The sequence below is a fragment of the Protomyctophum parallelum genome (genome assembly GCF_964188405.1).
Source record: "Protomyctophum parallelum genome assembly, chromosome: 21".
In the NCBI taxonomy this organism is placed as follows: Eukaryota; Metazoa; Chordata; class Actinopteri; order Myctophiformes; family Myctophidae; genus Protomyctophum; species Protomyctophum parallelum.
In genome coordinates, this window is record NC_139713.1 from 30,545,821 (window position 1) to 30,617,909 (window position 72,089).

Here is a 72,089-nt window from a genome sequence, read left to right on the forward strand (position 1 = left end):
GACTTTCTGTCTGCGGCTATAGCAAACCACCAACCACCACCGAATGTCTGCCATTAGGCCAAGGAAGTAAATACGGGAAAATATTTCCGCATATTGTGAATTTGTTTGTGTGGGGTAAAGAATATTGCCAACCAAGATCGTTTCCATCATCAGGAACTCCTATGAGGGACTGACATGCAAGGTGGTCCACGGAGGGCAGCTCCAAATGAGGACTGGGGTCAGACAGGGTTGTCTTCTCTCAGTCTCACCCTTTTTTCTTCCTGTTAGCCATTGACTGGATAATGAAGACCTCCACGGCACAGAGAAGGTATGGAATCCAGTGGACACCTTGGACTATGCAGAGGATTTGGCACTACTGTCGCACACCCAACAACAGATGCAGGAGGAGACCAAGAACATGGCAGCCTACTGTCGCACAACCCAACAGATGCAGGAGGAGACCAACATGGCAACATGTTGACCAACATGGCAGCCGTTTCGGGACAACTGGGACTCAACATCCACGAAGGCAAGACCAAGATCCTCAAGACCAACACAGCCAACACCAATGGAATCACACGTACGGCGAGGCATTGGATGAAGTTGAAGCCTTTACTTACCTATAGGCAGTGTGATCGACACGCAGGGGGGCACAGATGCTGACGTTAGAGCTCGAAGCCTGCAAGTAAGACAAGCCCTAACATGGAACCCACAGGGCAAGTGGAAAAGGGGTCGCCCAAGAAACACCTGGCACAGAGACCTGGAGGCAGACACAAGACCATGAAGATGACCTGGAAACAACTGGAGAGAACAGCTCAAGACAGAGATGCCTAGAGATTGCTTGATGACGGCCTATGCCCCAGAAGGTGTATAGGCGTAAGTAAGTAAGTAAAATGTATAAAGGGCTTAAAATCTAAATCTACAAAGTAACTAAAAATTTAAAATAAATGTAGTGGCGTAAAAGTACAATATTTGCCTCTGAGATGTAGTGGAGTAGAAGTATTGTAAATTTAAAATACTAAAGTAAAGTACAAGTACCTCAAAATTGTACTTAAGTAAATGTACTTAGTTACTGCACCACTGCATAACATACACCGCCGTGCCGTCCCTCCATATTTGGGTCAGACTGATGTCATCAATATGACACCAGAGATCCTCAGGGAAGCCATGTAGTCTTCTTACATTTCAAAGATCTACAAGCTCACAACGTGTCACAGCACGATGCGTTGTGAGCTTGTAGATTGGCTATTTTCAGCTTGCAACCAAGTGTACAATCAGTCCTACCAACATATATATTTTAGTCGACTAAATCAACTGTAGATTGACTAAAACTACAGTTGCCTCCCCCTGGCCAGCCGGGGTGCCTGATGGAGGGGAAAGGAACTAGTTGGAATAATGCGTTCCTTCCACGCGTTACATGACTTCCAACCTGGGAAACTCCCCCGTCACGTGAAAAGAAGTGGCTTGAGTTTGGAACGGGACCAAGAGGGATGTCTTTGTAATGTTTTACTGTGCTTGTGTTGTATTAGTTTTGAGCCACAACTATGACAGAATTTAAAATTTTAAGCTTCAATGTAAATGGATTGAATGTGCCTCATAAGCGAACTAGTATTTTAGGGGTGTTGCGTTCCAGATCGATTGATTTTGCATTTATTCAGGAGTCTCATCTTTTAAAACAGGATGCCAATCGTTTGGCTAATAAACACTACCGTGTTTTGGCCTTTTCTGCTGCAACTTCCAAAGCTAAAGGAGTGGCAATCTTGGCTAGACGCAGAATTAGACTAGATTTTTTGGGTGATTGGTCTGACAATGATGGTAGGATAACTATTGCTAAAATCCGCTTGGAGGGCAAAATGCTTGCTTTAGTGTCTGTTTACGCTCCCAATGTTTTGGACAAAGGATTATACAATTTACTAACTAAAACTCTATTGGATTTGACGGAATTTAAAATCATAGTTGGTTATTTCAATGCGGCGTGGAACTATGGCTTGGACAGATCCACTGCAACAGAGAACAGAGAACAGTCACTAACGTCTGCAGAACTTCGTGCTTGGGCTGGCTCGACCGGCATGGTTGACATGTGGCGATTAATTAATCCCACAGTTAGAGATTATTCTTTTCTATCTGGAAGGCATGGTTTGTGGAACTATGGCTTGGACAGATCCACTGCAACAGAGAACAGAGAACAGTTACTAACGTCTGCAGAACTTCGTGCTTGGGCTGGCTCGACCGGCATGGTTGACATGTGGCGATTAATTAATCCCACAGTTAGAGATTATTCTTTTCTATCTGGAAGGCATGGTTCGTTTTCCCGGATCGATTACATCTTTGCCCCCAGGGATTTGTTTCGCAAAATCAACAAGGTTGAATTGCTTCCAATGTCTCTCTCGGATCACAAAGCGGTGTTGTGTGTTGCATCTCTACGGCAGGTGATGGATAGGGCACCTAGGTGGCGGTTTAATACCACACTATTGCGCAGTACACCATTTGTTGAGCAATTCCAAGCTGGTTTACGTGAATTCTTAAATATCAATGTGGGCTCAGTTGATGACCCTATAGAATTTTATGGGATTCAATTAAGGGATTTATCAGAAGTAACTCAACACTCTATTCTTCTACTGTGAGAAAGTTAAGGTCAGCCAAGCTGGTTGAACTAGAGGCCCGCTTTGCCACGTTGGATTCTGCTCTCCAGAATAGCTTTGATGAACGCACAGCAACCGAGAGAGAGCTAGTTAAGAAAGAAATTAACTCCATTCTTAAACGTCGTTATGAGTTTCAACGAAATTATTATTTCAATAGTGCAAGGCCTAGCGATCTACTAGCCCTACGTCTTAAGTCTAATGAGCATTTTGCAGATATTGTAAGTGTCAAGTCAACAACTGGAGCCATGATTACAGAACCTAAAGGGGTCAATGCTGTGTTTCGTGATTTTTATAATGAGCTCTACACCTCTGAGGTTGTTCATAATGTAGGTAAATTTAATTACTTTCTATATCTACAATTCAGTTACCAACCCTCAGCGAGGCCGACGCAGAGGCTTTAGAGTTTAGACAGACCAATTTCTAGAGCGGAATTAAAGGAAGCAGTCAGTGAGATGCGCAAAGGCAAGTCACCGGGTTTGGATGGGATACCACCTGAACTATACACTACACATGTTTCAGTTTGCGATTGAAAGGGGCTCCTTCTCCAGAGACGTTAATGTAGCCATTATATATTTGTTGTTGAAGAAGAACAAAGACCCCACGGAATGTCGGAGCTACAGGCCGCTCTCACTGTTGAATGCTGACCTAAAGATATTTGCTAAGGTGCTCGCATGTCGTTTACAGGGTTACATGACTAGGTTGGTACATTGTGATCAGACAGGTTTTATAGGCACCAGATTGGCCACTGATAATGTTAGACGATTGTTGCATATTATTGACCGAGCTGGTGACCTCCGATCTCCTGCTGCGGTGCTGTCGCTCGATGCTATGAAGGCCTTTGACCGTTTGGAGTGGCCTTTTCTGTGGGCGGTACTAGATAAGATGGGATTTGGTCCCACATTCATCACATTGATTAAGGTATTGTACTCAAATCCAACAGCGATGGTATTAACAGGCAAGATTTGTTCTCCACTGTTCACGATAAGCAGTTCGTCGAGGCAAGGTTGCCCCCTTAGCCCTCTCCTTTTTGCCCTCTCGCTCGAACCGTTAGCGCAGACAGTACGTCAGTCCACAGCGATCACACCTATCTCAGTTAACAACACACAACATCGTATTTCTTTATATGCGGACGACATCCTGCTGTTTATTGAGAATGCTCCACAGTCAATTACACACATTAAGATTTTTGATCAGTTCAGTGCCATCTCAGGCTACAAAATCAATTGGACAAAGTCAGCCCTTTTGCCGCTAAATGAGGAGATGAGATCTGTTGTTCTGCCTCCCATAATCCCAGTAGTGAACAAATTTAAATATCTTGGCATAGATGTGTTCCCGTCTCTTCAAGCTACTGTTAAAAACAATTATAGTGACACTTTGAACAAAATTTATCTTGATTTAGACAGATGGTCGTCATTGCCCAACTCTCTTCGAGCTCGAGTATCAATCATAAAGATGAATGTCCTCCCTAGGGTTAATTTTGTGAGTTCTATGCTCCCACTGCCACCACAGTATGACTGAGATTCATTCTGCTATATCTAAATTTGTGTGGAATAGGAAACGCCCACGTCTCAAACTTTCCTTGTTACAGCGGGCCAGAGCTGATGGCGGTCTCTCGTTGCCTAACTTCAAATTATACTATTGGGCTTTCACTCTTCGCCCCCTTTTAAGATATTTCGACTCATCTATAAAGGTTTGTTGGCGAGAGCTTGAGGAGAGTTTGGTTCATCCTGTTGAATTGAGAGATCTGATCTATTCAAACATAACGAATAGTCAATGCAAAGTTCGCTTTGGGCCAATCATTTCTCAGTTAGTAACAGTGTGGAGAGCGGCTGAAAAATTGTGCAAGATTGATTTGAAATGGAATTTGCTTTCCCCAGTGTTCAACAATGATGGTTTGCTTTTGGACAATAGTCCTATTCGTTTTCCCAGATGGAGTTCCAAGGGGATTTATACTTTGGGTGATTTATTTGATGTTAATGGTTTGCGTTCTTTCCAGAATTTATGTGATATTTTTAACTTGCCTGGTAACTCTTTTTTTTCTATTTACAATTGAGAACTGCCATGAGGACATATGGGGTTCCATGGCCGACCCCCCTTGCAATGCACCCTTTGCATAGACTTATCTGTGATGTTAGGTCAAGAGGTTTTGTTTCCATATTGTATGATTATTTATTAGAATCTAGTTATGGGACCTTGCCTGTCGATACTGTATGGAGGAATGACATACCAAATCTAGATCCAGATTGGAGCTGGGAATGGGATACAGTGTGGTCTAATGTTGTACTGTCTTCTAGGAATCCTGATCATCAACAAATTCATCTAAATTTTGTTCATAGGACATACGTAACCCCCCGTAGATTGTGTGCTATGCGGATTTTAAATAATCACAACTGCACTTTCTGCACTTCGAACACCATAGGTACATTCTTTCATATGGTGTGGGAGTGTCCGAGTGTCCTCACATTTTGGAATTTGGTTGCTACTAACCTTTCGACTATTCTAACATCACACCCTCCCCATCTCTATTCTTATTAAATGATGTATCCCAGTTGCCATTAAATAACACCCGTATTCGTGTCTTCTTTGCTGGCGTAACGGCCGCAAAGAAGATGGTTGCTTCGCACTGGAAACCGCCTCATACATTGTCATTTCGCCAATGGGCTTTGACCTTTCTAGATATCATTTATCTAGAAATGTCTACAGCAAGATTGCATGGTGCAAAAGAGGAAAACATTGAGATTTGGTCTGGTATTGCAGATTTGGTTAAGGGCATGGTTTAATCATTATTATTATTATTATCATTATTTTTATTTAATTTTTGTTTCCATTGCACAGTAGTAGAAGTAATGACATTTTGTGGCATCTTTGGTCTCGGGGGGAGGGGTGGGTGGGATTGTTTGTTTTTTGTTCTTTTGCTGTTATGTGTTTTATATGTGTTTTGTTTTCTTTAAGTCATTCATGATGTTAACGTGTCTTATTGTGATTTCTGTCTTAAAATAAAAAACATTTGATAACAAAAAAAAAAAAAGTGGCTTGGACTCCTCATGCATAGAAGGAAGCATGAGGTCAGTCTGTTGCTCTCCCCAGGTTGGCAGGGGAGTGTAGAGTCCAGGATTACATTAGGTATAGCCGGGTGAAAAAGTGGGTTACAAAATTGTGGGATAAAAAAAATATATATATATATATATATTTAAAAATATATATACAAAAGACATAAATACATGCACTAAAGTGATAGAAGTGCTAAATATGCAGATTATGACAATTAAGAGATTTGAATCACTGGTTCTCAACATGGAGTCCAGGAACCCTGAGGGATCCTTGAGGGGGTTTCAAGGGATCCCCAGCAATGAACTTAATGACTGAATTAGGAACCAAATAGATCATGCTGGGCCCGTAACAAATATAACCAAATGTTCCCTATACAGGTCATTTTGGTTCCATTTGTATACTCACAGACTTAAATGACTGTAACACTGAGGATTTCACAGTGTATTTTGGGGTCCAGTCCCAAAGATAAATAATAATAATAATAATAATAATGTTTTACGCAGATCGGTTCAGTTATGTAAAGACGTGACTGGGCCTGTTATAGCGCCACCATCAGGGTGATTTGAAAAATGTGAAGTGGCATTTCTTCCTCAGCCTAGTGGGAATATGCGTACACAGTTCCCCCACAATCGAACGCTGCGTTGATGAGTTGCTGCATTTTGTACTTTGGAAGCCAATCTTAGCCAATCAGGATGGAATATGAGAAATGAAACAAACCCATCATGATCATATAAGACTATAGAGATCATGTGTACCGATTTGTGTGAAATTTGGATAAAAGCTGAAGGAGTAGGCCTACTATAATAAAATGTGTTTTACATATGTTGGCCTCCTGGTGGCACTATAAAGAGCAGATGTGAAGAATTCCAGGAAAAGGTTTTTCCTTGGCCTCTAGGGAGTGTGTATACAAGGTTTTACACAGATAGGTGCAGTAGATAAAAACACTAATCGGACAGTTATAGCGCCACCATGAGGCTGAGTTGAACATTTTCAAGTGGCATTTCTTCCTCTGCCTAGTGGGGAATGTGCGTGCAAAATTTCTCTGAAATCACACAATGTGTTCATGGTTTGCGGCATTTTGTTGGAAACAGAGCACTCCTGTGAACTTTGGAAGCCAATCTTAGCCAATCAGGATGGAGTCTGAATCATCTGTAAAACCTGTTTCGTGTAATGGCTATAGAGAGACTGTGTGCCAATTTGCGTGAAGTTTGGAGAAAATCTGTATGTGTAGTGTCAAAAAATGTGTTTAGCAAAAAGCGGCCTCCTGGTGGCGCTATAACAGGCCAATGGGAAAGAATTGGGGCAGAGGTGCAGCTCTGGCATCCAGGGAGTATGTGTGCAGAGTGTGGCTGCGATCAAGGTAACTGTGCCAGAGATTAGCTGTCCACAGACGGACACACGTACGGACGGACACATACACGGACGGACGGACGGACGTAGTGCAAAACATACTCTCTCCCCATGCCTTTGTATTGGCCAAATCGATGCATATCAAAAGTTGAGAGTCACTGGTTTAAATAGCTGCGGCTCTATTGTTAGAGCAACCTGATTTGTTTTATTTGCAGCAGTGGTGTCAAGTAACTAAGTAGATTTACTTAAGTATACTGTAGTTAGGTACAATTTGGAGGTATTTGTACTTTACTTGCAAGTATTTCCAATTTAGAATACTTTTACTTCTACTCCACTACATCTCAGAGGCAAATATTGTACTCTTACTCCACTACAACTTTAGTTACTATAGTTACTTTGATTATGTATTATTACAAAACAAAACAGTCATTCGGTCATTCGAAAATAGCCGATCTATAAGCTTACAATGTGTCCCATCGAGATGCATTGTGAGCTTGTAGATCGGCTATTTTTTCTGTCCAGGATTTGTATCCATTTGAAAACTTGAAATTGGACATTCTGCATAACGAGTGCTTTCTATACTTTTGTTAGGCCTACTTTACTTTGGTACATGTTGATGCCAATACTTTCATACTTTTACTCAAGTACATTTTTAATTCCGGACATTTACTTGTATAACAGAGTAGTTCTACATTGCAGTATTGATACTTTCATTTAAGCAAAACATGCGAGTACTTTTTCCACCTCTGATTTGCAGTCACATATCAGACAGAGCTTTCATTCTGCCAATTACATGTCATGGGGGATTATCATCATTTCGACCATGAAATGCACTGGCTTTCTACAAGAAACCCTGTGAAGCTGAACTATGCTATGCTGCCGTGTGAGTGCCATACTGTGCGTGTATCCAGGAGATTTTGACACATGAATTGTGTCAATTTGGGTTTTTCTATATGCACAGAACATTTCAGCACAAATTAACCAAAAACATGCCCATTCATTTTAGTTACTTTGTACGACTTTGACTCTTGTCTTGAATGGTTGAAAGACCGCTACCAAGTCTTATGCATTATGAGTAGGCTATACCTCAATATAATGTTTAAACATGGCACTGTCCAATTGTCCATCATCATCAGCTTTGATAAAATGCCTGAACTTGAGCCATGTGTTGTGAGCTTGTAGATCTGCTATTTTTGGTGAGTGACACATTATGATGGTTTCTTTGTAAGCAAGCTAAATGCAATAAAATCCTCAGTGATATAACTCAGAGTAAACACTATACTGAGTTAAACTACAACACAGCAGATTTTAACTATATAAGAGATCACACAGCTCCATGCTGTAATCCGGCACTTTTCACCTATAAGGGATTTTGAAGCTGACCCTACGTGTAGGATATATGAAATGAAAAAAGGAAGGGCTGTGAGCCCGCTCTCCCCGCCTGTCAGTTGAGTTAAGATGCTCCAAGGTATTGCAGCAACAGTGTCTATAGGTAGCACCACAATCCGTCATGTCACTGAGCACACGAGACAGGTAAAACTGGGGTCAAATGGAACAGCCGTCGATCTATTCCACAGCTATAAGCATAGCATAAGCAGTATTTTTACAAAATGTTTTCTGTCAGTTTGTACAGTGAGTAACTATATACTGTATATAGTCACCACCATACACGTATACATGTAAGTCAGTATAGGCTATAGTGCGTGTGTGCTTGTGTGTGTGTGTCTCTCTCTCTCTCTCTCTCTCTCTCTCTCTATATATATATATATATATATATATATATAATATACATATACATATACATATACATATACATATACATATACATATACATATACATATACATATACATACATACATATATACACACGAAGTCTTGAAATATGAAATGTACTGTAATTCTGCATGCAAACTGTTAATAAATATTTCAATCAATCAATCAATCAATAAGTGGACTCTCTTAAGTTAAAAGTAGGCCGGAATGAGCCGGTCTCCAGTGAATGGCGGCGCGGTGCAGCGGTGGGGCTGGAACCTTCATCAGTATAGCTGCTCATCTCACCGTCACTGAATTGCTGTGTAGCCTATACTATAATCCTCCGTTTAATGTGGGTTGCTTTTAACATGCACGTTAGTGCACCCGGTGCCAAAGAGAATCACTTGTTTACAGTGAGCGCGTCGATGGTCAGTTTTTATGATGTTGTTTAATCCAGAGTCGAGAGGAGGCTGTAGCAGAGCACAGACAACCAGGCTCCACCATTGCAATTTCTATAGGCTATAGGCTATATGCTGCTCAAGATAGACAGGTGTAAATCTCTCCTATAGGGTCTTTACTCGGCACTCCCCGCGACACTTAGCCTACCTGAAGGTAAATAAATGCTTTATGGCCAAGTAGCTGAAATGAAGCACCTTTCTTGCATGCCTATCCCCCCGCGGGCCGCCTAAATAAAGAGTATAGGCTATACACTCCAAGATGTTACATTTATTTATTTGGTATGATTTAAAATTAAAAAATATTATATAATAGTAAACTTGGGTTTTCACCCAATTTGCTATTGCTTAAATCTCATGCCTGACCCCTAGGCCTATTGTAGACATATGCATAATTACTTTGGACATATCAAGCCATGCATTGCACCAATTAGGCAACACATGTCAATTAAAGTGAACGTTTTCCTGTTGACGCATGAACTATAGGCTACGCATTCTGGGTTCTCACACCTGAAATGTGTGCACCATACAATTACCATTACAGACACCAGACTGTGTCCGCGCCTTTATGCCTCTGGAATACAATGGACATTCACTTATGGAACCAACTCTCTGATCCCGCCCCGTAGGCTCTATGCTTTGTCGCATTCTCGTGTGGCACAAGACATGTCATGCACCAAACACAAAGAATAAGTGTGTGTGTGTGTGTGTGTGTGTGTGTGTGTGTGTGTGTGTGTGTGTGTGTGTGTGTGTGTGTGTGTGTGTGTGTGTGTGTGTGTGTGTGTGTGTGTGTGTGTGTGTGTGTGTGTGTGTGTGTGCATGCGCGTGCGTGCGTGCGTTCGTGCGTGCGTGTGCGTACGTGTGCGACAGTGCGTGCGTTGCTTTGTAGTGAGAAAGAGAGCGAGTGGGGTGTAGGGGGGTTATTATACCAAAGCTCTGCAAAGTAGGTCTGTGCCACTCTTGATTAGGGATTGTTCCCAAAATATGGTTGCAGACATGAGATAATGAGGTCCTGTGATAACGCGGGTCTCCTTTAGGTTCCCATGAATCGAGACTGTCGCCATGCAGTCCACAGAACGACACTGTGCGACTGCGTCGGCACCACGCTACTCACTTCTCATTTGTTGCGCACAAAAGCTGATCCAACCCAATCCAACCTAACAACAGGGGCAGGGGAACGAAACGTTCCCGAATCCCGGCCCCGTATAAAGTATAATGTTCAAATATTCACTTCTCTCCACTAATTAACTGGAATCCCACCTTATTCTTTGATACAGTGACCAATTAATTTGCCATGTATGCCAAAGCCTACAAAGGGAGACCTTTGGCAGCTCGGTCGCCAGCAACAATTTTGTGAAGCTCTGTCTCTGTGGCTTCAAGGCAATGGATATTATTGGGCAGATGACCTCGGCGAGGGAAAGGTTATAGGCTTTTCACTGCCTCGGTTGGACAACTCAAACTCAGATGTTTCCTAATCGGATTTTAATTGGTTGGTTGGAGGGTTGGTGCGCTTGTGTCTCGTCCGCGTGTGTATTCGGATGGATCTGATGCTTATTTCACAGGAGGTTATAAATATCTGAACAATACACATGCACTAATCTGATTCTGGGAAAAGGACATGCCATTCCACAATTCCGGGTGGCGCCATGCTGTAGAAAACATGGGCTGTGATTTCAGTTGAAATCAACAGGTGTTAACAACAATTCAGAATCGTTTTAAAGAATTGAGTTAATAACTGCAGCATAAACTATAGGTGACATTACTCACTCAACTGCAAAACACCAGTTGCTGGTATGCCCCACTTTTCAAACTTGGATGAAGTTATGGATGAACATTTTAGATATGCATGGCCACACATTAGCCTCAAAGGGCAGTCTCTTTTTCTCTCCTCTCACCAATCTCTGCTGTCTTTGCGACAGTTGCACACACAGCCAGCCCCTTTCTGCTCATGTATAGGCCAGGTTCAGCTCACGTTCAAATACTCCCCCTCATTACCCCAAAAAATGTCTTTATGCAAAACATCTGTGGGAACTTCAATAAATGAAAGCACAACTCCAAACCGCATCCTACTTATTTTGATTTTAATGTGGTTTTCGTGTATCGTCTAACTTAGTAAATAAGACCAGTCTCATATTTCAAATGTCACAAGCCTCTTGACAACTTGTAATTTGAACACAAAAAACAAGGAAAGCCATCAGCCTTAAAGAAACTCTAGGCCTATAGGTGAGTTAAGGGTATGACTGCATAACTTCAGTTTATGCATATAGCTGACAGCATGGCCTATACACAAACTAAACGCATGCAACTTATGTTTCTAAGTGGGGTAGCTATAGGCAATATAGCATTATAGCCCACTTTGAATAGTCATACATTGATCTTTAAAAGAAAACTTTAAGTGACATATTTGGGACATATTACGTGTATGCACATGCATGCGTATAACGAACTAAATCGCATAATTAAATGTGCATGTTCGCCACGTGAACTAGGCCTAGAAATTATCAAGGCATAAAGACAAATAGAGCTAAATATTAAGGGTGCCGGATTTCTCATTTCTCATGGTAATACAATAATAGCAATGGCCTGTAAAATATATATACAAGAATGTTTAGCATTTATCCACTATAGAAAGTAATTAAGTTCAGAGAGTGTCTGCGTTTAATAGGCCCAACTTCCCAAGGCATTTACAAAAGCTGTCTGCACATTTGTTGAGCAACGCAACACATTTCCAGCAAGTAAAAAACTAGGCCTGGTCTATTGTTAATTGTTTAAACAAAAATGAAAGCAAATCAAATGTGAAAATAATGAATCATGGGCGTAGTTGCGGATTATTTTAAAGTATGTTGTCCCGATTTAGGCAAATGAAATGTGCCTCTCTCTCTCTCTCTCTCTCTCTCTCTCTCTCTCTCTCAATAGTACATACGTCTAAGAAGCGAAGGCCCCTTGCCCAAAGGAATTATCAGTAAATATTTAGAAGCCATAATGGCCTCAAAACTTTTAGGAGGGAAGCCATCCAATTCGCAGAGGAGAATGTGGGGGATTCAATTGACCGCACTCAACGTTGCCGTTTGAGCTTCGCCACATGCACTTCAAATTGTTGTTCCCGCTACTGACAAAACCGTTAATTCACCCAGAAAAAGGGGGTCAAGTTTCAGCAAAGCCAGGGAAAAAAGGAGCCGCCAATTTACAGAAACATTTGTATCATAGACCACAAGGCTTTCACTCAAACACCTATAACTTCCATTGGCTGTGCGGGCTCTCATAAAATAGCTATCGACAGGACATCAACGAATATTGAGAGTATTTGGCTTGAAAAATAATTTCCAGAATTGTTTCTTTAGAATATAGGGGGAAAAAAATAATATATATATATATATATATATATATATATATATATATATATTGACCAGCAGGCAATTCAGCTAATCAATGATTTAACAATATACAACAAGAATGTAGATCAATGATCAATTGGATTTTTTTAAATTTAATTAATAAGTTAAGCTGATTTGTAAAGTATATGTTATAATAGTCTATAAACACTTTTTCATATAATGCATGATTTCAGAATTATAGGCCAATTTTTAATGGCAGAAGATGCATGTCTAAATACAAAAAAATAACCTGTATCGATTTTGCTAGCAAATCTCCAATATTTTGTCTATGCCTAAGTGGACATAGCCAATTGATGGCATTGAGTTAACATGTAGGCTAATTTTGTTATGTTTGATTATTGAGTTATTTAACTGCTTACTGCATGGTGTGTCACATTAAAAAATTATTTTCCCCCCCACAGACATAAAGAGCATCTTTCATCCAGCACTGAACTGAAGTGTTTGCTATGAAGCTCCCTCTGAAAACGTTGAAGGATCCGGCCTGAGGGAGCACCTTTAGGGAATGGCAATGAAGGGAATCTTACTCAAAGTGAACCTGAACACCTGCAGCGTCTGCAATGATGTTTGCCAAGAAAGAAAAACGACATACTGTATACCACATAAATTCTGGGAAAGAAAAAACTTGGCAGTCTTCTTTTGACTTCAGGGCATTGACACCTGAACATGCCATGATGAGCACAGTTTACATGGGCCCATGGATAGAAGAACATAAGGCATGCAAAGCCTTTTCCTGCACCCCACAACTGTCATAAAGTCATATGAGAAAAGTCTAATGTGACGTGATTGTAGGCACATGAGGGTTGATGCAAAAGAATAAAATAAAATACTGATTCCCAATGTTATAGGCTACTTAGCATGGACTTATAGTTTAAAGAAAATATTGTATTTAATCCATTAACCCCAATATACCAACCCCAACCCCATCAGGTTAAGAAAATGTCTGATTGTGGGACTATACAGACATAAAAGGCATGTATCCAACCATCCCCAAGCCATCAATGAAAATCAGCACTGGTTTCCCTTACCCACCCTCTCAGACTGCATGGCACTTGCTTTTCCGCCTATGGTTTTCCATTTCAAAGCTCCCTGTCTCCATGTAAATACCAAAACACAGTAATCCAATCTGACCCCATTGCAAATTTTCCAGAAACTATGGGGGGGCCCAGTTTTGACATGAGCCACACACTTATCCCACTTAACCTCTAGAGAGAAGCCACCCTAACCCCTTAGCACAAGATTCCCTTAGTAAAGGAATGCATGGCTTTATGCTGCTCTCCACTTAAAGGCACCAGGTTTCGGTCTTGGACTCAGTGACGGAGCCCTATAGCATCCTGAGACTCTGAAGTCAAAGAAAAGTAGCACAAAGCCGATGCCTATGGCAGGGGAGCTAAATGGACAGCAGATACTCCCATTAGAGCAGCTCCCTATGCTCACAATACAAACCTAAAACTGTCCCAAAACTGACTGACAAGGAAGACTGTGCCTCTGGACAACAAACAAACAGATAAATACAGTGGAAAAACAGTATTTATACTATTGCAAACTTAATAAAAAAGGAACCAGTACCAGAGGACTGCTCTGTTTCCCATTTGCCATTGTTTGTTTTATAGCATGCAAAACTGGTTTCAGTAAGATTCTGTGTTCTTCAGTCCAATAATAAAGATACTTATCTACAAGGGCTGACAAAGGGTGGCATGTAACGTGAAATAAATACACTGCAGTCCACACACAACTAATTACCATGAACATCCATACAGCTCCCATGCAGCTGCAGCGGAGTAAACTTGACTGCTGTTTGTTGCATTATGCTCTACTGCTGATGCATGCCCATATAGACTGAATTCTTCAGACTGTTTGGTAATGATATAGTCATGAATGAGTGTTGTTATTGTTTATATGGTGTAATAGCTACAGACTAAATTGATCATACATTTTACTTGTTTAGGAATCATCAAAAAGTTGCATTCCAACTGCAATATCATCATGCTAACTTATAAATAAACATAATACAAACAAATCGAAATGCACTACCATTTTCCCTGTCAATTTGCAGTCGATGCAGTGTTGTCGATAAACACATCCCCTAATTAACTAAAATAGTTTCTCATCAATACCTGTACCAGGCCAGTGGAAGAATTGATGAGACCAAGGGTTGACTTGCATAAAAAATGACTGACAGGTACAAATCATTGACAGGTAAAGAGTTTATCATGCTTCTAGCAGATTGACTAAACCATACAGGCGATTCTAGAAAGTGCATTTCACAATTTCTGTCCATTTAAGCCAATAGCTCCAATTGATCAATATGAGTTCCACCTAAATCTTTAGAGTAAATGGTTACCATTTAGAAAGCCATTATAGTGTCAATTGCCTCCAACGCACGTGCACGCGCATGCGTGCACACGCACACACACACACACACACACGCGCCTGCGCGCAGACATGCACACACGCACGCACACAGGCACACTTTTGTATCAGGATGTCCATAATGAAGTTTGGGATAACTGAAATATAGCTGAATGGACTAACCTTGTGTTGTTTCCTTTCCATATCACGCTGAGTTAGGGCTGATGACTGCCACCAGACGACATCCTCCATTCAGCATAGGTGCCACCAAGTCTGTCCAAGCTTATCATTTACAATCTGCAAATAAACAGCACAGCACACATTACATCACTTACAGCTCCATGATCAATTCTAGGAATGTCATTGATGGTTTACTTAATGAACTGACCAAGTGGTAGAGACAGCATTATAGTTTGGACATAAAGCATTGTAAACCATGACCACCACTTAAGCCTTATTCTTCGCTGTATAACAAATTGTGAAAATAGAACATATTTAGTTTTTTTGGTCCATTTCTTTTTAACTATAATGACGGCCAAAATATAGCTGAATGTTCAGTTAATTTCATTTTGTTCTATAGAAACCTGGGAGTGACATAGATAACTATAAGAAACAAACATTAGGTAGGATAAACAACTGGTTAGACTGAACAGCTGAAAAGTTTAAGGCGTTTGTTTTCCATTTGAATGCTGTCTTTGCTCGCCACATTGTATGTATGTGGACACTGGACAGCAGTGGATTCTTCAATGTTGCATGCTATTTATCAGACAGCGTTAAAATCCACACTGTCCTTTTGCACTGCCAGGAATCACCCACCCACACAGAGTGAGAGATTTTAGAGCCTGTCTAGACAAATATACTGCCCCTTTTGATTTTGATATACATGATCACAGTGGATGTATAAGAGGCAAGCATTGACAAAGTCAGCCTCATCAATCAGTTGTGTCAGCGGAGACCTTTTTTATGGCCTCTCTGAGTCCCTGAGAGCCCTAACCCTGTAAAAGTTTATATAGTGTATTGACCATTCTCTGGGTTGCTTAGCTAATGAAGCTGCCTGGGCCAAAGAGAGACTGAAAGGCTACTGCCGTGTCAACACTACTTCCTATTTGATGACACCTTCCACTAAATTGAAATGTGCTGCTAATGGGGGCAAGTGTTTAAAGAAGAATAAGCCCCTGTAATTGGCACAAGCCTGACCTCACATACAAAGGGGAGGCCACTAAGCCTGTCGTGGACTGGTTCATTTTGGGTCTGTTGTGGCCGTATGTATGGCTCATGATGCAGTTATACATGCATGTCAGGTATATTTAAATTCTTCCTGATGGACAGAATGCTGTGACCAACAGCTTGTCATATTTTTCACTATACAGCAGATCGGAATGCAAGACATATAAGCCATGTCCATGTCCTGTATCTCCACTAATTACTGTGAGATAAATGCATGTGTTGCTGCACACACATATGCTATACATGCACGTGAGCGTGCGTGCACACACACACACACACACACACACACACACACACACACACACACACACACACACACACACACACACACACACACACACACACACACACACACACACACACACACACACCAGAGCATTACTTTTAACTTGAAACTAGTTTCTCAGTGAAAAACTTGAATGAACTCAAATATTCTCCCAAGGCTCCCAAGGAGCATGACACCTGTAGCCCATCCACAAGTCCTCACAACACGGCTGGAGTGTATCTTCTTTAAAATCAAATCGATACACTTTAGTCTTGCTAAATCTTTACAAAGATTGTCGCCTTTCTGCATGTATAAAAACAGAAAGGCAACAAGTAAATCTTTACAATGATATAAAAACTGAAAACCAACAAGTAAATAACATTTCTTGATATTCTGGTGAAATACATTTAACTTTTGAAGTATTAACTCCAATTGCAGGGCTCAGCAATATAATGTCTCTGTCAATATATGGAATATATGGTGATATCAGAGGAGCCTATATTCCTAACGTGCATATCTGAGGCATTCTCAAAGACTTTGGGTGACAAACGCTCCTGGGGGCTTTGAGTAGGACCTTGGAGTCAGACAATTGGCTGAGAATTGATGGTCAATGTTTGTCCAGGGTGACTATGGCCATCATTCTGTGTATAGTTTACTTGTGAAATAATCATTAGGGTTTGTTGTGTATAGAAGCCTGCATGGCGCTGTCTAGACAGAGCATCGCTTTACAATGGAGCAATATTTTAGAGGATTTGATCATAAGTTAGCAAAAGCTGCAGCTTTTCTTATTGGTGTTTTGTGACAATATTGTGACAAATAAATAACAACCTATTGGCCTATAACAGGACAAAGAGTATAGTCCACAAATAATGGCATAATTCATGGTGTTTATATAGATAAAAAGAATAAGGCAGAGTGTGGCCCAAAATGTATAGGCTATTTCCAGTCGGATAGTGAAAGATCATGATAATAGCGGGTAGATTACATGCATATATACTATCAATATAGATCCATGTAAAAGAGACTATCATCTCTCTAGTCTATGAAACTTAGACACACCAAAGCCTATAGTTGCCTCTCAGACTGACTTGTCATCCCTTTTAAAAACAAATAAACAATTAGGCTGCACGGAAGACTTGGATGAGAAAAATGTGTGCATGGTAATAATAAGGGAAATAATTAAATAATACAGATCATAGACATGTATAGATATAGTCTATATAGCTTGTCAAAATAAATATGAACTAAAAGTAGCCAGTCAACTCTAAAACACATGCCCAAAGTCAATCAATCCACATGATCAAATGTCATAACAATCCGCGGACGTTTGGCCGGCGTTATACTTCTACGGTCATAGCCTATTCTTAAATAAGATTAACAATGCATATAACTTGTCATCGAGCCCCGCTCCAGTCAGCCGATGTCCCTATCATTTCAAAATGAGATTTTGCAGTGGAAGTGGATCCTCTATAACGCTCCGGTTGGTTGGACGAAATTAAAAGTCAGCAAAAACGCTCGGAATGCGTATTGGAATTAAGGAAGAATAATAGTCTACTAATTTATATAAATGAACGGAATATAAAATGTAATTCTTAAAAGAAAAGAAAAGAAAAACAGAATCCCCGAGAATGCGGTTTACATGTTTGTGGGGGAAGCGACAGCTTTGGTGCTCTGGCTATGCGAGACGGGAGACAAGAGCTCGCGCTCCGGCTCGGCTGCTCTCCCTTCGCTGGGTCCCACAGACCGACCGATAGCGCAACTTCCATTCTAATGATGTTGACATATTCACACAACATTGACGGAGGTATAGTGGTGTTTCACGGCAAGCCTTTGAGTTTCCAAACACCTTTTTATAAGTCTGAAGTCTGTCCCCTCCACCCGACCTGTTAAAACCACGCCTACGGAGCCACACAATTGGTCCGAAAGCGTCAAAGAGCCAATCAACAGAGCCCTGCTCCTCGTAACATGCAACACATCCATACAGTATGAAGCCTATGGGCACAGAAGCGCTAGGAAAATCTTAGTGCTGGGACCTTACCACCTCTCTGCCGTCAGCGGACTCCTTTCACTGCGTACGCTTTTTGACTGAAATGTGTGTGTGCATAAAAGAGAGACGTATACAGCGCGTGTGTGCGTGTGACGGTGCATGTCTGGAACAAGTAAAGGCAGAGGAATTATTCGTCGCTATCGAAATATTTCAACACGTTGCTTTCGCTGGAGGACTGAAGCCAATAAGAGGGGACGCATTTTAACAGGAATGCCGATATCGTAAACAGCGGCCAGAAAAGAAGCAACACCGCAGTCAATTAAAAAGAGACTCGACCTTCTTGGTTTAATTCCACTAATGTGCAGGAAACTGTGGAGCCTATAGAAAGGTGTCCGATGTCCGTCGATGTCTGAAGAAAATATTTCTCTCAACACTCTTGAAGATTAACGAAGAGAACTTTTTTTTTTACCCCTCGTTTATCTTCGCATGTCTTTAGAAGTGAGCGAACGGCAGTCGGCTCAGAATTCCCCGACAACTTGTGGAAAATACGTGGATGTTAATTTCTGACAGATTTGCGGCTGGATTTTGACCAATTTATAGACATTTAATTTCCCCTTTTATTTTATCTTTTGTTTTCTGTTTTGTTTTCTTCGACCGTCCTGTACGCAGACAAGGCTATACTGTGAATTGCTATAAATCAAATAAAAACGCACGGTACCAGGAACTTGGATGAGCTTCCTGATGAGAGACCCAGTCATACAGGGATCAAGTATGGCATATCATCCGTTTATACCTCACCGGGGTCCGGAATTTGCCATGAGCGCAATGTTGGGACATCAGCCTCCCTTCTTCCCGACCCTGGCGCTCCCTCCGAACGGCTCCCTTTCGCTCCCGGGCGCCCTGGGAAAGCCGATCATGGACCAGCTGATGGGAGCCGCTGAGACCGGCCTTCACTTCTCGGCTCTGGGGCTGGGGCTTGGGCACCAGGCTCACCTTAGGCCACTGAAGACTCTGGAACCCGAAGAGGAAGTGGAGGATGACCCCAAAGTTCACCTGGAGGCCAAGGAACTTTGGGAAACCTTCCACAAGCGAGGGACTGAAATGGTGATCACAAAATCCGGAAGGTAAATAGCAGTTTAGTGCATTCCCATACCTACTATTAGGCCTATATGCGGACTGACACGCACCAGTTTAGCACTTTATGGAGGCACATTCTGATTATTCATACGCTGACAGTCCTCTCTCGACCATTGATTTATTGATGGATGCTTGGAAATGGACCTCTATACGGATCCTCTGACCAACATTTTGATTTTGTATACATGCCTCTGCATGGTGGCTATAGTTTTTTTTTTAATCAGTCAACTGAATATACAGTGCAAAGAAATATCCGGCAGATATTTGGCCCACATATAATAGGCTAGTGACTAGCCTATTATATGTTGATACACTAGCCGCTATAGTAGGCTATCACCCTATACGAAATAAGGATAGGAATATACGAACTCAACTCTCACAATTTAGTAGGTAATAACACCTTAGTCTGCACATTTTGTGACACACATTAAGACATAATAGTTCCCGGAAGCCTAACTTGACTCCTAAATTATGTATAAGTTTGAACCTAAACTTTAGCCCACAGAAAGTTTCAAGCCAGCATTTCACATAATATCTTCATCATGATGAATACAGTCCGAATTATGCTTAATTGTCTTTTTGTAAAAAGCCGATTTGCATCATGTGTTACTCCTATAACAAATTATTATTAAATCCAGTATTTTTAAGCATTACCCGAGGGTAATGCTTTTTTGTTATAGCCAGCCATTATTACACGTCTAAACTTATATAACACACTCATAGTTTAAATAACTGAATATTTAATTATTACTTTGTAATACATTTTAATAACCAACTATCAGTTGCTATCAGTGTGCTGCGCAGCCCTGACAAGATTATTTTCGTCATCACGGCGCCATACAAAGATGGCTGCTCTGTGTGTGTGTGTGTGTGTGTGTGTGTGTGTGTGTGTGTGTGTGTGTGTGTGTGTGTGTGTGTGTGTGTGTGTGTGTGTGTGTGTGTGTGTGTGTGTGTGTGTGTGTGTGTGTGTGTGTGTGTGTGTGTGTGTTCTGTGTGCGTGCCTGCGTGTACGCGCGTAATAGAAACCATTACAAAATATATATTCTTTCTTTTTTTCCATCCCACAGGCGAATGTTTCCCCCTTTCAAAGTGAGATGCACTGGCTTGGACAAGAAGGCAAAATACATTCTTTTGATGGATATTGTTGCAGCAGACGACTGCAGGTACAAATTTCATAATTCACGCTGGATGGTGGCAGGGAAGGCCGACCCCGAAATGCCAAAGAGGATGTACATTCACCCGGACAGTCCTGCTACTGGTGAACAATGGATGTCAAAAGTCGTCAATTTTCACAAACTCAAGCTGACAAATAACATTTCCGACAAGCATGGATTTGTAAGTTCAGCTAATGTGTGTAATTCTTAATTCTTATTTACGCACCTTCACACGTAGCATATAATAGCTCATTGAATATACATATATTTTGCATGTCAGTATTACCTAATCTTAATATATTATACCACAATGATCAGAAATGTCAATCTGTATTTGTTGGCATTATTTGGGGTGAAATTCGGTCTGCAATAAAATTAAGATTGTATATTGCTTATAATGCATGAATCATATTACATTTAAAATGTAGTCCATTGTAAAACTTAATTCCCCACCATGACTCAAAAGTCATGGTTTTAGAATTGTCATTTTAGCCATATGTGTTAGATTACATTTATGAAGTGTATTGCAACAACGATTACATAATCACAGCTATAACAACAGTGTTTTTTCTCTCCTATACAGACCATTCTAAACTCCATGCACAAATACCAGCCCCGATTTCACATCGTGAGGGCCAACGATATACTCAAACTCCCCTACAGTACATTCAGGACTTATGTTTTCCCTGAAACGGATTTCATCGCTGTGACTGCTTATCAAAATGACAAGGTGAGTGAAATTAGTTTTTTGTTTTGCTTGATTTTTTTCTTGAAATGCTTTTTCAAGATATAGTCTACTCTAAGCAAAAAATAAAATGCAATCTGAGTTCCAATGCGCTGAATATGTCATGAAGCCTTGCCCTTAGCATTACCCCTTTGCTTTCCCATTTTGTAATCATGAAATATGAATGGCATAAGGATGTTTGAGCTGAAGGATATCAACCTCTTGTTCAGCCATGGCTATAGAAAATTGAAATTCCCCAGAATGTATGTCATACAGATACAGCAGGCTATATGTACATGTTATTTAATCACATGGAAAGGATTTAGCAACGGCAGACTCCCTCTCAACCTCGCGCTCCCTCTCGCTATACCTCCGTGACCGTGTGTACGCGTTTCTGCGCCCGTACGCGTGCGCGACAAGGGGAGAGAGAGAGAGAAAGAGAGAGAGAGAGAGAGAGAGAGAGAGAGAGAGAGAGAGAGAGAGAGAGGGGGGTGGGGGGGGGGATGGGGAACTCAATGTGCAGTGCAGCAGAGCAAAACGGGGAGAATTTTGTTTGTAACAGCCTGGGCTGGTAACATTTTGTCCCATATGTGACATAGAGCTAATCAAAATCATCTCTCACGCTATAGCTTTTTGATATCAAAGAGAGATGAAGGTTAAGTGTTACTTCTGGCCATGCCGGTGTCAGGCAAAAAAGGGAAACAAGGGAAAAACGGGGTTATAGGAAAGGTTATAGGCTAAATGTTTTGCATGCAGGAATCTAGGCTGAGAAGTATAGCCAATGTTGCCAAATTGTGCACATACTGGATGAGAGGGAGAGGGGAGGGGCGGCAGTGGGAGAGGAAGTAAGGAGGGAATTCTGCAGAGGTTTACACACTGAAACACAGCATATCACACACACACACACACACACACACACACACACACACACACACACACACACACACACACACACACACACACACACACACACACACACACACACACACACACACACACACACACACACACACACACACACACACACACACACACACACACACACACACACACACACACACACACAAATGTTTTGTTTTTGCTTTTGTTGGTCATATAATAATTCCAATTCCCATCGTTTAAAATGGAAGAAATATACCATATTGCTATGGATGTGAAAGATGAAGAATTTAACAGTATAGGCTCTAAAACCTTTATAGATGGTTACGTTTAATTGTCCATATTTAGACCCGTATATTCTTTATGATTGCAGATAACCCAGCTGAAAATTGACCATAATCCTTTTGCGAAAGGATTCCGTGACACCGGAAATGGGAGACGGGAAAAGAGGTAACATAAAACAGAACGATCATTACCTTACTGCAGCAAAAAAGGGGGAAAAAAGACACCTGTTGTCAAATTGTATAGACGAGGATAAAGTGACAGTGACAGTGGTTTTAAAAGAGCAGCATGACGTTCGCGTTAATCTGCGAAGGATGATTAGTAAAATTATTTGATTTTTGAGAGAGAGAAAAAAATAATAATAGTAATAATAATAATAATAAGTGTAATAATAATAATAATAATAATATATAGGCTATAGGATAGGCTATAGGGGGGAAACATTAGCTTATGTTAGGTTATTTTCGTTGAGTAGAATTTACTAGCTAAAACATATAATTTTGTACAAATGTTTCAGGATTGTGGCTAAAATGTTCTGTGAAGTCTGAAATAAAATGAATCCGCTCGAATTGGCATGAATTGAGACAATCGCTACAGTATGCCTTTGTAGCCTATAATTTACGCATTCTGTCATATTCTCATCTGTTATTGTGCAGCTAAATATGCTGGCTATGTTGTAAAGTATAGGCTAGTACAAAGTATAAGTCGCCAGTGTTCATTTATCCATTTTTTCTATAGGCCTATACTCTCGGAGTTAGTCTACTGTTGCAACAACTGTGTGCAAGGTGATCCAGTTTAAATCGAGTATAGGTCTCACACTATATGAGCCGTCCTTAGCTTGCTCCTTGCACTTTAAAAAAAACGCGAGAACAGTGTCGATCATAACCTGCGTGGCTTATGTGTATAGGAAACAGCTGGCGCTGCAGTCCATGCGCTCCTATGAAGACCATCAGAAGAAAGAGAACGGGGCTTCAGACGACTCGCCTGGCGAACAGGCTTCGTTTAAGTGCTTTGGTCAGGCCTCGTCCCCTGCGGTGTCTACCGTGGGGCCTCCTCATCTGAAAGGTACGCTGATGCGTTGCATAATCTGTGGCGTCAATCACAACTTTGAGATGTCCAATGTAATAAAATGAAATAAAGACAATCATGTTTATTGGGTATTTTCTGTGAGTGTGCACACACTGAGAGTGAAATATTCATTGCATGAGTGCAGTGCTAACTGCATTGAACGTATAGTAGCTATAGGCCTGTAGGCTATTGGCACACTTAACACAGTCTTGAAAAAATATGCATAATAGGCCTATCATGTTTTTCAGTATACTTCAATAAGCATGGATCTCGGTAGCCAACACGCATATAAATCGAATGCGTGGAAAAACTATCCTATACCCGTAATCATTTTCTAATGGTTATCTAAAATGCAAATGACATGGCTATGATGGCTTAGCTGGTAAATACAAAAAGACAATGCATGCCATTGTTGTCTTATAATGCCATAACACAATAGTGTAAATATGTTAACATTCTAATGCAATTTTGAATTTAGTGTCATATACCACTCAATTGGTCAGACGTTTGCAGATCAAGTGAAGACTCCGATTGCAAGGCTTCAAAGCAAAGCGGATTAAGAGTTCATGTTAGGCTCAAACACACTAGAGAAACACAGACTACAGATCATAAAAAAATATAATGTGCTAAAGAGCTAATCACATATCTTAATTATTGTCCCTCTCATTTTTGGTAGATTTCTGCGACAGTGATGAGGACAGTGATGACGAGAGCAAAGACGGCAACATCAAAGATGGTCCCGATTCTAGCAAGATTTCCACGACCACGGAGGACGGGAAGGATCACGAAGCGAGTCCAGCCAAGTCTCACCAGTTTGCCAGCAGTGACTCCACCAGCAGGCCTAGAACTGAGAAAAGCCAAGCGGATTCACGACAGAGCCCCATCACCCTCATCTCCAGCACCACCCGTTCTGGGGAAGACCTCAAGAGCCCCAGCAGGGACCCGCCTAAAGGAGAGGAGTCATGCAGGCCCATAAAGGACAGTTTTATGCCTTTGACTGTTCAGACTGACAGTGCGCACTTGGGCCACGGTCATTTGCATAATTTCGGATTTCCAACGGGTCTAACAGGACAGCAGTTTTTCAATCACTTAGGGGGAGCGCATCCTTTTCTCTTGCACCCCGGTCAATTCAACATGGGGGGTGCTTTCTCAAACATGGCCGCAGGCATGGGTCCCTTACTAGCAGCGGTTTCATCTGGTGGAGTTAGCGCCATGGACGCAAGCATGTCGTCACCCGGCTTGACAGGAGCTCACGGCCTGCCTTTTCATCTGCAGCAACATGTCTTGGCATCACAGGTAAAACCTGTTTTATTAGCCGATAGCACCGCTGTTTCCCGGAGACTTGTGTTTATATTTCGCCAATTACCTAAGCTCCAATAGGGTGTATTGTCACTTCCATCAGTTTCTTTCATTAAGGCAGAATATAATTGAGTTGTTTATGGTGTGTGCATGCAAGCATGCGTCTTGTTTAGTCAATTTAACGTAATTCAGTGAAACATTAGCCAATTGTATTTTTGACTGATTCAATTATAAACCACACTTCATTACATTTCCGTGGGCACTGTAGTTATGGATTTAAATTGTGTCAATTCTTTATAACAACAGATGGTAAGTATTTAAGACGCTAGAAGACCACCAGGCACTGGAAACTGCATGGTGTTAGGGAATGGTGTTGATATGAGCTCATTAATTCTGTGTTTTGGAGGCAAAATGGCGAATGTTTTAAAACCCCTTCCTGATTTGGGGAGGGAAACAACATAGTTTAATACAGAACAGATCTGCCTTTTTCATGTAGCCATACGCCCTCAACGGATGTTAGTAGGCTAATAACTGCTACAAAGGTCTGTTTCTGCATGTTGTTTATATTACCGGTATGCGGTAGGCCTATTCTAGTTTGAGATTTATTTCTTATATTTGCCTTAATTTACAATTAAAGAGCAAGTAACGTATTTGAAGCTATGCAGGGTCTCGTATAAAAAAACTCCCATTGGTAAGATTTGGGGGCTATAGCTAGGCCTATAGGATATAACAGACAGTCTCCATCATTACTCAGCCCAAAAACGTTTAGTGTGCATGTTTAGGCTACTTCATAATACCGATGGTTGTGTTGTGTATCGTGTCTACGCTCATTGTGGGATACGACGAGTGTGCAGGCTATATCATTTAACACTAAAGGGACTCACGCTCAGTCTCGTCCCTTTTCCCACAGGGCCTTGCCATGTCGCCTTTTGGGAGTCTGTTCCCCTATCCCTATACGTACATGGCAGCAGCTGCGGCGGCCCAATCGGCTGCCCAATCGTCAGTACACCGGCATCCTTTCCTGAATGCGGTGCGCCCTCGCCTCCGGTACAGCCCCTATTCCATCCCCATGAGTGTGCCGGATAGCACGTTGCTCACCACCGCGATGCCCTCCATGGCCGGCCTGGGGGCTGATATGAAAGGGGACGGCGTGTCCACCAGCCCGGTCTCCGCTGCCCTGGACTCCACGTGCGAGGTAACCAGCCGCTCCTCCACCATTTCGTCGGGCTCGGTGTCCATGTCTCCAAAAACGTGCACGGAGAAAGACGCCGCTAACGAGCTGCAGAGTATACAGCGGCTGGTCAGTGGACTCGATTCGAATCAAGACAGGCCGCGGAGCGTGTCGCCATAGACTATTTTCTCCATACGTGCTTCACGGTGCTTGATCGTTTTTGTTTTTGTTGTCTGATGAAAATGTTGACAGCGATGAAGACACTATAACAGCTGGACGATGCCCATAGATTAATGCGGGTTTAAAAGGAAAACTCTGTTGGACTGTTGGACATTTTAGATTTTGAAATGCACTTTGGTTAAATACACACATGATTATGTATAATTCTGTATTTGTTAAATTAAACAATACTTCCTTTATTATATATTTTTTAAACTTTTTTCTGTTAGGCCTATTTGATTACCATACAAGTATTGAAACGGAAGTGTTGGTTGGCATGGATGTGATGTGACTCACACAGATCTATAGGAGAAGTTGCTGCTGTGTTTCCTATCTCCTAATTTTATTAGTGGCCTACACGTGTTGCTGTCTGAAACGACTACATTTCTTTGGATAATATGCACTCTGGTTTTGCTTATTTGAATTCACTTCCGTATTCCTTATAAAGACTGCTGTATTTTGTTGTAACCTATTAATTGGTCGGAAATACTAACTTCTAAAACCCTATCTACCTTTACTCTCTAGGTAGGTCAAACGTTGCATGGGTCCTTAATTGAAAGCCAGCACAGCTCTCTCTCTCGACTGATGTTGTTTTAACAATCAAATTGATACGACAACCAAGGGGAAAAAAACGATTTGTTTGAAATATATTTCACTCGCTCCTCTGACCTCGGTTGATACGTTTTTCTATAGAATTAGGGTCAACGTTTTCAAACGAATTTGCTGTGATTCATTACATTGTTTAAAATCAATATTCTGGCACTTGTTCAAATGAGCCAGGAATAATAAGAACAGAGGTTATGGCATAGCCTATATACGAGTGTTGAAGACTGCCCTGAGCATGCTGAATTTAGCCTATATTCACCGGGCAAAGGGAATCTGAATTACAATTAAAAGGTAGTAAGCCTAGTATTGGTTTTAACTGTAAATAGTGCTATATAAAATATTTATGTAATTATTTCATATTGATATTGCGTGTAAATACGACGGAGTAGTTTGTTTTAGGGATCTGTTCTTAATTTATTGTCGATATACCTGTGTAAAGATAGTTTGTGGGCTATTATCCTTATTTTTGCCATCAACATTTTATATCCCCCCTTTACCCCGAATATCCACAGAACTAGTTATTCACACTCACGTGCCATTGTACTTTCACCTTTATCTGTTGTTTGTGTGTGAAGTGCTACTGTTCTAATGGATGAAAAATCGACAACACACTGCACCATATGGCTGGGGGGGGGGGGGGGGGGAGAAAAAAATGTTTCCTTTTTAAGAAGAGAAAAGGTGTCGTAAAAAGTGGACTATTTTTCTGATATTCAAATACATTTGCAGCCTGATAGTGAAAGTGCCGCATCTATAGATCGAAATATGAAGGTTTCTCTTGTGTTTCTTAAGTTTTCAGTGGGTTGTGTTGTATTGGATTCATGTCTAGTTTACAACATCAACATCGTGTTCTTGAAAGTTTCAATAAAACGTTGAAATGCAGTCTCAAAACGTGTCTCTCGCTTTATGTCAATGTGTTAGACATAATTTGATTTATTACCCCAACATCGCATATAAAAAATAGTATATATATGGAGTTTAGGATATTTGTACTCAACCGGGATATGTCACTCAAACCGTTCCATTTGGATCATCCTTTTTGTTTTGTTTTTCAACCCACTCTAGTCCACTCCAGTACGCACATATAGACTGCGTTCAAAGAGTTCAATTAAGATAAGTCTTGCAGAAACAGATAGCCTACTCTCAGTTCCATGCAGGCTTCCATCATACCTGGAATTCCTACCTGGACAAGGGGTCACGCAAAACTAACTTTGAGCACGTTTTTATGGGTCCACAGAGTCGCCTATGATCGTTTATTTCAGTCAACTTGAGCCCTCAAGAATGTAAAATAACTAGATTGCCCTCTCCATTGCGCCTGGAGTCATGAGTTTATCTAATATCATATCTTTATTTGTATATTGTATAGTTAATATGTAACCAGCATGGCGCTAGGGAATTGGGGTAAACACGACACCAACTATCTCAATTGTCCTGTCTTATTGCTCACCTGGCGCCTTCGATGGGCTATCTACTCGACTTTATTGCACGGAAGGCGGCGGTGCGTCTGCAATAATGCCCATCAGGAATCTCCACTTTGGCGTGCCAGACCAGACGCAACGCCCCCAAGTGGCCACAGCCGCGCTTACCACAGCGATAAGAAACCACAGGACAAGCCCCGGGTGAGAGCTTATTGCGGAGTCAAGTGATAAGGTTATATGCACAGCAAAACCCCGAGTGATAGTGTTAGTTTAACTCCGAGAGTGACGCTAAAGTCAACACTCAGGATTTTGCTATATGTGCGAGTTGGGAATGGATATCATCCTGTGAATTATATACCAAATGAGCAAACTATAAGAGAAATAAATATATGCCTATATACATTGCCTAAATTGCGTCAATTATGGCCCGAGTGGATTAATAGTGACGTAACGCTTTACCATGAGCAACATGCCTCATCATGCCTCGTCTGCGCGATAGATTCATTATTGATTGATTGATTGAATACTCCATTAGTGTGCAGAAAAAAACACATGGTAGTACAGGTCGGTCTACTAAACCAAGAAAAGCTTGTTTCCATAATGACATAAACAGTATAGGCTAATAGGCAAAAAAAAACATCACATCAAACAAAAACAAAAAACAAAAAAAAATAGTATATAGGGGAGAGGGGCGTGGTAAAAGTGGAATCCGTTATCTATTTTATGATGGCCTACATTTTACTTTTTGGTTTGATGATCGTTATAGGCCCATGCACTGTGTGACGATAACATTTGAAAAACTAGGGCCTATACTAACTTAGCAGCCTATACACTTACTTAGCCATACTTCTATACACACCACACGAGCGGTTATAGCCTATAAAGTGCAGCTATATAGGACTATATACACTATGCAGTATGCATATGCTATTGCTGCTACTGCTATAGGCTTCTCGTATAAAGCGTGCGCGGAGCACACCCGGAGTCAGACAGAGGGGGGATATAAGAGCAAAATGTCTGCCAAACATATACCGTAGTCATATCCACTGTAATTCAGTCACCAATTGCCCCAACATATCACCTTCAATTATCTGAGAATGAGGGTCAAAGACACGAGTAGAGTAAAGCCTATTCTTTGGCTATCTCTGTTACATTCCCATTTAATATCATACAATCTCCATTACTCGTGCACCTGCCATCAGCTTTGGTGCTGCAGCTGAGCTCCCCCGAGGCCCGGTCTACACCGATAGCAAGCGCACTTTGCACTAATCCGCACACCTGTGCAGTCGCGTTTTCACACGGAGTTGTTTTTTTCTTCTTCCCCACACTAGAGTGCATGACTGCATGGGATGACTTCAGGACAGTCGTTTTGTTTGAATTTGTGCTCCAGCCTCCAAGGACTTCTTTCGTGTTTCTGGAGGCCATTGTTAATTAAATTGAAATACAATATCTGTCTCCTGCATACGCCAGTGAATGAGTCACCTTCAGAGTGTAGAAACCATGTGTCTAAAATGGGAGGAGGGTTGGAAGAGTCCATTAGGTATTTGCCAACTGTCTAGTAGCCTAGTAGGCCTATACTGACTGACCACTACAGTATATCCTCGCTCTGAATGCCATGAGTCTGTTGCACCACCCAGTGGCCGTTTCTGCTGCCCTTCTCTCACCAGATTACATTACAACACTTTTTACATTCATTCACTTTACTTTAACTTGCCAAGAAAAGCCCGACTCAGTCACATGCTTACAGTAGGATATATAGGTCCTTTATATTCAAGCTATATTTATTTTTCAAAAGCTTAGTGGTTCATTTGAATTTCGCCTATTTTAATTTGATGAAGTCAAAAGGAGTGTCTTAAAAATAAGCAATAAAAGTCAAAAGGAGTGTCAAAGCTAGTGTTTGCTACATACATTTCACGAAAAGGGAGTAGACCAAAATAGGTAGCAAAATAAAATACATATTATAGTTACATGTTTTTTTTTATTAATCAATAAACTAACTAGTGAATTCTTTAAACCAAATTGTCTTGCTGAGTAATATCAAGTATAGATGGCATAAGAGCTCAAATAACTATTAGCCTACATTTGCTATTTATATTTACATGTATTAGTATTAGTAGTAGTAGTAGACTAGTAGTATTAGTAGTAGTAGTAGACTAGTAGTAGTAATTCCGTAAATTAAATTAAATAAATGAACTGAAAATGACAAATAAACGGGGTTCTATTCTTGCACAATATATAGCGCATGGAATAGGCTTTGATTCCTTTGAAGTTATCTTCTGGTCCGCTCAGGTCATATTTGAATTCATATAAGATACATGTATATATTATATCTCATTCATGTTTACTGAATAAAATATAGCTACCTACTTGTATAGCCTATATTATTAATAATAATTATAATAATAGTATAATAAATAATGATATACATATCAAAACACTGAATAGTTTGACTAAAATACCCATTCTGTTTTTTATGTCTCCAAATAACAAAAACAAAGAAAATACATATTTCATTACATCGGGAGCACACTCCCTCCATCTTCCCTGAAAGTTTTGCAAGGAGTTTCAACATTTATTTTTTAACACTTCATGTCACATGAAGTTAGTCATGTCAACTGAATAACTGCATATTTCTATGAAGGCACTCTCATTGTAACACTGACTGTAGAAACATCACATTGTAAACTGCATCTTGAAGAGACTACAGTCTCAAGAGAGTTGCCATCTGAGCAAGGTGATGGAACTTATCGAAACGCAAAAATGACTCTGTTTTCCTTATACTGTGGTATTGGTGCATTGTGTGTTTTATTAGATTGTCACAAGGACGCCAAAATATGTATTTTGCCCTTCTGTGCTGGGGATCTTCTCTCCCCTGAGAGAAGAGTTGTGTTTAAAAATGTGAAACACTTTTCCAATATTTTTTTGAACACATTAAAAAACAGCAGCTCTACAAGCTCACAGTGCGCTGCAATGCGATGCCGTCATGAGCTTGCAGACTAGCTATTTTTGAATAGGTTCATTGTTATACCAACTCATTTTGCTGGGGACCCCTTGGAACCCATTAAAGGACCCCACTTTTCTGTTTAATTCGATTATTGTCTCTTTGAAGTTTGACGTGTTGTACTACAGTACTGTATCTCTAAAGCATGCATGTTTCCCCTTGCGTATACGACAAAATAAATCTTGAATCTTGGGACTGCAAATAATATAAGCATTGTTTCCAAGATAAACTTCCAGAAAGCCTGGTGGCCTGCAGATGAGCATAACTATGACATTGTTGATCGATGAGTCTCACTTGTGTGCGGAGACAAAAGAATGTAGATCAATTTGATTAAGCATATCTCTCTCTCTCACACACACACACACACACACACACACACACACACACACACACACACACACACACACACACACACACACACACACACACACACACACACACACACACACACACACACACACACACACACACACACACACACACACACACACACTATAAGCACATGTTTGCATGTAAAAGCACAGTGTCATCATCAAATAACCATCAACCCCCCCCCCCCCCCCCCCCCCCACACACACACACACACACACACACACACACACACACACACACACACACACACACACACACACACACACACACACACACACACACACACACACACACACACAAACACACACAGCACATGTTTGCATAAGCACACATCACACGGTGTCATCATCAAATAACCATCAAATACCCACGTACACATTCACAAATTAATAACTGCAGCCAAACTTGAACATCACATGTGATACAACTATTTCAACATACAACATACTGATTTCAATAATATTCTATTCAACACATATACTTTTTGTATTGTATAATGATTAGTTATTGTTCTGGTCGTTTCGGACAAATGTTTATGCACTTAATTGCTTTTTCCAAGTATTTCCTAAATAAAACAAATCTCAACGGCGGGTCCAGGGATCACCAGGGGTCCAAAATCCAAATGGACCCTTATGGGTCTGCAAATGGAACCAAATGGACCATTCGGGGCTTATTTGGTTGCAAACTAAAAGTGTAAAGGTACATCCACTTAGGCAGTTGGATGTTTCCTAGTTTGGAATACAAGTTGTTAAAATGTCAATAAGAAAGATAGCCTATTTATCCATTTAACCTATAGTCATTTGACAAATATTAATCTCAACACATGCAGGTGAACTTGTAGATCTGCTATTTTCAGTATTTCAGAAGTTTTTCTTAAAAAAAATGTTTTGTCTCAAAGTTTGACCGCATGGGCTCCAATTTATCGCGGGATCAGGTTCTATTCATGTATTATTATTATGAATCCTTTTATATAATAGTATTTTTTGGCTTGGGTCCTTAATTAGTCAAATCAATGATAAATGCAGCTCTAAACCGGCCACTGATAACATAGTTCCGGAATTGTCTTTTTTCTTGCGTCAAATCATAATCTTTATTTAGAACAAAAAGTGACAGGAAATCAAGTAAAGTTGAGAGGCATGCAATACAGATGTCAAACATTAGTCAACTACTGTACCATTGCGCCCCCTTATGGGAATCTTTAAAACAGGTTTGAGTGAATTGCACAAACAGGGAATTCATGTCAATCTAACCATGGCATTATATGTGATGACAGCGCACTCTAGTGCCAAAACAAAGTAGTGCACGATTCATTTATTGCAATTCCCAATTCTTTTCATTTAATTCACTTCCTCATTTTCACTAAATTGGACTGTCCTCAAGTTGTTGAGTTGATAGTTATACATTGATAGTTGCCACTACACAAGCGGAGGAATGGTTGGAATATGGAATATGTTTTCTCACACACACACACACACACACACACACACACACACACACACACACACACACACACACACACACACACACACACACACACACACACACACACACACACACACACACACACACACACACACACACACACACACACACACACACACACACACACACACACACACACACACACACGCCTAAATGGGTTAAACAGCACCATTGAAATTATGACAGCTCAATGGGAAATACAAAGTGTAGAAGTAAATAAAAATAATCCAATAACAAAAATAACATTTCCCTACGGCATTAATTCACATTTAATCTATAGTCACATTTAATCTATAGTGTTTTGAGTGGATTCAATCATTTCCGATGAACACCGATATCATGTCTCAATCATGAAAGCACTGTTAAAAGTTAAAGATCATAATCAGGCCACCAAAACTAATGTTGAACCTAATTGAGACGGTAGGCTATTGTTAATTTGAGATAGGCCTACCCAACATTTAAATTTGTACACAAGAGGAACACTAATTGATTTAACAGAGCATACACACATGGGTAATGTGGCATGTGCACCATGCAATTGGTGTTCAGAATACTCAGAGTTCATTTATATAAGTAGATCTATTCTAGCCAAAGAAAAGAGTGACACCTGGAAGGTGACACTTTTAGCTAGCTAGCCAAAGAAAAGAGTGATGCCGGAAGGTGACACTTATTGGATAGCTAGCCAAAGAAAAGTGTGGAGCCGGAAGGTAACAAGAAGTTGTGGAATGCAAATGTCATGTGTCTCAGTGTGACTGCCTGATTTACAGGTGGAAAACAAGGAGGAAGGGATTGGACTCTGATCTTGTGAGAAGGTGCAGCACACAATGCTCAGTATATCACTCACTCCTCAAGTTACATTGTTTGGTAGGTCACTGATATATCTTTCTGGCAATCACACACATCCTTTGTTTCTGCAGCTGTCAACCCCAATCACAGTCAGTCAGAAAACACTGGCTTGGAGCTATAAAGGTGAATATTTTGTTGGCAAGGAGTCTAACAACAGGAAACTGTTGCTGATTCATATCATCACCATGTTATAGAAAGTTTAAGTTATTAAAAAATATGTAAATTTGCCGACATTGATGAGACTATCACTGACATAGCAGGACAAATGTGAAAATTCAAGATTCATGTTAGCCTCTATCTCTTTTTCACAAATATTCCCTGATCTTTAAGTTTAAGTGGGTATTTTGGGATTCTAGCATACAATCATAACTGCCTCGCTGATAGGATGTTTTTTTGTGTATACTGTGGGGACTTCAAGTATTGTCTGTCTTTTTTTTCTGTTTAAACAGACCCGTGAAGATAGTCCGGCAGCCGGGGGTGTGTGGAGTGGGAAATTTCGTATTTTTTTTATTGACCTAAAATATTGTCTATATACATACATCCATGAATCCACTTGCTGACCGGCTGTCAGCATTGAGCAATTTCTTTTATAGGGGTTTATATGTGACCAGACCATACCATTAACAACCATATGACAAAAATGTCAACATTTCGTTATGCTTTAAGGAGCATGTGACATGTCAAACTATAGGGTTTTTCATGATTCTGAATTCATTCCAGGCATTAGTTTTGCACAAAAAACACAGGGCTAAAAACGTCCATGTTTGTTTTTAGCCCAAAGAGTGTTTTTTTGTGCAAAACTAATGCTTGGAATGGATTCAGAATCATGAAAACCCCCTAGTTTGACATGTCACATGCTACAGTCATAAAGCATAATGAAATTTGCCTTATATATGGTTGGCAACTGGATTCATGAATGTATGCTATATAGACAATATTTTAGGCCAATAAAAAAAGACTATATACCAAATTTCCAACTTTAAACAAAAGAAGCATGTTGGCTGCCGGACTAAGATAAATATCCCTGAAACCTCAGCAGCTAATTCCTGACTTCCTGAATTATTCAAATTATCTCCAAGCACTGCTTTTTCCATACACTTCAAGCAAATGTTTCATTGTGGATTATAGAGCATCGCAGTCCCCTTTCAAAACGACGAGGACACTGGAACGAATTTCCCATTCATTTTTCCATAGACGTTTCAGAAAGTATTTATTAAAGACCTTTAAACCTTGGACAAAGCCAACTCGGCTCCTGACAAATCGTGACAGTAAACACAATGTTGAAAAACAAAGACTCTAAAAAAAAAAAAGGGTTGTACCCTAAGGTTGTCCCCTGCCCTTTTTTTCTTTTAATTATTTGTTCGGCCCAATTATGTTTGTTTATTGTTGTTGATGATTTGTCAGGAGCCGAGTTGGCTTTGTCCGAGACTTAAAGGTATTTAAATAAATACTTTCTGAAACGTCCATGGAAAAAATGAATGGGAAATTCTCTTCCGGTGCCCTCAAAGGGGGCGGGACGTAGTTGAACCCTCTATACTCTATAGACCACCTCTGTGGCTCCAACATATCCCTGTATACTGTGTAGATTATTTTGAGAGAGTGGGCAAGATGATACAAGCAAGGGCAGATGTACTGTCATGAGTGTGTGTGGGGATGGCTGATTTATCCTGTGTGTATCGAGATCAAAATGCACAACTGGTGTGTAGTCAGTAGTCACACTTAGCTCAGGGTCTAATTAATCTGACTCAGGCCAGGTGTGACTGCTCTAAACCCCCTCTAAAATGAGATGTGACATCCCAAGGGGCTTATCCTTTCAATAAAGGTATATATTAAATCAGCCATCACCTGCCATCACCCACACCACATTGGCTTTGTGTTCCTTAGTGCAATAGAATATCTTAACCTTCCCATCTACAACAAAGTTCACATATAACTATGACACAACAATATTGAAGACACCAACCCTTTCTTTTCTTTGCTGATTCAAGTATGTCAGAACAACTCTTTAATTTAGTTATCAAATATAGTTGTTTGGGCATCATCTCTATGTCGTCAGGGTCCTATTACTATGTTTCCTGGGTAATATATTCCCCAGGGTTCTGGGAACATGACAAAAATATGTTCCCAGCTAGGGTACTACCGGTATGTTACCCAGATTTACATAAACCACTCTCCCATTGCTGTGATTCTTTGCATCATTTGACAGTAAGGCAGGCAAGGCCTTGAGCCTCATGAGGCAGGCCTGCACTAGTAAGTGCCTGCAATGATGTAATAGGTTATCACCTGTTTCACTCTATTTTCAGCAAAATTATTTAGTGTGTAGCGAAAAACAGGAAGGTGCCTAGTATAGAGCCCTATATACAGTACAGTAGGGTTTAACAGAATGCAAACAGGACCTGGGGAAAACCTGACACCACAGGACCCTGGGAACTGTGAACATATAGGACCTGTGGAACATTAAAACGCCTGTGGTCTCCGAGGCTAGTGGAACATAAGACCCTTGGGGACTTGGTATGCTCTCTTTGTCACAGTCCTACACGCGCTTCATATGTGTTGTAGCCAATGCAACGCCATATATATATATATACATACATACAGTCATACACAGTATGCCTCATTGTTCGCTGCAGTTAATTGGAGCCATGTGTATCACATTCAGCGCAGGCACACCTGAGCTTCCATGTGCGGCCAAAAGCCGCTGTCTGCCGGCGTCTCTTCCTGGTTTTTAGACAGCTGGTGGATGGAAATGAAGCTCCACCCACGTGGCAGAATGCCACTGGGGCAAGCTTTTCCGGGAATCTGGCCAACGCCGCGTGGGTGGAGTTTTATGAAACAAACACTTTGCAGATAGAAAGAGGATAATTCAAGCTTACCCTACAGCTGCAATGTTTGTGATTTTGACGTTGTTTAATATAATTAGAGAAGACTTTTCTGTTTGGATGTATGGGCTGTCTATGGGAAGTAGCACCTATAGGTAGCACCTTGCTGGCAAGATGGCTGCGTTCTGAATAAAGACAATAGCATGAGGCAACTTGATGTACAAGTATACCCCCTGGATGTGATGCTAGTATGTCCCGGAGACTTACCCCCTATTCAACCGTTGATGCCGAGTGCTAAGCAGGGAGGCATTGGGTACCATTTTGATATACTTTGGTGTGATTTGCCTGGGGATTAAACCCCAACCTCCCAGCCTCAGGGCGTACAATGCTTCTAACCTCAAGGCCACTGAGCTCGTGATTTATGAAATAGTCGTATACTGCCAAACACAGCCCAATAATCGTCAGTGGTTTGATAAATCCGGCAGGTACAAACGTTTAAATAACACAGCACCGGCCAATAAGACACCCTGAGGGCGAGAAGAAACCTCACCCCTTTATCCAACTGGGTGACGGCAGACGGGCGAGCACTGGTGCTTTGGCATGGAGGGTCAGATCAACATATGGAATTAATTCTGTAGGCCTACTGGCCATGTGGAGCATGCCTTGAGTGTACAGGGTTTGATGAGGTCAGACCAACATATGGAATGTCATAACAGGTCATATATGGAGATCTAAGGGTGGCAGTGGGGGGAGTGTCTTGAGTGTACAGGGTTTGATGAGGGCCCAGGTAGGGCCGGGCCTTAATTTTCGGGCCTGTTGAGAACTCTACTTTTCGCCCGTCTAGAGTTTGAATGGACATGTATCAGTCAAAATGGAGACATCGAAGAGGAAGGACGGTTGGGGAGGGATCAACATAGGGAATGTCAAAACAGGTCAGCTCCATATATACAGATCTAGGTGATGATCTTCTCCATGTATACTATACATGGAGAAGACTGGATCATTGTTATGATGAGCTATCCAGGGTTTGATGAGGTCAGTGGAGGCGTGACGAACAAGCGGGAGATGCAGCTTTTCATAGTAAACAACAAAATCAGCAAACTAGCAACAGCAAACTAAAAAGTGTGTGCATGGAAAAGAAATGTGACAGTGGCAGTGATACAGTAAATCACTAACTTCTGATTATTACGTATTGGCCAAAACATTAAGTGGTCTGTTGTAGTGCCAAGAGGCCAATATGAAACATCCACGAGAGGAGGTTCTTCCTTGGCTTAGAGGCAGCCTAGAGACGAAGCAGCCAATCATGAAAAAGTGTCTACTACAGTCGCTACTAGAGGTAGCAAATGTAGTCTAGGCGCTTTTCAAGCACCTGGCAAAAAAGTTAAAGGGATACAAGATAGGAGTGCTAGAGGAGAGGTGGAGTCTGAAGGTGAGATTTCAGACCGTGCCAGAGTCTGATGTTAGACAACAGTTGCTGTGGTTTTTGAAGGTCTAGTTTAACTTTTGGAAATGTTGAATGTAAATGTTGTCCTGTTTATCTTTATAATAGACATGCATCCTGATCACCAAGTGAGACAATTCAATTCTCAATGAGAGGGTGTGAATATAAGTGTTCTAAGATCATACAACCGTTTATCAAGAAATAATTAGTAGAATATAACCCCGCTCCCCACTGCACAGTGAAAGTGTGAATGTGCCAATGGGTCCCATGACATCCATCTGACTTTGTCATCTTCTTCTACATATTTACTCAACTCCAAGATTTCCTTTATTCTGCACAAACCACTCCACACCTGTATACAATTATTATTATTATGAAGAATAATTACAATTATAACTAGAACTGCACTCTGTCAAGTGCCTACTTCATGCACGTTGTACAGGTTGTATAGTGCGCAAGCAGAGAGTGCAAGTACTGTCAAGTGTCAACCGCTACGAACTTTCAAATGTAAAACATTGAAATTAAATACTAAAGTCAGGTTAGAACTGGCTGTCAAGTGTCAATGGTGACATAATTACAATATGTTTCAATATTGGTTGGGTAACAGGTAACGTATGTATGTATACATGTATGTAAGTTGTAAGTTGAAAGTACTATACTGTGGTCGGCTGGATTTTGTATGTGCGTATGCTTGGTAGGTATATATACTGATGTTGATGGTGACGTAATTAAGATACGTTTCAATGTCGGGTTATAACTGGCTGTCGATGGTGACATAATTAGGATATGTTTCAGTGTCGGGTAAATTAAAGGTAATGTCTGTATGTATACATGTATGTAATCTGAAACCTATATTTATTACGTCACCATCAAAAGCCAGTTATAACCCGTTATTGATACATATCTTAATTACGTCACCATCAATACCTATACTAGCATACACATGCATTCGTACCAGAACGACCACAATATTTGCGCACTCTGCTTGCGCAAGTAATAATCTAAATAGACATCCCCCACATGTGATCCCTTGACTTCATTTCAGTAGAAACCTATATCAGGAATTTGCATAAATGGCATACTGTATACACAGTATAATGTCCCTAAATACCCCAGCAAAGCACCTATGCAGTTACAAAGCATGACCAGGCCACATGTACATTATGTGTGTGGCATTATACATTTTAAGCACTAGAAGAACCACTGGTACTTTGTTCTCTTGTGCTAAATGGGTTCTTTACATGCTTTTCACTCAACGTCATGTCTTAAAAATCTTGAATCCAACCACAGAATCCTTCCATGTAAGAGAGAAGGTCTAATCTTTGCCATCAGGTCTAAGTTTAGATGAGCTGTGGGGAATAAGAGAAGACAGCCATCCCTCTCTTCATGTACCTAATAGTCTGCAATGTCAATGACACATCATACACAACCATTGCATGGCAGATTTAGAGAGGAGACTCACCGCAAACACACATACATTCACTACCAGCAGCATAGCATGTGTGCATGCTTCCATGATGGAAACGTGCACACATGCTCATATCATATCATGTGCGCACGAACACAAGCATATGCAAGCCTTCATTTGAGAGGGTCAAGTTTCCAGGGTTGTTAAAGATTTGTATTGTTTTGTAATCCTGGGCACTGCACTTCCTCTGCCAACCTGGGGAGGGCAGCAGACTAACCTCATGCTTCCTTCTATGCATGAGGAGTCCAAACTGCTTCTTTTCACCTGACAGGGGGGAGTTCCCCGGCCGGACGTAGCGAGTGCAAGGAACTCGTTATTCTGACCAGTTCCTTTCCTCCTCCATCAGGCGCCCCGGCTGGCCAGAGGGAGGTAGTTGAGATACCAGGATTACTGCATGTTAGGGGACACAGGGAGAACATGCAAACTCCACACAGAAAGATTTGTACACAAGAGAAAATTAGTTTGGTACATAAGTAGCAATTTCCGTGCCATGTGCCATGGTTCAACATTGGGGAACCTTGACCGGGGCACCAACCAATAGGACTGAAGCACTGTTGTTGACCTCACTTGACAGCGCCATTTCGCTTGTAGTTTCCTTTCAGTGAGTCAACACCAAAGATTTTTAATATAATGGATATAGTCGATCCCGGATGGAGACACTATGGCAAAATGGTACTCAAATCCTACAAATGGTCTCCGAAGTAGGTGTGGTTTGCTTCTCCCCTGACAGATCTTTTATTATTACAGCCTACTGCTGCACACAGTTTTAGCATTGTGACATAGTCAATTAAACTTGTCTTTATATAGAAAAGCATTTAGGTGTTGTGAATGACCTGATTGTGAAAGTGAATTGTGAACTGTTGCACACTGATACACTGATTTGGGAATCAAGACATACGTAGCAAATGTCATGATTCCCAAATCAGCCCCCATCAACCAAGACAGTTATGGAAAACTATATTATTAAGCATTGGAACAATCCATTGAAAAGAATACCAGCACTCACGTTATATTCAGTAGGATTCTTGTTTATTTCTTTTAATTTTTAGTTTCAAATTCCCCCAGCAGCAAGCAACATACGGACGTTTCGGCCCGGAGGCCTTCCTCAGCGTAAATCTCGAGGGTTAGGGTTAGATTTACGCTGAGGAAGGAAAAAGATAAACAAGTGAGTGCTGGTATTCTTTTCCATGGACTGTATCTACTTGAACCGTGCACCCGCCACTTTATTACTTAGTTTAAACTACTCAACTGAGTGAGTACTTGCTCCTCTTCCTTTCTTTAAGCATTGGAACACACATTTTATGTCCATTAATTTCACATCATAATATCCAATATTATGATAGGGTCCAATATTGTGTGACCCGATCGCGTTCATTCTCCCATTGGAAATGAATAGATCCAACCTGCTTCCTGTCTCCTAAAAAGGTGTGTGCCGACGTCACATAGATAGGGAAGTAAACCGGAGATCGCGACTCTTGAAAGGAGAAATTAGGTAAAATGTCCGCCAAATATGACTTAAATTTGTGGCAACAGGCATTCTGATTGGCCAGTATGAGATGATCCATGATGATGTACGATGACAAGAGCGCCCCTCACTTCACATGGGTGTGATCTTTTGTTAATAAACCACCTACAGCAAGAAATATGTTGATCAGGTTTTGTTTGGAGTTCAAACTGTAGGCCTAACTGCCGATCGAGGCTCATACTTTTAAAATGGTTTAAATGAAATCATTGGGAAGAAGCAGTCGCTACAATAGGATGATTGATTGCTTGCCGTTATGACTATAGAGTCAAAATGTTAAGTAACCAATGGAGGAAAATTAACCAGAGTTATGTGTAAGTTTGTGTTTCGTTTCATTTATGTTAAAAGGGATATGCTCTACTAACCTTGTGTGAGCAACACCCCTCCAGTAGGCTAGCCATGCATGGTTATGACGCTCGTGTTTCAGCCAGGGCTCAGGGCTGCTACTCCTCCAGCATTAGCTGGTGTGTCTGCATACCTGTTGTCGCACAAGAAACCAATTCCATAGGGAAAGGTATTATTCACACTATGTTTGTTTATTATTATTATATTTAACCAATATTTATTATAGAATGAGTGTGCACTGCATAAAATATTTTATCTTGGCGTTCGGCTCTGCTACATTTTTCTCCATGCTCGGCACAATTAAACACCATCATTAAACATTAAGAGCAGGGAGACAGATAAACAATAACAATCCCCCAAGGGGAATATAAATAACAGAGCCCACCGGTGGTGCTGGGAGCAAACATCACATAACAACAACCAGGAACCATATGCAGAAGGAAGGCAGGAAGAAACATGCAGTCTAGTGAGCTTAAATACCCTGCCCAATTTGTCAGCTGACTGCCACATCAGCGAATGACATTTGGGTCTTGCACACACTGAATACACCCACATAGTAATGCAGCATATTAACCCCTTGATTATCATGTGCCCTTGAGCACAGCATGAAACCCCTCGAGTATATCTGACGCTACGTATCATTTAAAGAGACGATGAAAGAGCCTCTAGGGCTGGGGTCATGAACAAAGCAAATACAATACAAATGTAGCTACAACTAAAAATACAAATTAAAGCTAAAATAATAACAAGAAATTATTGTTCCTGAAGAAACAATGTGGGCTCGCTGCAAGCCAAAAAATTGTAGTATAAATAGTCCAAATACAGTCAAGGTCCCAGCAGTGCACTCTTTGACTTTGTTGATCAGCTGTGTTCATTCTCCTAATTGTCATCAGTTACTCCCCTGCAATTGGTGCAATGTGATGTAGGCCTATACATGAATGTATGTAACTGAGTGAAGCCTTGACCAATAAATGGACATTGCCTGGGTCTCAAACTTAATTTCAACAACACAGCTATACAATAAGGAATTAGGTCATATTCTCCACAGACCCAGACCCCAAGATACTTCACCTACTTCCTTCACAAGTGTTACTGCTGATACTAATGAAGGCTCAAGTTCTTTCCAAAATGGCGTGTGTGCACATAGCCCATTGCTCCAGCCACTGAGGAGAAGGGAGCAATGTCGTTGCACAATGTCTGATGACATCTCTCTCCCTCTGCCACTTGTGTGGCACACCTTATGCGATGCTCAGCCAATCACAAAGAAGAACTGAAATCAGAGAAAGTAGCCTACTGCTACTAACTAACTAACTGATAGATAGATAGATAGATAGATAGATAGATAGATAGATAGATAGATAGATAGATAGATAGATAGATAGATAGATAGATAGATAGATAGATAGATAGATAGATAGATAGATAGATAGATAGATAGATAGATAGATCTTTATTGTCATTGTAACATGTAACGAAATTAAAAGTGCCAACCAGTGCATCAATTCACAAAAATATATATGAAAACTGTTACTGAATCTGCTGGCAACAGTTCGAACAGTGAGTGACCGGGTGGGAAGTGTCCTTTATGATGTTCTGTGTTTTTTTTAGACATCGGGATCTGTGTAGGTCTTCCAGTGTGGGCCTGTGGGGAGAGGGCAGCCAATGATCTTCTGTGCCGTGTTAATGACCCTCTGGAGCGTATTCCTCTGAGCCACTGTACAGCTTGTGTACCACACACATATGCAGTACGTTAGTATGCTCTCCATGGAGCAGCGATAAAAGGACACCAGCAGTCTCTGTGTGATGTTGTTGCCCCTGAGCACCCTCAGGAAGTATAGTCTCTGCTGGGCCTTTTTCAGTAGCTCAGAGGTGTTCGCGTTTTTATGACATCTCTCTCCCTCTGCCACTTGAGTGGCACACAACCTTATGCGATGCTCAGCCAATCACATCACAGAATGACAGAAATGGTCCTTAATGAGGGAAGATTCATCCACTGTTTTGAGGAGCAGACAGTAGGCTATGGGTTATTGGGCCATGAGTGGCTTTTATTTCATCATAAAGGTTGTGCATGTCATACCGGTCTGCATAGGATTGTATCTCGTTGGATGGTTTTGTAGTTGCCTCAGAGTACACTGGACCTCTCTCCTTTGGTCTTGCCATTGGTTTTTCAGGGCTGCAGAGGATGGGTTATTGAGTGAGGCTTTGTGGGCTTTATGCATGTTATTGAGGAGAGTGGTTCTCATCGAACCAGTTCTGATGTTTCTTCTGCTGTAGGCTATAGCCAATAAATTCGGCTGCTGCATCATAGAGTGAAGGACTTAGGGTGGACCACTTAGGGTGGAACAGCGGAGGGTGTTGTGTGCCTCCATTGTGGTGTTGCATGCAGGCACAGTGGAGCCTTCTCTTGGTGGACTTTCAGAGGCGTATACTGCTGGGCGGCAGCCCCCTCTCAGCCCTGGAAGTGCGCCATCTTATTGTGCGTATTGCATTGTCTTTTTTCTTATTGCTGCATTCCTTGGCCCCTCTTATCGCTGCTTGCAGCTATATATATATATATATATATAACCTTAAGGAAGAAGGCTAAGAGCTAAAGCCGTCGAGCTCGCAACTAAAGGTCAGAAGTCAGAACACGAAAGTTGTTCAGCATGGGAAAACGCATATGCGTATCGAAGTTTTATTGCCGAATGGTTCATGAGCTATGCCTGTTCAAAGTTTGCATTTTCAATTGAGTGCTATAGCGCCACCCTTTGGTCAATGGCCGTGGGCTTCACATCTTCACCATTTGGCATAGCCCTCTACCATATTGCCAAGTTTCGCGAAACCCGACTGCACGGTTAGGCCAGAACGGCTGTTTTTGGTAGAAGAAGGGAGAAGAGAAATCTGGGCAAATACAATAAGGGACCATAGGCTCTTCGGGCTTGGTCCCATAAAAATAACATACTACTGGAGGGGCTAGTAGTGCCACCTCCAACGCCTGGCTTTGTGTGTCTATGTCTATGGACCTTTTACTATATGACGCAGTGGGTGCCCCCCAAAGGCACCCCTCACTTCGCACGAGTATGATTTTTCTTCCCCGAATGGGTTCTCAGATTGGCGGTCTCATGGACTCCATATTTAGGCATGGCTGACGGAACTTGTCATTGGGATGACAATCACATTCCCACCAGATTGTATATAAAGTTCCAACAGTACCCCTTCAACACGAACCAGGATCCAGAACTGTTCTATTCTGCTGCCTGTCATCCGATGCCACCCTTTAGATCACACAGGCCAGACATTGTTGGTTAAGTTTAAGAGGACACTGGTTGTGGGTCCTGTTCCTAGTCAACCACTCACCCTTGTCTTTGGTAGTTTTGTACAGTCAGGTCTTTTAGAGAAGCTATTCGTATTAAATTGACAGACTTCATCTTGTTTACCACTTGCTTGTTGCAGCAGAGAGAGCCAAGCAAACATTAGTCTTCTAACGTTATCTAACAAGGTTGGTGGTGAAAAATGGCGGCTAATATGACCAACACACCACCGTCTGCTAACAACTTGTCCTGTGGACATGGAGGCCAGGTTAATGATTACCCGGAATGGGAGAAAGCAAGACAGGCACTACCCTCAATTTCCATTAGCAAGGGTGGTGAGAGCTCTACTAAGACAGCACAAGCTGAACGGACCACAGTAGAGGCTGATCAGTTTCAACCCACAGTCACTGACTCCATTCAACTACAACAACAGAAGCAGCAGCAACATTACCTCCCTCAGCACCATGTTGCTCCCAATATAGGACACCCAACCTTTGACCTACCCACCCATACCAGCAGTACCATCCCAGCCAATGACCCTATTTCTACAAATCCACTACCAACACAAAGCGCTCAACCGAACTTCCAGTCATTACAGCAGCCAGCCCCCTATGGCACTCCAGTAGCTTACTATGGACAGCAACAATACCATTCTCCCCAAACACAGCACACACAGCAGCCCAGTTTGGTGACAACACCGTGTAGCCGTCCAGGCGCTCCTGTCTATCCCATTGTTTCCTGCCCCTCAGCTCCGGTTAGCAGCCAGTTTGGGACATTGCGGTCTTCCAAGACCATTGCTGCTAGCACTGTTCCCACCCTAATGAATGCACCCCTCCATCAGCAACCCGCAGGGAGAAACACCTTACACCCAGCCCCTACCCCAAAAACGGTGCAGTTTGCGTACAGTATAGAACCTCCTCCTGGTCAATTGACGATGGCAGTGAATGGCCAGGCAAGCACAGGCTTAACGTCAGGTCACCAACTCTATGATCAAAGCCACCAGGCCTCTGTGGCCTATGACCCCTTTGGAGGGCTGGTGAATCACAGCAGCATGGGTCCAGATGGAGCCAGACCCTACTCGGGGACCTTTCCTTCTGTCCATTCCTCTTCAGGACACCACCAAGGCGTGCAGTACGGATATGTTGCTAATAATGAAGCAAGGTCAGGCACTGCTGCCAGTACCTCGACTCAGGCAGCAGCAGCCCCCGCAGCAGCCCCTTCGTCATTTAGCTCAGATAAGAATGATAAAACTGATACTTCCTCCCCTACAATTGGTAGAGCCTCTCCGATGCCTAACACCTATGATTCGTTGGAGGGAGGCAGCTACCGAGACCCCATATCTCCCTCCAATGACATTGCAAGCCAGGCCGTGCCCTACAGTTACTACAGTTACCCCAAACCTCCTCTGGCCTATCAGCAGCATCAGAAGGGCTCCGATGTTGACTCCTCGCTTTCCCAAGGAGGCTGCTATGTCCAGTCTAGCTATCAGCAGTATTCCCAGACCGTCCCTAACCTGCGGCAAGAGGCCCTGAGGCAGGTGAACCTGCTGCAGGAGAGGAACCTGCTGCCCTCCAGGCCCCTGGAGGCCCCTGAGCCCAACCTCAGCCCTGAGCTCAAGAAGGCTACTTGTAGCCCCCAGACATTCAGGTGCACCCTGACCAGTGTTCCCCAGACCCAGGCACTGCTCAACAAGGCCAGACTTCAACTGGGACTCCTTGTCCACCCCTTCAGAGACCTCCAACAGTTACCGGGGATCACAACAAAAAACATAGTCCGCTGTCACTCCTGCCGAACTTACTTGAATCCCTTTGTCATCTTCCTGGACCTGCGCAGGTGGAAGTGTAACCTCTGCTACAGGATAAACAATGTTACAGATGAGTATGGTGAACTGAGCAAGAGACCTGAGGTCCAGAACTCTACTGTTGAGTATATTACCTCCACAGACACATACACATCAAGGCCCCCTCCACCAGCAGTCTACCTGTTTGTTTTCGACGTGTCGCACAATGCCGTGGAGACGGGCTATCTGAAGTATTTCTGTGAATCATTACTGGAAAGCCTAGATAAGTTGCCTGGGGATACACGGACACAGGTAGGATTCCTGACGTTTGACAGCACCATCCACTTCTACAGACTCCAGGAGGGCCTGTCAGAGCCACAGATGCTGGTGGTCTCAGACATTGATGATGTGTTCATTCCATCTCATGACAGCCTAATGGTCAATCTGAAGGAAAACAAAGAGCTGGTCAAGGACCTGTTGAACTGCCTCCCATCTATGTTCATTAACAGTGAGGAGACCCACAGTGCTTTGGGCCCTGCCTTACAGGCAGCCTACAAACTCATGTGCCCCACCGGGGGGCGAGTGTCTGTGTTCCAGACCCAGCTGCCAACACTGGGGGCTGGTCTGTTAAAGTCACGAGAACACCCCAATCAGAGGTCAAGCACTAAGAGTGATCAGCACCTGGGTCCAGCTTCAGACTTCTATAAGAAGTTGGCTCTGGATTTCTCTTCCCAACACATAGGAGTGGATCTCTTCCTGCTCAGCTCCCAGTATGCTGACCTAGCTTCTCTGGCGTGTGTGTCTAAGTACTCTGCTGGCAGTATCTTCTACTACCCATTATTTCACCACGTCCACAACCCGGCCCAGCTAGAGAAATTCCAGAAAGATGTGAAGCGTTACCTCAACAGGAATATTGGCTTCGAGGCCATCATGAGAATACGTTGCACTAGAGGTTTATCTATCCATACATTCCATGGGAACTGCTTTGTGCGAGCCCCTGACCTACTGGAGCTCGCCAATCTAAACCCAGATGCTGCCATAGCTGTCCAGTTGTCAATTGAGGATAGCCTGACAGACTCCTCACAGGTCTGCTTCCAGGCTGCACTGCTCTATACATCTAGTACAGGGTCTAGGCGTATCCGCGTCCATACACTTTGTCTGCCGGTGGTGAACCAGCTGAGTGATGTGTACGCCGGAGCAGATGTCCAAGCCATCACCCATCTACTGGCTAACATGGCCATTGATCGGATGGTGTCATCTAGTTTGTTGGATGCGCGGGATGACCTGGTGAATGCAGTGGTGGATTTCCTAGGTGCCTACAAGGGCACCATTTCCAACATGCAGCAGTCTGGTCTCATCGCTCCCTCAGCCCTCAGCCTCTTTCCTCTCTACATCCTTGCACTCCTCAAACAGACAGCCCTGCAGATTGGCACCAGCACACAGCTGGATGAGAGAGTCTTCGCCATGTGTGAGTTCAAAACCAAGCCACTGCAGCAGATGATGCGTATGGTCCACCCTGACCTCTACCGCCTGGACAACATGTCTGACCAGGGGGCACTCCATTTGGATGACATAGTGGTTCCTCAGCCCCATCTGCTGCACCTGTCAGCTGAAAGGCTGAGTCGAGACGGGGCCTTCCTCATGGACTGTGGGAACGTGTTTTACCTGTGGATTGGTAAATGCTGTAATGAGATGTTCATCAGAGACATTCTCGCCTGCCCCAACCACTCTTCTATTCCATCTGACATGACCCAAATCCCGGAGTTGGACACCCTTCTGTCAAAGAGAGTGCGTGCGTTCCTCGCCTGGCTGAAAGACGACAGACCATTCAGCTCCATGATTTGTGTCGTCAAGGAAGATGCTTCATCCAAGACTACGTTCTTCCAACACCTGGTGGAGGAGCGGTCAGGGAAAGACTCTTACCTTGAGGGAAAGAACTCTTACCTTGAGTTCCTCCAGCATATCCAGAAGAAAATGTAGAAGTAGGGACACAGCCCTATCAACAAAGGAAGCCACTTTGGTGGCTGTGCAGAAGGAAAATAGTGAGTGCAATGATTCTGGAAAAATATAATGGCCTATAAGAAGCAGATGGTTGCAAAAGATGACAGGAACAAAGAAGGAAAGGACTCTGAACAAACAGGGGTATTGAAATAAATATGAATGGGCTAGAGGTGTTGGCCCTGAGGCCTGGAGAGGAAGCTGATGGCCCAATCCTTCCCCTTCATGTGTCCTACCATTTCAAAGAGACTGAGTGGGGAAAGACATAATCACAGTTGTGAGGGGGCACGCACAATAAGTCTGGCTGCCACATACCTAGGGCCTGTAGGGACCTAGGGCCCTACAGTATCTTGCCTTACCCTTATCCCTAAACTTTTTGCCGTTTTTACTATTATATATTTAAAGATGGAGTGCCATGATTTTTTCCACCCTAAAACATGATCATCAGGTATTATTATTATATAATGAGGAAAAGTTTATTCCAAAATGTGTACAGTATTTTGTTCAAATGTTTTTATGTGTACACGCCCACCAGTTCATTAAGTAGGATATGCCTGGTTTGCCTGGTGGGTGGCGATCCACCTCAACTGGAGACAGCTGTGGTTGTATGATAAAGGGGGAGGGGTTAGGGGGGAGATGATATTGTGATGTAACTACATCACTGTTTTTTTCATTGGCACGTTTGATTGTCAAGGTTTCAGCCTTCAGGAAGAAATCCTAAATACAAAGAGAATACACAATTGCACATAACCACACCAAGGGGTCTAATTAAGTACTGTCACCTCATACTCACATGAAAAGCTGGAAAAAATACAAAAATCATAGCACTCCATCTTTAAAAGAAATCACACCCGTGTGAAGTGATGGGTGCTCTTATCATCATACATCATGATGTAAAATAGAACAATATGCCTATTTGCTCAGACACTATGACGTAAAAATCTCCATTCATTGTCAATGGGACAAGTTTGTGGATGGTAACAAAAAGCTGGATGTAAAAAGAAAAAGTTTAAATAGCCGATATACAAGCTCCCACTGTGTTGATGTAAATTGGCTAGTTTTAAAAGATCAGAGCCCAGTGTGAAGTGAACGGTGCCATTGATGAGTTGGCCATATTTGGAGAGACAACTTTAAACCAACAATAGGCCTAATAATTGAATGTATATATATATATATATATATATATATATATATATATATATATATATATATATATATATATAACTATGATAGAAGTTGCCCATGACCTTCTTCTGATCATAACATACTGCTATGAAAAGCTCAATCACTCTGTCTATTTGGCCTCCAGTACTATAGCCTGAGTTGTAGACTTATCTGTTTCCAGGGCTTGTGGGCTAGGGCTAACATACGACAAACCCAGTATACATAGGTATTTTTAAGCCTTATTATTTTTTGTTTGGTCATGGAGGCTATTGGAAGTGTCTCTGGTTGTGTGTCACAATGGTTATTGTGAAGACATGTGGCACATAACATCATGTAATGGATTTGTTTTTCTAGCAGTGGTAGCCACTCCAACGCATGGCTTTGTATGTGCTGGACTTTTTAACTAGTGGGTGCTACAGTACACGACAGTACATTATGACGTAGTGGCAGCAAGTCTATGGACTTTTTAACTAGTGGGTGCTACAGTACACGACAGTACATTATGACGTAGTGGCAGCAAAGTCTATGGCCCTTTTACGGAACTTTGATGACATTTGATGACTTCATCTCATGATAAAAGACGCCACTCAGTGTGTTTTTGAGGGGCGCTAGCCCCCCCTATACACAGGTTTAATGTGTGTCTTTAGTTCAAAGTTTGTTTAGTAAACGCATTGACAATGAAGGGAAAATGTACGTCATAATGTGTCGTTTACGTCATACTGTCTCTTTATTGTTAATGGCGTATGTTTGTGTTGGCACCATGTGTTTTACATTACCTAATCAACACTTACTTTAATATATTAGCGCCCCTCACTTGTGTTATTTTATAGTGACAGAATTGCAGGAATGTTCACTATGATTAAAACTATATATTCAGCTTTAGAATAATACTTGCTCACATGCATGTATTCATAGTCTAAAAGTGTCTCTTAACTGGTTGAATTATATTATAGTTAGTGATTATCTTTATAAAAGTATAAAAAGCATTTCAATCTCCCCAGCTAAATGCAATTGGATGTTAAGGAGCAATTAAGTCTCTCATTATTCTACGCCTACTATGGCAGCATAACTAAAGCTGAGCCATGCAGCTTGATCAAAAAGGCAGGTTTTTAAGCCTACTAACACAACAAAGACGGATGGGGCTTGAAGTACAGTGTGATCTCTCAATACCTGCAAAGTGTTAAAGAATGTCATCTGGATCCCGGCAAGAGAGCGGTTAAGACACACCTGTCTGAAATGCTGGCAGACCACGACCCCGGTGTGTCTTTGCTGGATGAGCTGGTGCTGTTAGAGATTGACCCCAGTGCATACATCTGAAGAGAAACCAGTTGTCTGAGTGTCCATCACCTTCAACATGTTCACCTGTGCCCTGTTAGCCCTTGTGTGTATATATATATACACACTCTCCAGTCCCGTTTTCCTTGTTCCTTTGCCAGATCGTAAAGCATATATTGCTGAGCATATGTTATTTTGCCTGCTAGCCTTCTATTTATCTGTTCCTAGTGTTTTTCAGAGTCTACCTCAAATTGTGCTCTGTTATTTTGTTTTGACCGTTACTGAATTTGGTTACTCTCTTGACTCACATGCAACAAAACACAGTTGGCATACCGGTAATCAATATTGAGGCTGTTTTACAATAACATTTCATAACTAAACAGTACATAAAAATATTTCTGAAAACATTTGAAGTGAGAAATATGCAAATAAAGTCTTTAGTCATATGTTCAACACACCACACCATATTTTAACAGTTTTTCTTTTTTTTACGTTGCAGTCAAGGTGATATGCATGAGTGAGGTGGGGTGTCTGGTTGTGGTGCTTCCGAATCTCCTTGCGTTTCAATCCCACACCCTTCGCTGTGATTGGCTGAGAGTCGCACAGCTCTCTGTCTCTGCTCAGCGTTACGTCCCACCTTCCTGTAAAGTTCTTGAATGAATCCCACAGCAGTTCTTTAACTCTAGTCAGACAGACAGTGGGTCTTATTTAAAGAGCCACTCCACCCCAAATCATGCTTTTTGAGTTTTTAATATGTTTCTAAAGCTTATCTATGACACTCCTAGTGGTTTTTGGCATTCTGTACTCAGCCTCTGATTGGACAACAGAAACCCACATGACAGCAACAGTAAGCTGAGTTGGTACGTTTAGACAAGTCTTTGGTTAGACATGGGTTAAGGTTAGGTTTAGGTGTGCTGCCCCGTGGGAGGTTAGGTTTAGGGTGAGGGTTCTTCTTTGGTTAGTCTTTCTTGTTCTTTCCATGCAGTCTTCACCACTGCTGCTTTTCATACAGTATACTGAACAAACTCTTCCTGTTTATGTGCCTCTCCTCCCCAATCAGTGATTGCCACCAGCTGCTGACTCATGATCAGTGATTGACACCAATGACACCAAATGCTGGCGATCAAAAGTTAATAATAATAATCTTTATTGTCCCGAAGGATATTTGTCTTCACAGTCTGTTCAAACACCCACATCAAAAACAACACATATATCACATAACACCAAGACAATACAAAAAGATGAGGTCCCCACTGTATACAGAACCATCCCATCATACATACCATATCAGCGGGGCAGTTTGTTTAATGCCGCGATGGCTGAGGTGACAAAACTACAGAACAGGTTGGATAATGCTTTTGAATGTTTTTGTACAGTAATGACAAAAGATGAGGAGCAAGTTCACAACACGTTGCATCCGTGATGCATTGTGTGTTTGTAGATCGGTTCAATGAACCACAGCGAGTTCTCCTATACGTGCAGTGGTCAGTGTATTATGACCTTTCTTGTTACCACCGTCCACCATGCTCTGACTTCTCTGGTGCGCTATCCTCTTGGAGATAAGCGTTTCGGCTCTCCTGCCTTCATTATTGTGTCTCCCACTTTCAGAGCCAATGGAGCAGCGTGACACACCCTGTTCATCCTGTTCTTTAGGGCTGCATCTGTTTGATGTAGCTTTGCATCTCTGTGAGAGTGGAGAGGAAGTGGAGACTTGGGTAGCTTGATTCTGAACAGCACGTCGGCAGGAGCCATGTCAGTAGAGTTTGTTTACACGGAAGGCCCTCGACATGAATAGCAGGTATAGCCTTTTCTAGGGTACACATGAAACGTTCCGCTTCTGCAGTGACCTGAGGCCACAGTGGTGTTATCTTCCTGTGTCTGAAACCCAAGTAGGCTATGCTGCGAAGTCTGTATAGTCTGAGCTCTAGACTAGAACGTATAGGGTCATTGTCTGTTTTAACCTCAAATGGATTCCCCAGTGTAGAGAATATTTTGTCAAGTTTAGGAATTGTGGCTCTGGCTAACGTGTACTATAGAATCTCTACTTCTGGATGCCTGGAGTATTCATCAGTTACCTCTAAAAGTCAATCACCAGAGGGGAATGGACCACAGAAATCCATGCCAACCTTTTCCCAGGGTGATGGCAGCAGCTCAGACATGCGGTGAGGTTCTTGTGTGTGATTGGGCACAGCCTGACATGGCCTATCTGTCAATACCAGGGAAGTTGGGAACCAGACTTTCTTCCTTTTACCATGTCTTGGTGGCCTTCATGTGCAAGTGATATTGCCTTCATTTGTAATGAATACGGAGGACAACAATCCGTATGCCCTGTAACACTGTCATATGTAGCAGTTACTGTCTGTTCATCCTTGAGTATGACCACAGTGCAGAAACATCAGGAAAATCCTGCTTTTCAGAGTAATGAGTCTGTTTTGACGAGTCAAATGACTTCACATAGAGTGGGGTCAGCTTTAGTTGCATCCTGGATTTCAGCCAGTGTCATCGCCTTGGTAACAGCATTTGTTGTAACGAAGTGTACATATTCTTCTGCTTGTTGTTCTTCCCCTGAAGTGTCATGCGAGATGTGCGATACGTGTGCAGGGTGCACAAATTTCGCTATGCTGGATTGTCTTTACCAGCCTTGTTGCGAACGCAGTGAGCCACTTACTATGACAGCAAGGGCTGAATGTCTGTGTGTGTGTGTCTGTCCCACTGTTACACCACCCGCCCGCCACCAGAGGGCGCAGCTGTAGCACACACACACACAGGGCGCAGCTGTAGCACACACACACACACACACGCACACGCACACGCACACGCGCACACACACACACACACACACACACACACACACACACACACACACACGCACACACAACCACACACACACAAGCTGCGTTCGCTTCACGCGTTTGCGCGTCTTACTTGTAGCGTAGGCTATACTGTGTAGGGTTGCATACTTGGATTTGGGGTTGTTGCACTGCAATGGTTTATGATCACTAACTAGGGTAAAGGGTGATCCGTAGGCCTACAGGTACATGTGATAATGTTCACAGCCCCACATAATGGAAAGAGCTTCTGTAGATTTTTGTTCAATGGGGGACAGTGCATATCACTCTAGTGGTTCATTTGGGCCATTTCTCTGAACCAATACAGCTCCAAGGACCACTGGATTTGCATCGACTACCAGTTAGTTTAATCTCTCTCGCTCGTGAGTCGCCCTATGGGAAAGGGCCATCTCTTGGCGTGAACACAGAAGTTAAATCCATACACTCAAAAGCAATTTTCCTATCGGTTGGGCTTTTGCAAGTCATGGCGTAACGGCTCATCCCTCCCCCCGAGGTGATAAGGCTGGTCGCTGCCATGTCGCGTCATTACATTTTCTCTTCTGTTTCGTGAAGACACATAGTTGTTAAGCACCCACCCAAGCCACCCACAGTTTGCACACTGCTCAAATTGTATTTCATAAGGAGGGGTGACAGGCTGTGAGCGACAAGAGGTGTTTGTCACACCACGTCAACAGCCTGTGTGCCAACATGTGCAGGCGCAGAGACTTCAGTCCCCATTTGCCTGTTGATGTAGCACATCATCGTAGTGTTGTCAGTTCTTACCAGAAGATGGCAACCTTGTATGAGTGGTTTGAAATGCCATAGGAGTTCCAGGTAGTGGACTCGTCAAACTTTGTTATTCAACTCATCAGGAGACCTCTGGTGATCTTCTATCCAAGTCCAACGAGTATTATAATTTTTTGTATGTTCCCCTAGTGGTTGAGTAAGATTTATTGTGGCAAAATCTTGTATGAAATGGGCACTGTAATTGGCCATGCCAGGCCTCAGACTTCACTGGCATTCCTTGGGGTAGGAGTGTTATTCAGTGACTGCTTATATGTTCTTAGGATCTGGAGAGAATCCTCCATTTGAGATTTGAGTGTACCCAGTGTACTTTAGTCACTGAAACATTGCTCTCAGAGCTTGATCATGCCTTTGTTCTGCCAAACACCAAGATGTCATTTTAGAACACCCCGTTTTAGGAGACCCCAAAACTCAGTCTCCTGTGACGTTGCAGTCCTATGAGTGGAGAATGTATTTAGTGCTGATGGCTCTAATTCGAGGTGTGAGATGCCTTTCTCTATCGATGGCCTGATTTGGTAATCACATATCCACACATACGCTCTGCTTCTGGGGTCTTTTGCCTATGGATTCGGAACAGGAACAACTGGAGAAACTCATGGAGTGAGACCGTCCACCTTCTCAGTGATGTCAAGGTCATTGTGGGTGCATATCTTTGGTCCGACATCCTAACCGCACGCGGAAGTCATGGGTGAGTCTTAACCGGCCACGTATGTCAGAGCCACGGGTGAGTCTCAATCGGCCATGTATATGTCTTAACCAGCCTTGTATGTCGGATCAGAATATCATATGCCCCTCTGTGTGTCTGTGTGTGTGTGTGTGTGTGTGTGTGTGTGTGTGTGTGTGTGTGTGTGTGTGTGTGTGTGTGAAGCATTGCAGGGGTATCTCATGGCAACATAGTTGGTTCATACGGACTGAGGGCTTGTCTACTTTTTTAACCCATTTAGACCTGAGGATGATTATACAAATGCCTTGTAAATCCTGACAGTTTTCTGAAAAACCCATGATTCTATGTCAGTCGTTCTCAAACATTTTCATGTCAAGGACCCCCAAAAATATGTAATTGGCCGCCGACCCCCATCTGAAAATATGTTGTTCCAGCAGGGACTCCCCAGAAGCAAAGATTTGAGTTAAAAATTGTTTGCTCTGAAAGAATATATATTCAAAAATAGCAGAACTACGCAGTGAGCTACTTCAGTATAACCCCATTTGAGAATTCAGACACACTGTTTGAAAGCCTCTGTGTTATGGTCACAACAATGCCTTCTATGCCTCTATCCTCCTAACTTTACCTGTGGTTTCTGCTAAGTTCCACCAGGCGTCACCAGAGATCCCTCTTGTGTCCTCATCACCATGTTGTTCCTCACCTACCCCTGATGAGTCTGCATCCTCAGTGGCTTGACCCAAACTGAGGAAGAAGATAGATCAGTCAAATAGGTCAAATGGCATTCTTGGTTAATGGTTATCCTAATACGCAAGTAAAATAAAATTGCAGTAGATGAGAAAGGTATATGCTCAACACGCACGCGCACGCACACACACACACACACACACACACACACACACACACACACACACACACACACACACACACACACACACACACACACACACACACACACACACACACACACACACACACACACACACACACACACACACACACACACACACACACACACACACACACACACACACACACACACACACACACACACACACACACACACATAAATATAAATCTAGACAATGTTCTGGCAACTGTTTCGGCAGCTATAAGCTGCCTTCGTGAGGACCAGAAAGGCTCCTAGCCATAATTCAGATGTCCTGATCCACAACCACAGGCAATTTCTCATTGTGTCACTGCAAGCTCTAAAACATTTGTAGTTAATGTAATGTGCATCTTTAATGTTTATCTTGCCTATTTTTATCATTGTTTCATTACTATGGTTTACTATTAAATTATTATAGTATAGACAATATAAAACAATTGTTTCACGGTGTTTGAAAGAAAGTTTTAATACCTAATTTATAATTTTGACAGTCATCATTTATGCATTTTAAGATGTCAAAGGTTGAGCTGCAATGACCTCACAGAAGTGCGAGATGATGGCCCCCAGGCCCCCTGGTTCTGAGGAGACTGCTAAACCTGTTGCAGACCACACCACAAGGTTCTCATGCTTATTACATTAACTCTCTCTCTCTCTCTGTGTGTGTGTGTGTGTGTGTGTGTGTGTGTGTGTGTGTGTGTGTGTGTGTGTGTGTGTGTGTGTGTGAGAGAGAGTTTTTGTATTTCTATGTGCAGATGACCATTTTGGTTGGCCCTCTAGTGTCTAGTCTACCTGATTTGGATTGATACTAGAAGAGGGCATTGTTATATACTGTAGTATACCATGCAAATAAAACCATGAATGACACCTTAATGCTATTGTACATGCAGATAACAATGGAATGTAGACAATGTAATCAACGCTGCAGAAACACTATCACACTCAATTTCAACTCAGTAATGCAGATGGCCAACATTTTTACAGTTTAAAACAATGTAGCCTATTGCAGTCGTTGTTTTTTCCCCATCTGAACATTGGTGAGCTCTGCAAAAATAGAAAAAGCACTAGAGGGCAGCAGAGTATAGGACATGTAGTACTGTATTACCAAGTATATAGCATGAAGGAATTCAACACCAGCAGTGAAAATCTATTTTAATGCAATGTGATACACAATGCTATGATGATGATAATAATAATAATAATAATAGGCATAATTGTACTTTTACTTGAGTACAGACTTGCAATACTCTGCCCACCCCATGCAGTGCTGAAAACAACAGCTCTACGAGCTCACAACGTTGTAAGCTTGTAGATCATGCTGTTCCTCCTATCCTATAGAATAAGGTATGTGTTTTCCCAGCATGACTCCTGTCCAGTAAGTATAGTATTATGTCACATCATGGCTGCACAGTTCCACCCCAGGACCTGCGAGTGGAAGAGGAGGACTGTGGAGGTAAGCGGAAAGGGGGGGAGGAGTAGGGGGGGGGGGGGGATCAGGAAGTTGGAATGTGGGTCCCGTGTGTGATGTGATTGTTAGCAGAAACGTGTCAGCCCCTAGCCCACAGCAGCCACCCCACCACCACCACCCACCGCCTCCCTGCTGAGGGCCCTGCTATGGAGGGAGAGAGAGAGAGAGAAAGTGTGTGTGTGTGTGTGTGTGTGTGTGTGTGTGTGTGTGTGTTTAGGACTCGCACATGATCTACCTCTGAACCCTGTATTGCCATGGAGGCCCAGATAGCTTATCATCACTGTCGCTGCACAGTAGAATCCACGGTGCTAATTTTACTCGGAGAGTCTAAAAATGTACGCTTACGGGTCCATTTGGTTCCATTTTCACATCGCCAGAGTAACTGTAACACTGACAACTTTACTGTGTAGTGGAACAAACAACGGTAAACTCGCTCATGAGGTTGAGAGTGAGAGGGGGAATAAAGACAGCCATGAGTCTATGGGCAGGCAGCAGACCAGAGAACTACTTTGAATTCAGAATATTACTCAGCAAAATCCTCAGCGTTCATTTAAGTCTCAGAGTTACAATTGGATAATGACGTTTTAGATTATACTGTATAGAAGATTTGATTTCAACATTCTATTTGTAAAACCCCATGTCAGCCATTTACACCTCTAGCATATTATTTGGAATACCCATGCTTTTTAACTTGGCTGTTTCTCTGATAGTTCATGTCATCTCCCATGGCAACGGTTACAGACAAGTAAACATATTTGGAACATTCAGTGTTCCAGCAGTGTTATTGTTTACACTTTACAGCCATATGTATCTATCCTCCCTACTGTTGAAAGAAGAGGAAAAATAAATCTAGTCATAAACAAGGGCAGAATGCTCAGAGAAATTAACCTTGAATCAGAATAGATCAAATACGATAGAATGCACAACTCTATGGGGCCTGGTCAACAAAGTATATGGATGGTTAAAATACAAAACAATGTTCCACATCCCAAGTCCTGTCTTTTCCGTTGTGTAATTATTTATTCATTTTTAAACAAGTGATTGGGCTTTTAAAGGTTCAGAATATCTTCCAGCTTTTAAAATCAGTTGTATCTCTTTAATCAATAGTGTAATCAATGTTTGCTGAATATATAAACAAGTGAGAGCTGAGTATGCATCGGCCCTTCAAGTTGAAAACATGGAAAACATTATTCACACCAGTATGAGTCATAATATCCCATTGTTTGTGCTATTGAATTTCGTAATAAGATCCCCTCCATGATTTTGTCTGAGTATAGTTTATTCTCACTCACGCCGCTATACGTTTACTAAACCAAGGAAAGAGTTTTATTTGTTTATTTGTTAGTTTTTACACCTTTTATATTAGAAGACTGAACTACAAGAGCATGTCAGATTCACTGCTGCATCACTGGTTAACATCATCACTGCTCCACATGGAAAAAGCTTGACTTAAATACAGCACACTCTGCAGCTAACACCCACCCCAACCCCCTCTCTATGTTTCACTCTCTCTTTCCTCTTCTTAGCTCCTATGAATCAAACTGTGGATGGGTTTTCAGCCACAAACCTCCCATGCTGCATGGTCTTTGGGGCAGAACGCCTGAGCGGTGATCTCTGGGAGTCCTGTGTGGACCGGTGGTTAGCCACACCAGTGCTTTCACCTGCCTGTCTGTGGAGGCCTTGCCAGATTCCAAAGGCTTCCCAGGATATCCATCAGCCTCTGCACACAATATCAGACCACACACACCCAACAGCATTGGGACAACCAGGAGGTAAGGGATGTGTGTGTGTGTGTGTGTGTGTGTGTGTGTGTGTGTGTGTGTGTGTGTGTGTGTGTGTGTGTGTGTGTGCGTGCGTGCGTGCGTGCGTGCGTGCATGCGTGCGTGCATGCATGCATGCGTGCGTCCAGTGGTGTTAGGAAGTGTGACTTGCCGTTCTATGGGGATGTTGTGACTTGTAGTTCTATACAGAAAGATGCAATGACTTGTAGTTTTACAGAAGGTGACTTTAGAAGAACTTCTACAGGAGGATGTTGATAAGGATGTTGTTGCAGTGTGGTTATAGTTAGAAGTGGATATTGAGGATATTATAGCGGGCAAATCATTTTTGCGACTGTATTACTATGAGTAGCACAGATGAACAGCTTTAGTTTTAATTCCTTATAATACAGGCTAATGCAAGAGCTGTGTATATCTGCATTATTAACTCACCCCTTTGTACTGTAACTCTGAGCACGTACAAATGGAACCAAATGGACCTGTAGGCTATATATTGTGTACACCCTCACTTAATTTAACACAGGATTTTACAATGTGGTGACTGGTGAGACCATGCCGGTGTTTGGTGTGTGGCTTAAATATTTTCATGCAGGCTATGACTAAATTCGTATACATAAGAATGATTGATAGATTGATTTATATAGATCAATAGATTGATTGATTGATTGATTGATAATATAAAACACAAATGTGACAGAGCCTTTCAGTCTACTCTGGAATACCCTTCCTCGTGGCCTGAGCTGCAGCGTCTGTGGACATTTTTAAGAACCAGCTAAAAACACTAGGCCTATACTGTTTCAACATGCATTCTCCTCCAAGTGAAATGTAGGCTATACTTCCACTTACTTACTTATTTATATTTACTTACTCACATGAATACTCTTAACTCATCATTTGGCAGGTGTAGCAATGATTGGTCCAGCAACCTGGAATCAATGTGGTGAGAGGCATTACTGCAACAAGGGGAAATAATTTAAATTGAATTAAGAACAAAACCAGCAACCTGCCTGCATGTTGTTATTGCCCTGCAAGTCATGTGTGTGTGTGTGTGTGTGTGTGTGTGTGTGTGTGTGTGTGTGTGTGTGTGTGTGTGTGTGTGTGTGTGTGTGTGTGTGTGTGTGTGTGTGTGTGTGTGTGCTGCGCCCTAAATGTATAACAATGTAGAGTTAAGCAGAATAAAATGAGGGAGAAATGTAATGCACATTTCATGCATCAATGGTTATTTCTTTGTCCAATTCTGCCTGTGAAAATGTGGTTTAATGTATAGGCTTCACTTGCGTGAAGATTGACTTATTTAGGCTAAAAAGTTGCACCAAACTTTCCAATTTTAAAAGTGTGCTATATATGATGGTCAAACCGGTCCAATTTGACCTTGGATTAAACTACATATTTTCTTGGAAAGGGCCTCGACTTTATTTATTTATAATTGTTTTTGTTTGTGTGTGTGTGTGTGTGTGTGCCTTAGGCCTACTGTGCGGACTTTCTGGTTGGTGGTTTGGCGATTACTTCCTCTTGTTCAGTATATTTTATATTGATAACGTATATATGCAAGCTTATGCTATTTTTTTTTAGATTGTGCTGATTGTAGCCTGCTGATTAATAGGCTATTCATTCACTTGCGAATGGATATTGAAACGACCAGCATCTTTTTTTAATTCTAACTAACTGGGTTGCTTTCTGATATATAATAATAATTATTATTATTATTATTATTATCATCATCATTATTATTATTGGACTTTAAAACATGAAGTTCTATAATCTCTCAATTTCAGTCTATTTTCAGATAAACAGGTGGCCAATTTGATTGGTTCACTGTAATTTGAAGCGATAGTCCTACACGCGGGAATGCATTAATTAAGTTGAGTCTACGTAAGGCCTACATTATGCGTCTACGAGCAGGTGTCATCCACATTAGGACTCGTCATGTTCGCAAATGTTGTACAAATATTGCCTGTTGTTTGGTGTTTATCCCAGACCTATAAATATATTTAAGTCTAGTGTTGTAGTGTCTTTGAGACGTTGAATTGTGAATTCAAAGTGCACATTCCACAACTTATGTGAAAATGACTGGACTGAATGTAAAATAGCCTATACCAATTATATAGTGATTACAATTTCGGAATGTTATAGCCCTGCACGACTATTACAAAACGGATTAAATATAGCCTATCACGATGCAGAGATTGATAGCCTATCGGCTTTGGGTAGACTATCACCTCATTAAATTTCGTTGAACCTAATGTGTCTAAATGTGTGTCATAATTACTTAGTTTCCTTAACACCTTGCCGCTGCTATACACTTTGAATACTGTAAAGCTTTACATTTAGGGTTAAGTTAAATGATACGAGCCACTGACTGGCATGCTGGCTGCGTTCTATATTCGTCTAATTTGACGTGTGCATGCCGAGCTCCTGGCTTAATTTCCACACCAGGCTATTATAAACTGCAGCACACCTATTTTGTTACTTGTTTATTTTTTACAGTACCCATTTTTTGGTTTTTACACTGAGCAATTGTATACCATGTTTTGTCGGGCGAATATCCTATCATTTATTATTATCATTATCATTATTATCATCATCATCATTATTATTCCTTAAAAAACTGGTGTGAATATATAGGCTTATTATTTTAACCCTAGTGTCTGCTCTCTTTGCCTATAGCGGACTGCACTTTGTTTGACTGCAAATCCCCCATGTTCTTCTCACTTGATACATATTTTAATCATAAAGGTTTACATGTAGGCTAAATAATTGGAAAGTGACACGAAATGCACAAGTTGTGTACCGGTATGTTTAAGCCTGGTTTATTTTCCTCGTGAAATTCTGTAATTTAGTGGCAAAATGTTATGCAGGTGAGAATTCTTGAAGACGAGCACAAAATAACAAACAATACTTTGATGGATTTCTCTGATTCATGATGTGTGCGTGTGTGTGCGTGCGTGTGTGTACATGTGTTTGTTTCTACGCGTGCGTGCATGCGTATAGGACTCTATACTCCTGCCAGGTGAAAGCCTTGTCTTTCATTCCGTCCCCGCGCATACACTTATTTTGAAATAAAATTAATTTCATGTATATTTAATAGTGTATCACAATATAGGTGACCAAACATTTACAGTAGCATGTGACGTATATAGAGCTAACCACCTCCATGTGGTAGGCTATACAGTATGCAGTTGTGCGCCATGCAGACTGCAGAGTCATGATGGTTGATGCGTTGATACATGAGAAATGTAAATATTGACAGCTTGCCACTTAACAGGTGCACGGTACAGTGAGCAGCACTGCAGCCGCTGGGGCCACTCTGCAAATGAAGCGGCCCTGCCCTGGAGGTATTATGAATTTAGTGGAAATAATATTGCGCGCAAATGTCTGACTCAGAATGCATTGCTGATGTATAGGCTATACCCCGCATGCATGATGGCAAACGAAAAGCGGCTATACCAAGTTGTCTATATAGTGTTCATTGTTTTAGAAGGGTTGTGGCAAAAAGCCACCCATCCTTAAACTAAACATTTACCATGCCGTTTTAAAGGCTATAGCCAACTTGCCAAGTGATGGTGTTTTGAAAACATGTCTAGAGAAACACCCATGGTGTGAGGTCGGTGTCTAATCATCACGCAAAGCTTAAGGGTATATATAGGAGTCGGACTAAACACGTTTCTCTATTTCGCAATATTTCATGTCTGGTTAAGAAATCGCAAGTTAATGCTATATTGTTGTGGATATGTGATGATATTTGTTTTGAGTATCTTGTTGTGAACTTGCAGCGTTTCTTATATATATATATAGCCTTAGCATGACCCCGTTAATTCCACATTCATATATGCATAAATGTATCCACTATTGTGATAATTTGACATTCACAGTAGGACATTGTACATATTTATATGATTTCTGTTCATATTTAGGAAGATGCACCTCCAACCACTTCAGTTGTAGGCTATATATACATATTGGTTAAAATAACGTTCTAATCATATAGGCAATATAGCTAATACGTTCTGGATTTACGCTTTTGATTTATTTATTTACGGAATTTTACATCAAACCATATAGCAATTGTGGATGTAGCCTATAGCCTATACAGGCCGCCGCCTAAGTCCCCATTCAGGTCAAACAGAGGTTGAAGTTCCCACAAGATGAGATTAATTCACACATCACAAACAGGCACGGGTTTGGGTTTTTAAAAGTTGATTGTCGCCCATAATAAAGAATACCGTAATGGACCTGGTGCATCATATTTAATGTGGTAGCCTAAAACCCCTTCGTCCTGCATGGCTGCAAAGTGCAAAAAGGCTGCAGTGTTTTGAGGGAGAGTTCAGTGAAGGGAGCTATTTCTGGAAGGATTCGTTGGGCAGACCAACGCCGTTCAGACACTGGCTGCCCTCAAACTATATGTTCCTATAGCCGACACTCCTCGAGTCGTCACAGAGAGAGAGACAGAGTAGACTCAGAGCTTCCGCCTCGGACCACGCAGTCCACGCACTGCTGGTCATTGATGCGCGGTGGGGGCGACCCGGGTGAGAGAGAGAGAGAGAGAGAGAGAGAGAGAGAGAGAGAGAGAGAGAGAGAGAGAGAGAGAGAGAGCAGAAGAGGAGGGAGGAGGGGGTGACGGACCTGCTCCCCGGAGTCCATCTATACTGTGTTACATGCTATCAGGGTACGCTACGCTACGTGCGCGGCTGTAAAATGCTCAATAAGGCAACAACGCATAGATCTTAGCTGTCACTCTACGATTCTGTTGTTGGATTCTTCAACCTTCTTTTGGTTGAGTATAGGCTATAGTCTATTTACTTCGTTCGCCGGGCTGTATAGGCTATAGCTATATCTGGACTTGCTCTGCATGAAGAAGTGCATGGGCATATCGATGGAGATACTAGCTTTTTCTGGCACAACGTCTGGATTATACGCTGATTTGGGACAGTTTTGAAAAGGGAAGGACAATTTATCTCCCTGCTGCTATTATCCCGTTTCCTTCGATCGTGATTTAGTCTATTTTGGGAAGGTAAGCGCAGTTCTATTATAGTTCGTCTCACGTGTCGTCTCCTTGGACCGAAGCTTACTGCTCATTGTTATAGTTGTTACTGTATAGCCTATATGTCAGTTTAGACTTCATACGCTACGGACGAATCTCTTCATTCGTATATAGTCTATATGCATGCATGGAGATTTGATTTGATTTGGGCTATTTATTTATTTACTATAGCCGAATGTCCTCGCCGCTAGCTTTAGCTGCATGCAACTGGATGCCGTGATATTAAAATCAACCACATTTTGGGGAAATGATTATAGGGCTAGGTCACGGTGATTGGGTGATACCAAGTGACTTAAATAATAATAATACTAAATAACTACTTAGACTATTCCTTTAATTATGTATTAGCATAAGGCCTATTAATTTGAGTTTAAATGGCCCAATTGTATTCGGTTTATTCTGACCTGGCGAAAATGCCGGGTATACGCCAAAATACTAATATTTAGCAAATAATATTGAGGCACATCGTGTGTGTGTGTGTGTGTGTGTGTGTGTGTGTGTGTGTGTGTGTGTGTGTGTCGGTCGGAGCCTAAAGCTGTTAGTTTAGTCCTCTCAGTCGCCTCACATCTAGACCTTGAAATCCCCTCTTTGTTTGGACCTGACAGTTCGGGGGATTCGTCGTCTTTGGGACTCCATATCATGGCGGACCAAGAGGAGACTTTCGGCCTCCAAAATTCGCCTGGCCAATCGGACTCGAAGGAAGTGCACAGTGAGAGTAAATCAGAGAAACAGAATGGAAGCTCGGGAAAATCTCCATCCTCACAACAAACGTATATTCAACAGGTTAGAAATCACCTATAAGTCAGATGCGGTCTCAGTCAGCCCCGGGGCGCACTGACTGAGCATGTATTCTTTATTACATTTGGCCTCATGAACTCATGCTTCAGTTCAACTATTAATAACCTATATGCATACCAAAGATGAATATTTGAATGAAATTGTGATTCTGCCCATTAGGCTTATATGTCTTTAAGGCACCAGTAGGCCTATACTGTATAGGCCTACTAACTGCATGCGCAAACCTGGCTAGGCCTTCTTCAGGTTTTCGTCACCAATGTATGTTATTGCGTGCATGGTAATATTTATATTTTCGTTGCAATAACACATAGGCATATGCTTAAATGCCATGAACCCAATTTGTGCCCACGAGGCTTCCTGGAGCAGTAGGCAACATTTTAATCACTAATTTAAATGGTTAGCCCTTAGCCTGTTTCATATACCATGCATTCATACCTCACGCCCCTTTAACTGGAAATATACGTCTTTTCACTATTTTGACCAGCCTATATACTCTGCATGCATTGATTTAGATGTTTTACTGTTTAGGGGAAATGAATGTATACAATATCGCTGTATAGGCAATTAGATGTGTTATTTTGAAGGGAATGGAAGGAATAAAAGTCTACCTGCACGAGAGGGAACTATGGACCAAGTTTGATGAAGTAGGAACCGAGATGATCATTACCAAAGCGGGAAGGTAAGGGGAAAAAGTCGCCTAAAGGTGCAAAATTAATTAATGCCGTGGCAGTATATGCTATACAAACGTTTTGGGTTGGTTGTTCTAAATATAATCTGCTTGACAGTGTCGTCGGTTTGTTGCAATATAGGCTATTCTGCTTCATAAATGACCATTTTGTTCATATTATGTCAAATATTAGGCCTGCTACCGCCCTACGAAAAGTAAAAGTACAAATTAAGAAAAGCTGTGTGTCAGTGTGCGTGTGTGTGTGTGTGTGTGTGTGTGTGTGTGCGCGCGCGCGCGCGCATGTGTGTGCCTGTCTGCTTTTAGCCATGCATCTAAGTAGAGTTCAGACTCAGACGACATGAAAAAATATTAGGTTCAAGGACAGCGCGTGCGCAGCATGTTTGTTGTGCATTACCCCACTGTCATTTTCATGTGTCCTCAGGGTGAATCTAGTCAAAATAGTGTTGTCAGATGAGTGTGAACAGGAATATGCATGGTAATCGGTGGTCTCTGCGCGTGTCACGATTGTCTTGTGGTCCTGAGTTATTTATTATTCATCGCAACAACGTTTCAATATCCGTCCTGCATGCGTGCGTGCACGCAGTGCACTGAAGGCTGAGTCGTAATGTCTCGCTCGCAGCTGCACAAAGCTCTCATTATATAGTCTCCTCAGTCATATACCCCCCTTTTTCCTTTTCGTTCTTTTTCCCCCCCTTTTTTTGCACGAGTCCATGGATATTCCTAATTTTAGCCTACTATCGTATACCCGTATTATACCTCTATAACTTATGTGCTATTGCCATATAGTATAACTGTATGTCTATATAGCCACATGACTGAGTTGTCCTAAAATGTATATGTTTTTTTATTATTATGCCTATACATTTTATAAGAGAGACATAACTCTTATATACAAGCACTTATACCACATCAAAGATAAAAACAAAGAGCGTGCGAGAATCATGCAATGTGTGCGAGGAACAAAAACAGACATCCTGCAAATCTACAGGCTGCAAATCTGCACGTATAGCGTTAAGAGGCATTGCAATACTTTTTTGACTGCCCTCGTGCTGCGTGCACGTGCATTTTAACGGTGTCTGTGTCTGTCTCAGTATGTTGTGTTGTTTTATATTTTTTTTAAATAATATTATGCTATTGCTTGCTATTTGTCCTCCAAAACAACAAAACAAAGAAAAAAGACACATTATTACACAATAGTTTTGTGTAAATATAGGCAAACCATGAAGACGCATTTACTTAAATTTACTTACTTACTTAAAGTCGCTGTGATAAGGACATAATTATTCTTTCATGCTTCGTATAAAACAATATAATTAGATTTGTGATAACACGGCGATATTCCTTCGTGGCTTGTCGTATTTCGATCTTATTCTTTTCCCATTGTTCCATGAAATGAATGCTATATAAGACTGACTTCTTCTTTGCAGGCGAATGTTTCCCAGCTTCAAAGTGAAGGTCACTGGACTCAACCCCAAAACGAAATACATCCTCCTGATGGATGTTGTGCCTGCTGATGACCATCGCTACAAATTTGCCGATAATAAATGGTATATAATGACAACGTGATATTTCTGGCTAATAGTGAATTGCTAACTTTCACATATTGTGGTCCACAAAGGGAATTAACAATCACATATGACCTATGTGTGTTGGCTATAAAGCCCTGCCCATGCAGGTATAATCCCTTGATACGCTTATATATAGCTGTAATGTAATGTGTTTTTTGGGTGCGCAAACATGGCCAATCTCTGCATGGGTTTTCTCTAATAGCGAGCTATATTGATTCGGTTTATAGGCAGTGTGTAGTGTGCTGACAGGTTTTGGTAGGCTAATCAACATATACAATTTACAAGAATTATGAACTGTTTCCAAATTGATGCCACAACTTTAGTCCGCAATGACGCAATGTCATGCAGGACTCCGCGGATGCATGTTCGTGATTTAGAGAAGCTGCTCAAGCGCTCATTCACGTCAATTAAATACAAGCACCCTGCGCACGCCTATTTGTTTAGTGTCATGTCTATCTTCCTAACCGTGGTCAAGGATGCCTTGTTTGGGTCAGTGCTTTTCAAAGACTGCATATACTTATATGACCCGCCAAATGCATGTTCTGGAACTAATTCTTCCCTTGATCAACGAGTGCTGAAAAACAATCTTCCAGCGAGGTCCAAATTACCACCATGCTACGTGCACGGTGGTGACCCGCAGCAATCCAAAACCCAGCATATAGTCGGCCATGTCATTTGGTGATTCATGAATCTTGTTTTCCATCTACGGAAATGTTTCGTTCGAGGAAAATCCTATACCTGATTACCTGCCTACATTTTTAAATATAATTGGTGAATGGTGACAGTGCGTAATTGCTCTCTGTGTTGTGTAAACTTGCTGTGTTGGTCCAATTAAAATATTTTTCACCGCTAAACGCACTAATACAATTATTATGTAGCCCATGCATGGCTGGTCATATCTATCCTTTTGTCTTGATTAGATTCTATTAATGAGGCTACATCGTTTTTAACCTTTAAGGTGGGAGCGATTAGAAATAGGCAGGCTATACTTAGGCTGCATTCAGGCGCCATCTCTAAATTAAGTCCGAGTGATTCATAATGAATTAAATGGTGATTCAACAACAAACGGGTATGTCTCACCAAGAAATAATATAAGCTAACATGTGCACCGAGTTAAAAAGCATAGCAGAGCCATCAAAACATCACCATGCGTGCGGGCTATTCAGTTGCACATTAGGACAACATCCAAGGTGTTGAAGTCTGACTGACTGTATGCCGGTATGATGCAGGTCTGTGACGGGGAAAGCCGAGCCCGCCATGCCCGGGAGGCTGTACGTGCACCCGGACTCTCCTGCCACGGGCGCGCATTGGATGAGGCAGCTCGTGTCCTTCCAGAAGCTGAAATTGACCAACAACCACCTCGACCCGTTCGGACACGTAGGTTGCTTTGCTTTATCTGTTTGCTTTGCTGTGTTATTTATATCCCGGATAGGATAGTGGATATAGGCCTATTGTACAGCAGGGGTATTTTCTATAGTGAGATTGGAAACTCATGCAGCAAAGTGCATGCTATATAAAGGCCTATATGTTTTCTATTCTACCAAACATCTGCATTCATATAGGCTAGTGCGGCCATGACAGACATGAGTCTTCTAAATAAATAAAACGTTTACTGTAGAGAGGGAGAGTTGGCAGGCGTTGTCCCTCACATGTTGGATCGAAAATGGCCTTTCTGACAGACAGCTGAAAGAAGAAAAATACCCTCCAAATGGAATAGGCCTGGTCGTTCCACTATAAAACCTCAGTTTCTCTTCCTTTTTTGTCCCAAAGAGTAGCCTATATATTTAATATTCTTGGTAGATTCGAAGAAATGACAGTGGCTTTTAAAGTTTGTTTGGACATATATAGAAGTTGACTTTTGAAGATTGTTATTTTCAAGAAAATATACAAACCTTTTGTTTGCATAAATTATAGAGCTATGCAACTGTTCCTATAGAGGTCAAGCAAAGTTCACATCAAATCAAATATGAAAATATCCTGATGTTTGGTATAGCAGTGGAATGGCATAAAGGTCAACCTTGTTTATTTTTATTTTATTTTTTCCCCTCATCTTTGCATGGGTACATTTCAACACAATACTGGACCTGCAAAGGTCATATGTGAAGCTTGAGACATAACTAAAAGTGACACATTTGGCATATTTTGACTGAATAATAAAGGGCATTTGATAACAACCTTTCTTGGTGAGCCTCGGGCACCAATTCCACTTATCAAGAAGTTCTGCCCAATTGAGTTTTTGTTTATCTTCCCGTTCCTGTGCTGAGGTCTTTTCGAAATACTTTTTATGGGATATATTTGGGACCTTTTCAAAGTAATCTTGTCTATAAAAGTGAACGGGAAATTCCACTAACGTATTATTTTCGGCTCTATGTCTCTGGCAAACATGTTACACTTAAATGTGGTTTAGCTTCAATCTGAGATTTGATCATAAAAGGTTTTGAATGTCCTTTCAAAATGTTGTTGTAGTGCAGCTTGTCCTGCTGAGAAGCCTGCTATATCAGGTCCATATAGCCCTATAGATTATTGATATAATATACAATAATACCAAATTACAGTACCAGTCCCCTGTCATTTCTATAATGCTCAAAACATTTCACATAAAGTCTAGTTGTACAACTGGAGATTTTTATTTAATTTCATGTAATGTCAGCAGTATCATTTATTTCAATATAAGAAGGGATTTAATGTGTTTACAATGTATAATGCATGGTTGTCATTAACGTAGATTCATATTTAATTCGGGCAATGGACAGTTTTGTCTATCCTCCACTTATCCACAATGAACATGCAATTCTGAACGAGGTACAGCAGTATTGATAGACATTTGACTAAATTCCCTGCATGATAACCAAAATAACCAAATAAATACTGTCATTCTGACTCAACACTAAAACAAGATGGACATTTGGATATCTTCATCCATGCATGTGTGCGCGCGCACACACACACACACACACACACACACACACACACACACACACCACCTGCATCCCCACCTCCCCCATCCGACCCCATCCCCTTGGTGCACACCAGTGGAAAGATTGTATGGCATCCATTTCCCCTAACTTTTACTGCCCATTATTCCGAGTTCTTTGGCCCCAGGCGCATGCCTTACACAAAACAACGTAAACATTACTTAATACTTTGTTAATCCATTGAAGAAATGTCCTGTTGGCAGGAGGTATTCATAAAAGGCAAGTTGATTGTCACTTTGTGGACAACTTGAGTTTGAGTAATTTAAGTTTAGGCCTACTCATTAGCACAAGAAAAACATAAATAACAGGGGGGGAAATAATACATAAGCAAAGACAGTGGAGGGGAAGTTAAGCTAAGGTAAGCTAAGGTAATGTAAGGTAAAGCTTTATTATCCAAAGGGGCAATTTGGTTTACAACAGCTTCTTCTTTATTGGAAGAACCTTCCATCAATTAAGATGACGCAATCGCAATTACATCTTTTTGTAGAATGCTACATCAATTAACTAGATGAACAGAAATGCTATCCTAGTCATGCAAGGAAATTAAAGAAAACCATACACAACTGAATATTTTATTCAAAGTGAAATTGGATAGAATAAAAACAAAAAATGTGTAGCAGTAATATAAACATGTTTAACTTTTTACAAATATGTGCCTCCTGGTGGCGCTATAATAATAGGGCAATGGCATTGTTCTTCAACATAGCGGAAATGTGAGTGTACATTTTGATAGCAATTGGACCCTGTTCATGATTTGAGGCAATTTGTTCAAAATAGGCCACACCTGCAAACTTTAGATGTGTCAATCTTAGCCAACACAATAGTATATAAAATAAATCACACAGATGTCTTGATCACATGACAATAAAGATGTGTACCGATTTGCGTGATATTTAAATAAAATCTGAAGGAATAATATAAAAAGAAATGTGTTTCACATAAGTCGGCCTCCTGGTGGCGCTATAAAAGTCAGATTTGAAAAATGCAGGCCAGATGTTTTTCCTTGGCCTCTAGGGTGTGCATACAAACTTTTACACAGATCGGTGCAGTCAGAGGTTAAGACGTGACTGGGTTTGATTTGAGGCATTATGTTCAAAATGGACCAAATCCTGCAAACTTTGGAAGGCAATGTCAGCCAATCGCGATGGAATATGGACAATTGGACAGATCCGTGTTCATCACATGACTATAGAGATAGTGTGTAAAAAAATAATGTAAAAAAAAAAGTGCTTAGCAAAAATCAGCCTCATGGTGGCGCTCTAACAGGCTGTTCTGGAAAATTAGGGGCAGAGGTTCATTGTTGGCATCCAGGGAGTGTGTGTGCACAGTTTGGCATTGACCGGTCACCGGGCCAATGGTCCTGGGGATTAGCTGTACGCAGACG

General features: G+C 41.7%; 3 protein-coding genes across 5 annotated transcripts in view; all 3 read left to right on the top strand.

Moving 5' to 3' along the window:
- The first annotated feature begins 18,584 nt into the window (after positions 1-18,584).
- On the top strand, positions 18,585-27,874 carry tbx3a (T-box transcription factor 3a). Of its 2 annotated transcripts, none has more exons than XM_083794073.1 (7): positions 18,585-19,577; positions 20,658-20,940; positions 21,328-21,474; positions 22,721-22,797; positions 23,537-23,694; positions 24,374-24,993; positions 25,907-27,874. In XM_083794073.1, the coding sequence occupies exons 1-7, from the start codon at positions 19,183-19,185 to the stop codon at positions 26,345-26,347; spliced, it is 2,121 nt and encodes a 706-aa protein (XP_083650199.1). In that variant the 5' UTR covers positions 18,585-19,182; the 3' UTR covers positions 26,348-27,874. The 2 variants fall into 2 exon arrangements, with proteins under 2 accessions (XP_083650199.1, XP_083650200.1); XM_083794074.1 differs by having other exon boundaries at positions 20,658-20,925.
- Positions 27,875-45,927: 18,053 nt separating this feature from the next.
- LOC310878941 (protein transport protein Sec24B-like) lies at positions 45,928-48,753 on the top strand (the record flags this gene model as incomplete). The annotated part of the gene is made up of 1 exon (XM_083793357.1): positions 45,928-48,753. One exon carries the CDS (start codon positions 45,928-45,930, stop codon positions 48,751-48,753), a length of 2,826 nt encoding a protein of 941 aa, XP_083649483.1.
- A 16,562-nt stretch (positions 48,754-65,315) lies between these two features.
- Positions 65,316-72,089, top strand: part of tbx5a (T-box transcription factor 5a) — a gene marked incomplete at both ends in the record, with an annotated part of 20,825 nt that continues 14,051 nt past the window's right edge. The window contains 4 exons of one of the 2 annotated variants that reach the window (XM_083793485.1): positions 65,316-65,459; positions 66,059-66,153; positions 67,590-67,709; positions 68,960-69,107. In XM_083793485.1, the coding sequence (XP_083649611.1) occupies positions 65,316-65,459; positions 66,059-66,153; positions 67,590-67,709; positions 68,960-69,107 (507 nt within the window). Of the gene's footprint in view, positions 65,460-66,058; positions 66,154-67,589; positions 67,710-68,959; positions 69,108-72,089 lie in introns of those variants that run through there. The other variant, XM_083793486.1, reaches the window with a different exon arrangement.

Excerpts from the sequence above, each read along its gene's own strand:
- tbx3a (XM_083794073.1), top strand. The coding sequence starts at position 19,183 with ATGAGCTTCCTGATGAGAGACCCAGTCATACAGGGATCAAGTATGGCA. Across the intron at positions 19,578-20,657 it reads GTGATCACAAAATCCGGAAG|GCGAATGTTTCCCCCTTTCA; the intron begins GTAAATAGCAGT and ends TCCATCCCACAG. Across the intron at positions 22,798-23,536 it reads AATGGGAGACGGGAAAAGAG|GAAACAGCTGGCGCTGCAGT; the intron begins GTAACATAAAAC and ends TTATGTGTATAG.